This window comes from Lathyrus oleraceus, chromosome 1 (assembly GCF_024323335.1).
Source record: "Lathyrus oleraceus cultivar Zhongwan6 chromosome 1, CAAS_Psat_ZW6_1.0, whole genome shotgun sequence".
Taxonomy (NCBI): Eukaryota; Viridiplantae; Streptophyta; class Magnoliopsida; order Fabales; family Fabaceae; genus Lathyrus; species Lathyrus oleraceus.
The window spans coordinates 446,533,600-446,605,688 of record NC_066579.1 but is presented as its reverse complement, the minus strand read 5'-3'; the positions used below and the strand labels follow the sequence as shown (position 1 = coordinate 446,605,688).

Below are 72,089 nucleotides of genomic sequence, written 5' to 3'. Positions count from 1 at the left end.
ACTCAATTCTTATTAAACACTTTTCAATAAATGTGAAAAAGGACCACGGTGGATACCACGAGCTCCAAAGGCTAAGATTCGAGATGGATATATCGCTCATCCTAGCTCTCATCATCATTCAAAACTTTCAATGCGACTTCTTCGAAACTTTTCTCAATCAAAATCTCAAAACATCTATAAAATATCAAATTATCTTGCAAATAAGATGGAAAAGGAATATGGTGGATACCACAAGCTCCAGAGACTAGGATTCAAGATGAATATCTCGCCCATCAAAGTTCTCCCCATTACTTAAAATACATCCAACCAATCAAACTCTTTCCTCGCCTCCGTGAGATTGATCCTCATACCCTTTTCATAAATGAAATCTATTTTGTCTCGAGACGGTGCAAAAATAATATTTCGTCCACTTAAATGTGAGAGCAAGCTAGAGGTGTTGCTCGTGAATGTTGATTTGTAAATCCATTCGATTGTGATGCAAACGTTCCATTCTCCACTTGTTTTGGGTAGCAAGCAATGTTTTTCTGTCGATTGACACAACATAGATTTTGCTAATATCGACAAGCAAAACAAATATTTTCTACCCAGAACTATGTAGCCTTGAGTTCTCTAGAGATACTTAAGAGCGAGATTCAAAGTTTCGTCAGGCACCATAATTAAAAAAATAAACGTTTTTGTCTTATTCCTCTTTCCTTTTAATAATTCGAGAAACCTAACATTTCAAAGTTAACATTAATACAACAACTAACCAAATGGTTCCCGTTAAGTACAACAAATATGAGGGGTTCTAATACATTGCCCTTGCGTAATCGACTCCCGGACCCTGATTTGGTTGCAACGACCAATATCATTGTCGTTCTTTTAGGGTTTTATCGACATTTTTCCTTTTCCTCTTTGGGAATAAATAAAGTTCGGTAGAGACTCTGTTAAGTCCATCCTGCAAGCATGTGATTGCGTTTCGCAAGACCGTGCTCTCATTTTTCGAGATACAACATCAACCCTCCAGACATTACGGTTATCACGCTCACCCGTCATCGCCCTCTCTCAATCGATTGTCATCACGCTGAATTATGGGAAAGTGAGCTCGTCTCTAAGGTTATGACAGTCTGCTTGTCGCCTCAGTGACACCTGTCAGCATGTCCCCAAGGGACATCTTCCCTAGCGCAGTGACGGTTGGCCTGTCATAAAGGTGACGCTCGTCACCGTTGTACAGAATGCGAAAATAGTGTTTTCTCCATGGCTGCATTTCCAAACCTTCGATTTTAATTCTAGAGAATCCCATACGTACAACAAATCATCATACATCAATCATATAACATTTAGCACATCAATAAAATATAAATTAATCATCTATATCATCAATTTTCCACAAAATCATCATTATCTTCATCACTTCAAAGCATATAAACATGAACATCAAAATTCAGAATTATGCCTACAGATTCATACGAAAATCAGTAATTAATAGAGTACGGAAATCACATCATATCATAACAATCTAGAGAAGTTTTGCACAAACTACCTCAAGACTCAAATTTCTCAACAATAAAGGAAAAGGGAAAGGAAAAAAGGAAAAAGAATAAGGAATCTTCTATATCCTTCATGCTTAAACACTCATATCATGAACAATCTCCCCCTTACCTTGAATTTGCGGAAAAGCTCGAAGCTTTGACTATGAAGGATTTTCTCCTACTTTTACTTTACTAGGATTTTGCTCTCAACTCTGTTGACAATTATATTCACCTAAAAACTCCCTCATTCTATTTCCCTTCTCTATTTAAATAAAAACCTATTTTATTTTTATTTTAATTAATTCTATCAACTTCCTCCAACTCTTACTAATTCTATTCACCACTCTAATTTAATTAAAAAACCATTTTTCTCCCCAAAACCACATATTCTCACTTTCTACACTATTTTAAACAAATAAAAGTATAGGTAATTTCTATTAAAACTCAACCACCTCAATAATACAAATTAAATTAAAATTAAAATACTCTAAAACTCAAATAAAATATTAAAATAAAAATCGGAGTGTTACAAATAGAGCTTTGGTCAATTAGTCTCTAAGTCAAACATATATTTTTTCCATAACTATCTCGAACAAAGATAGAGTTTTGAATTGACTATCCTCCAAACCAAATCGGAATTTTATACCGGACTGATTACATACCAACCCGAGATTTTGTACAGGTTGATTTCGAACCGATTGAACTTTTGTGCAGGGTTGAACTCAAGAACCGATGTGAAGATTTTTCAATGGTTATTCTTCACAAACCCAGAAGGAGAATTTTTCCTCAAGAAGTGGAGCTCATGAACCAATTGAAGACTAACACTAATTCTTCAAAAAGGAACTTTTAACAGGTTTAGCTTCAAACTTAAACAATTACTTCCAAAGGAAGAATAATTCACTCAAAAGAAAAAAGAATTCTTGGTGAATTTACAATAATTTCCTTTTCAAAAACAACTTCTTCACTAAACTCCATATAGTTTCTCAAAGCGCAGTTGCTAAAAATATGTGAGAGAAAGAAAATAATTTAGAGAGATATTGAGAAAGAGGGAGGTGAGATATCTCACATTTTTCGAATGAAAATAAGTGAAGAGGAAAGCCTCTATTTATAGGTCAAAGGATAGTTCAAATTAGAAAACAATTCATAGGCAAAATTAATGTCTAAATCAATTAGCTAATCAATTAAGAACATGCAATAATTAATTATTGTTGACTAAATTGAAAGGTTTTAATGGAGAGTTGTTATTATTCATTAAAACACTGTCATAATCGATTATAGAGTTGTTTCTATCTTATCTCATCGATTAGACAATTTAGAAACTCGTGATAATCAATTTGATAGTTCCCATATCATCTAGTTATGCTCCAAAAGCATTTTTGGAGCTTTTATTTAAAAAGTAGAGGCTTCGAAAATAGTTTGTGTGTGTGTGTGATTTAGCCATAATACTTCTAAAAAGGCCCTTGTATTTTTACAAAATACTAATCACTTGAACATACACGATTAAACGAGCTTTCACATTTTCTCTCTTTCACACTCTGAAGCTTCAAGCCCTTACCAATGATATAGGCACTTCACTTGTGGATGAGACTTGAGGTATCTTCAAGTTATATACCATCATTAGAGGATATCATTGGTATCATCAAACCTTAAATCATCATCTTTATTCGAATGAATAACTTGATCAACTATCTTCTGCATCTTTGATCGTTTGAACCAATTTTAGCACTTGCTTGTTGTTGTCATCAAAATAACTTAAAGGATGTTACATCTTCGAGTATTGTCATCATCAAAACAATAATATTATCAAGGATAAACATATCTTACTTGAATTTTTATCACTTGTTAATTAAATTTGCAAACACATAATTCTATGAGTTCCATTATGTTATCTATGGGTGAAAGTAAGTTAAGATCTCTATTAAAAATGTGCAAAAATATAATTAATTAAATTATATTCCTAAATTGAATTGCCCTAAACTAAAAAAAAAATGTGACCGCGTAAACAATTCACTTAGTTAAAAATCAATTAAAATTATTTAGTTAACTGTTTTCAAAAAAATTATTCACATATACTTTTCATAACAAAAAAAATATATAAAAAAGATTTATTATTTTTTTTGAAAATTAATTTTAAAAACATATGTTTTCCAAAAAATACAACCTTTTTTAAAACACAAAAGTTTTAAATAATATATATATATATATATATATATATATATATATATATATATATATATATATATATATATATATATATATATATATATATATATATATATATATATATATATATATATATATATATATATATATATATATATATATTAATTTCTAAATACAAAAAATAAAGTTCTTACAGTTTTTACTTAAAAATATATAAATTTTAGAAAGCGAGTCGTAGGATTATAAGTTAGCAATTGAAAATTTTAGAGAATGTAAAAGTTATTTTCTACTAAATTAATTTTATTTAATAAATAAAAATAGAGATTAATTGTTATGCACGTCTAAAAAGTTTTACACTCTCAATGCATCACAATTATCTATTTGTATTATTTTTTAAATGTTTAAAATAAAAATTAAATATTTTAAATAAATCAGTGGCTGTGATTAACTGATAGTGTAAAAAACCTTTACACTATCAGTGTATATCAATTAAATTCAGAAAAATAATAATTAAATAAGAGATTAATTACTATACACTGTCAGTGTAAAAAGTTTTACACCGTCGATTCATCACCATCATCCGTTTGTATTACTTTATAGATTTTTAAAATAAAAGTCAAACTTCTTTTAATATTCGACGTCTATGATTAACTGATGGTGTAAAATCTTTTTACACTGTCAGTGTATTTCAATTAAACTCATTAAATAAATATAACGGTTAGTAGAAGAAATTTAGTTATCTTTCAAAAGTTAATAGGAGAAAATTAGTATTTACTATATAATTAAAAATTAAATGAATATAAAAAGTTAGTGAAAAAAGTTATATATTTTTTAATAATTAATAAAATAAAATAATATATAAGATAATGTTTTAATAATTTAAAAAATGCTATTTAGTAAGGTGGGTGATAATAAATATATATATATATATATATATATATATATATATAATAACATATTTATCCTTTATTTTGGGATGGGATCAAAATTTTGATTAAGACTTAACTATTTTTATATATAACTCATTTTAACTAAACTATAAACTGTGTTTTGTTTCGGTAACCATTAACACCTCTAATCCCTATATATAACTACTTATATTATGTTATAGTAAACTCCCTTAGCAATGAAATTTCCCTTGTAATCTAAAATTTTATATTTTACATAGTTTCAGTACAAGTAATTATCTGTGTCGTATTCTGCAAGTAATTAACCGCATTCTGCAAGTATAATTCATTTGTGTCATATTCGGTAAGTATAATTCAGTTGGTACCTACCTACAAGTCTACAGAGACGTTAGAACACAAAATTCCCAATTTCTTCGTAATATAGATGCATGAGTCCAGCTACTAAATTATATAACAAAATATTTTCTAATTGGGTCGTATTTATAATAAGCAATCTTCAAATTTGTTCACATTCTAATTAATAACAATAAATAAACCATCAACATTATCCCTCTCCCTAGAATGATAAAAAGACACATCCTAGACAATGACATTGTTCACAACTAATGCCGCACGTAATCGAACATAAAAAGGAAGAAAAGATGGCCAACCAGAAATTGTTTTTTAGTTGATCATGATGACATTGTGAGTGTGAAATTTTTCACCCATATGTGTGTTAGGTTTACAAGTGTTCTCTAAAAATTTTCAACATGCCTTGAAATGTAACAATCCCTGTCAAAGTTCCATCTTCCTGCACAACCCACACATAGCTCACACGGTGTGCTAGTGCTTGAATCATAACAGCAACCAAAGAGCTCCAAGGGTAACAAAAAATAGCCTCTGACCTTCTCACAACCCTCGAAGAATATCCTCCGAGTTTCCAATTCTTCCCTGACGAGCAAACATCTTCCTCCGATGATGTCGAGGAAAACGATGACCATGAAGGAAGTCTTGTTTCCTCCCCAAGTAACTCCACGGCCGCGCCATGATTCTGCTCATACAGCCTCTCTTTTACCAGCTGAACTAAATCGTTCGGGGGACCACCGCAGTCGATGTAAAACAGTACATCACCAGCGGATAGAGTTGCCAGTGCAGGGGCAACAGCTTCATCGCAAGAGTTCAACAAAAAAGGTGAGATCTCTCCAATGAGCTTACCCTGCGGATCAACAACAGCAACCGACGATTGGTGTACAATGGCAGACTTGAGAAGCTCCAAAGCAGAGGATGCTGGGTCATCATAGTAAAGAACAAACAGATTTTGTGTGTCTATAATACCGAGCGTAATGATGCTATCGGTTGCGGGTGAAGGGGAAAATACCCTAATTGAGTTAAGAAGGTGGCGCATTACATCCTCTTGAGTAAGCCAACAGTAAGCACGATCGTCATTGTGCAAAATATTGAAGTCCAAAGTTTCATTCTCTTTTTTCTTCCATCTCTTTTCATCCAATATTGGAATCACCACATTCTGCACCCCTTCGTACATTGCATCTATTGCCTCCAATAATCTGCATGCAACATAGCAAAATAACATTATTAATTCAATAAATAATACTACATTCCATTGGTAAAAGGGGTGATATGCGAGCTGGCATGATTGGACAAATTGCATAGAAATAATAATTAAAAACCTTGAATTTGATCCTCCAAAACATGAAAATTGGTGAATACCTATTGAATCATACAAAATACCTATTGAATCATACATTGTAGGAAGTACTAGTAATAGCGAAACCTGGCATTGGGTTGAATATGGCGAACGAGTGAAGAACTATCTCCGTCAAAGAGAACTGAAACAGGAGACTGAAGAGCTGCGTAAGGGGAAGATAGATTATCCGGTTTACAGAGAAAACAAATAACATCAACCATACAAACCCTTCCAATACATTCACAACGAAAATCAGCTTCCCTTTGATTAGCAATTAGGGTTTTGGGTTTTTTATCGGTGAGAGAATGGTGACAATTCCAAACGCTTAAATAAGAATGACCGAACTTTTTGATGGCGTTAATAGCGTCGGCTATGGTGTCGGTGATAGAAATGGACCGGAGTGAAGGTTTGCCAAGACATAGATCGGATACTTCATGCCCGGATACAGATAATCTCACGGCCATACACAGAAACGACAACCACCCACCGTAGCCAAGCCAAAACCCAATGACAACGGAATGGGAGAGAATACAAAGTTATAGAAGACGGTTTTGATTTTGTGAGAGAAACCGATTTTCGTGGCGGAAAGTGAGGTGAATGCCTTCGGATTTTGGCAATTTGTAAGAAAGACAAGTTAAGTAAGAGTTTTTCTTTTAATTATAAAAATAATATTTTTTTAAAAATTTATTTAATAATTAATAATAAATATATTTGAAGCATATTTACAAAAATATTTTTTACATATTATATAATTCATTTATTTTAATTATATATAAATTAATTATATAAAATTAACATAAATTAATTTTTTTTATCTTATCTTATCAACATCAATAAATTTAAAATGAAAACAAAAATAAGTATAGAGAATTTTATTTTAATTTAAAATAATAATATTTATAAAAAAATTATTATGTTATATGTAAATTAAAATAAATATCCTACAAAAAATATGATTAAATATTCATATAAAATTTGTTGATTTTTCTAAATATTTATAAAGTTGATTAAGATTTTGTACTATAATGTAGTTTGATTCGTTTTGTAAAATACAAATTGCTAATTGAACGGAACAACGCTGTTTTGTTCGAAGATGACTCAAACACATCCGAATCAAATATGATTTTTGTGCCTTTTGGTATTGTTTTGTTCAGTTAGCGGTTTTTTATTGGATCGGTTCAGTTTTGAACACCTCTAATCAAACTTAATATTATGACACTTCCAATAACTCTTTATTGTATATTCGTATAATAAAATAATTGTTAACTTGAAAATTATTATTATATAGATCATGTTTGTAAAAATGAACATCAATTGAAAATTATTTGACATAATGATGAAATGCATAAAAATTAACATCTCACAAAACTTCATCAAAACTATTAATTTTGATTAATCTCTTTAACATATTAAATAATTATTTATTAATTTTAAATTTTATATATGATTTATATGATAATAATCTTCAATTCAACAATAAATTTTGTAATACAATTATATAATAAAGAGTTACGGATGTGTCACAATTGACGAATGAGATATTGTTCTAAATGTCAAAAAAAATAGTGAATACATTATAAAATTGAGTTAATGGTAAAAGTGATAGGTGGAGAGAAGAATATATAGATGACATGTTTGATATATGCAAAAATATAATACACTATATTTTGTATCTTAAAAATATAAAAAAACAAAAAAATAGAAAAACACTATAATCCTAAAAGTCGATAGAAGAAAGTTTTAAAAAAAGAAAAATAAACAATTGAGAGTAGTGTGGATAATTGTCTCATATTAGTTGGAAATGTGGAGACTTAAGTATTTATAAGTGAGAAAACTCATCCACCTATCACTTTAGGCTATGTTTGAATTGATGGAATCTGATGGAACATAGTGAAATGAGATGGAATAGAATGATATTCTATTATTTAGAGCGAAGCGGAATTGAGTGGTATATATTTCATTCCATTTCATCACTTACTAACTTATTTCTTTCCCTAAAATTTGGACGAAATGAACAACTTGTCTTATCCGTTCTAAAATTTTCAAACAATTGAATGAGACATTCGTTCCTCTCTGTCCCATTCCGCTCCACAATATTCCACTCCATTGATGTTATGATATCCAAACATAACCTTAAGGTTTTAGATGAATATGTGGTGTGTCTCTCATAAAGGTGGTGCTCTACAAGAAGAAATCTCACAATATTTAATGCTTCTTAGTGAAAAACTCTTCAAACACATGGTATCAAAGTCTTTGGTTCAAGGAAGAGACTGACTTACTTGTATCGAAAGTTAACGGCGCCACAACCCACAAGGGTGACGAGTAAGAAACGTTGTGCTGAAGAGTGTCAACGATGCCACAAGGGTGGTAAGTAAGAAACGTTCTGCTGAAGAGTGTCAACGACGCCACAAGGGTGGTGAGTAAGAAATGTTATGTGCAGTATAAGAGTTTGTGAAAGTAAGAAGAGATTCCACTTAAGGGAGAGCATTGCTGACTCACACTTGAGGGAAAGTGTTGAGAATGTAGCAAGTGTGAGTAGTATTGATAATAGTCTCACATTTGTTAGAAATATGGAGACTTGAACATTTATAAATGAGAGAACTTACTCACATATCGCCTTAAGATTTGTGGCGAACATGTGGTGTGTGTCTCATAAATGTTGCTCTAAAAGAAGAAGTCTCAAAATGTTCAATGCTTCGTAATAAAAAATTTCCCCTACACAAAAGTGGTAAGTGGAAAGAAGAAAGATATGAAAATCATTTTAAACCACTATATGAGTTTTCTTTATTTAATTGAGTAATTGAAAATGAGGGTTTGCATTTTTAAAGTTAATAATTGTTATTTAATTAATTATAATTACTTATAAAATTATTAATAAATAAATAATATTAGAAAAAATTATAAATTATAATATTGAATAATAAAAAAATTAAAAATAACAAAGAATATAAATTTTCTACATACATTTTGGGATGCTTGGAAGTTTGTACCTACAATTTTTTTAACAAACATAAAAAAGTTAGAAATAAGATGGTATAACATTAGTAATGAGAAAAATTTAAGAATAATAAAGCAATAAAGAATATAAATCATCTACATCCATGTTGTAAACTTCTAAATCTTGTATCTATAAAAAAAATCAAAATTAACCAACATCAACAAAATTAAATTAGAAGAAACAAAAATGATATATAATTACATAATTAAAAGAAAGTAAGATTAATAAAAATAATAAAGAGTAGTAATTATTATTATATATAAAATAATAGAAAAGAAGATATGCAACTAAACCACAATTCAAAAAAAACTTAAAATAAAAGCTCTTATACAAAGAGAAATAAAAATTAAAAAAAAAGAGAAATCATTTGTAAAAGAATAGATGTTGTTATGAATATGGATGAAAGTTTTATGAGAAAATGGTTTAATGAAATTATTATAAAGAGTGACTTTGAGTAGTTATACCTATAAAAAATTAAAATTAACCATCAACAAAATTAGAAGAAACAAAAATGATATATAATTACAATAAATAGAAAGTAAGATAAATAAAAACAATAAAGAGGAGTAATTATTATTATATATAAAATAATAGAGAAGAAGATATGCAACTAAATCAAAATTAAAAAGAAAAATCTCAAAAATAAAAACTCTTATACAAAAGATTAATATTCAAAATCAGAAAGAGAAGTCATTTAAAAAAAAAAAAGGTGTTATTATGAGTGTGGATGAGAGATTTATTAGATAATGGTTTAATGAGATTATTATAAAGAGCCACTTTGAATAGTCAATGGATGAAGGAAAATTCTTAAATAGAAGTCAATTATATAACTACTAAAATAACATGATATCAAACTATCTTAATTGTCTTTTTGTTAACAATAATTACACCTAAAAAGGGATATTTAAGTCATTTTATAATATCCAATTTAATCACACAAGTTACTCAACCATCTTATTACATGTGTCACTTATTCTCTCTCATTCCCTTCAAATTGTTTCATCCCACTACGCCAAATAAGGGAAAAGAGGGCGCTTATTTTGGCCTATAGCAGCGCTTTTAAGCGCCCTCTAAAGTGGCGCTGGCATAGGTAAAGACAGCGCTTTGTTTTCCTGGAGAAAGCGCTGTCTAAAGTGGCCACATTATAGTGCGCTTTCAGAAAAAAGCGCCCTCTGGAGTGGTCCATAAAGGGACACCTTAGAGGGCGCTTTCTGGAAAAAGCGCCCTCTAAAGTTGTCAATGTAAAGTGTTTAGAGGGCGCTTTCAGGAAAAAGTGCCCTCTAAAGTTGTCAATGTAAAGTGTTTAGAGGGCGCTTTCAGGAAAAAGCGCCCTCTAAAGTTGTCAATGTAAAGTGTTTAGAGGGCGCTTTCTGTAACACCCCGAATAAAATAAGAGAATTATTTAAATTGAGTTAATAATATATTTATTAATTTAATTAAATAAATTGAATTATTGGATTATTATTATTATTATTATTTGGAATAATAATTAGTGGAAAATATATAAGTTGGAATAAGAGAAAAGGGTTTTCATTTTTGGTAAAGAGTTTTCACGTGAAACAGAAAGCGGCTGAAAAGTGGAAAGTGGAGAAAGGGCAAAGAGGAAGAGCTAGAGAGCAAAGGTTGGAGAACGGAAAAGCTTGAAGCTTAGAGATTGCCGGATTATCTCAGGTAAGGGGGATTTATCGTCGTTTAATGGGTATTATAGATTAACATGTCATGGGTAGTGATAAACCGTTGAAGTGACCCTAATTGAGATGTTGAATGCTGAAATAGTGTGATGAATAAGTTGTATTAAAGCTGTAATTGAGTCCGTAATTGTGTGAGTCGTGTTCCCCCGAACGTATAGCTTTTTACGGAAATTGAATCGGAGGTCCGGAAGTCCTCCAACGGCGGAAAATGCGGAGAACTCTGCATTCTGCCTTGTGTTAGCGCAGGAACTGCTGTTTTGTCTGCGTTAACCGGTTAACCCAGGGCGTTAACCGGTTAACACTGTTATATTTTGTGGAAATGTGCTGTTTTGCCTGCGTTAACCGGTTAACCCAGGGCGTTAACCGGTTAACACTGTTGCGTTTTGCCAGAAAGTGTGTTTTGTCCTGCGTTAACCGGTTAACCCAGGGCGTTAACCGGTTAACACTGTTGGAAATTTGAAAAAATTGATAATTTTAATGTTGTGAACCTAATTGGTGATTGGCCTATTATAGTTAATTGTGATGAGTAATTTTGTTGGATTTATGTTATGAAGTGTTGATACAAGTATGTTGCTGAGTTGTTCCGTGTACGGAAAGTTGTTGAAAATACTGAGTTGTAGGCTTGGTGAGCCAAAGTTGATTATAAGCTGATGTTGTTGAAAACATTGTTGTATTGCTATTATTATTATGTTGTCGACAGTTTAAAGTCGTGTATGCCATGTACATTCATATGCATTAAGTCGGAGCTTTGCTCACACCACGTTGGCCTGGATTGGCAAATTTTAAGTTGAAAGTTGAAGGCTTATGCCTTGATGCCCAATAAAATGGCAATGATTCTAAGTTGGGAGTTTTACTCCGAATGGTACCACATGCATGACGAGTCGAGTCTCATTAGAGTTGCATTTTGTTGGCTTGTTGTATGGATATTTAATTTAATTGAGGAGTGGAATTGTGTTGATATTAAGTATGATGTTTGAGTTGATGTGTCGTTACTGGATGTATGTTACGATTAGGGTGATGAAATGTGTGAATTTACTTAGCATTACATGATGATTTATAATGCTTATTATATCGATTGAGGAACTCACCCTTACAACTATTTTTCAGGTAACGAACAAATGAGTTGAGTGGAAGCTAATGCTTGGAGTCTAGTGTAGTCTCCTAAGTGGGTCATGCTCTGATAGATGCAACATCGGGAGGGAACATTTTTAATATTGTTGTTGATGATTGTTGAACCAGTTTACATGTAGTATGTTGCATGTTTTGAATGATCGATTTGATCTCTATCCGCTGCGTATTGTGCAAATGTTTTATGTTTTGAGTTAATGAAAGAGCATGACAGTTATTATGGTGTGAAATGTTGTGTGACACCCTTGATTGCATATTTACTCTGATTGATATGTGTTATTTTAATTATATACTCGGGGTATTTTAGAAGGGTGTTACATTAGTGGTATCAGAGCAGGTCGGTCTGTCCGGCCAGTTGTCGTGTCGTTACTGTCTAACAATTGTGTATTGTTACTAATCTAACTTTTAAGTTGTGTTGTATTGATAAGTTGAAATGGCTGGAAGGAATGACGCTGCAATGGCTGCCGCAATGCAAGCGATGGCACAAGCTGTGCAGAACTTGCCAAATGCTGGTGGTGATGCTGGATCACGTAGCTTGGCGACTTTTCAGAGAGAGAATCCGCCGGTGTTTAAAGGGAAGCATGATCCAGATGCAGCCTTGGGATGGTTGAAAGAGATTGAGAGAATCTTCCGTGTTATGGATTGCACTCCAGCTCAGAAGGTTCGGTATGGTACTCACATGCTAGCAGTCGAAGCTGATGACTGGTGGCTAGAGACTCACGAGAGGTTGACCGTGGCAGGTGAAGTCATTACTTGGGATGTATTCCGCAGGGAATTCATGAGAAAGTATTATCCGGAAGATGTCCGTGGTAAGAAGGAAATTGAGTTCCTTGAGCTGAAGCAAGGAAACATGTCTGTCACTGATTATGCTGCGAAATTTGTGGAGCTGTCCAAATTTTATCCTCATTACACTGGTGCTGGTGCTGAATTTTCAAAGTGCATCAAGTTTGAAAATGGACCGCGCTCTGAAATTAAGAAGGCTGTTGGGTATCAGAAGATACGCATTTTTACTGAATTGGTTGATAGCTGCAGGATATTTGAAGAAGACAATAATGCTCATTACAAGATTGTCAGTGACCGCAGGGGCAAGCAACATCAAAATCGTGGCAAGCCGTATGATGCCCCAGTGGGAAAAGGGAAACAAGGAGCTGCTCCGGCTCAGAGGACTAGTAGGGGAGGTGCTCCTGCTGGTATAGTTTGCTTCAAATGTGGTCAGGCTGGTCATAAGAGTGTAACACCTCAAAATTTGCCCTCCTCTTTTGGGACTAGCATTAACATATTACATATCATTTTTAGGTCATTAGGCATTGCATATTGCATATCATGTGGTTACATTGTGCAAGCTATCCTCCCAAGTCTTGATCAGAAGATGAGGAAGTCAAAGTGCAAGCAGGGGTTTTATTGACTGATCATTGGCCATCTGAGGATTGGGTTATGAATTAGAGTTTCATGGTTCTCAAAGGATATTGGTCTTCATCTTGATTGAAGTGATACATCATCATCATCATGGCTTGTCATCATCAAGTATTGAAGCTGATTCCTTGAGATTAGGGTTTTGACCACTGGTCAACCCTAATCAGTTGCATTGGGCCAATCAGGGCATGATCAGGAGATGGGGTCTATGATGGTTATGGGGTTCATAATATGGTTATTTTGAGCTTATTGAGGCTAGGGTTTCACCCTTGAGCCATTTCAGTTGAAGATTGGAGCTCAGATTGATCTATGCATTGCCAAATTCATCTGTCAGTTGAAAAGTCAACTGTGGTCAACTGTACATGATCTGATGGATTGGGAGGTGGAAATGAGTTGGATACACTTCATTCATGTTGGAACAAGTGTTATTTGACTTTTCAAAGCTTAAGAATGAAGAAAATCAAGTCAGGACAAAAACTGCCAAAAATAGAAAGTGACTTGTAATGGAAGTTTCCAAAAATGGAAAGTTTTGGACCTCAAGACCACGTGTCCAAGGAAGCTTCAAATGAAAATTTGTTCAACATGAAAGTTGTAGATCTTGTTCTCACCTTTCCAAAAAGTCCAAGAACTTGAAAATCCCATGTATGGTTGGAAAATTATGGCTCAGTGAATTTCAGAAATGACCCATAATCAGGAGGCCATAACTTCCACATGGTTTGTCCAAATTGGAAGTTCTTCATATGCACAAACTCCATTTGACATGTACTTTCATGGTGCATAATTGGATTTCTTCAAAAGTGGCCAATGCAAAAAGTCAAATTTCAACTGGACAGTTAAAATGGACCAGGGGCAAAATTGTCCAACTTGTGAAATAATTGGAATTTTTGAGTGGGGATTTTTGCTACACTTCATAAATGGTATTTGAAAGTTGTTGGAATCATCATACCATGCCAAAACCTTGAGGTTTAAAAATTGGCTTGTAAAATGAAGTTGCAAAAATGGACAAAGTGCAACCACATAGTGAATTTCCAAAATACTCATCCAATGAGAGTGAACCAAGTTGCAACAGCTCACACATGTCATTTTGAGAGTGTGTGAGCTGTCCATGAGGTGGCAATGAGCTGGCATGGGAAGTTCCAATTTTGCCCTTACTTGAAATTAACCATTTGCACTAATCATTCCATTTGGTTAATTAGATGGTTTAAGTGGTGATTAAGCAATCATATATAATCCTAATCACAATCTAATCATAACAGAATTACACATTTCCCAAAATCAGATCCAAATTCATCACATTCTCTCAAATTCTCAAGAACCACATAACACTTCAATTGACCAAAACTCTTTGAATTCTTGATCAATTCTCGAATTTCTTGTTGTGTTGATCTTGCATCATCATCTTCTACATCTGTTTTTGCATCTCATCATCAATTGCACCACCAATCGTGATTGTTCAAGTTTGCAACATCAATGGCATTCGGAGAATTCGAGCACTAGGAGCAACATTAATTGGATTCGAGCACTCTACTCACCTTCCACAAGCTATTACTCCATCTGTTTGAGGCTAACACGCGCAAAGCTCGTCAAGAACAGCACTGCCATTGCCAGGTATTCATTTTTTCGAATGTCACGGTTTGTTCAATTGTTATGTGCATTGTATAGTGCGTTGAATGTAGAGCGTCGTGATGCTTTTAGTTTTGATTATGGATAACTGTAGAGGATGAAATCTTGATTTGAAAGTATGAATGTAAACCCTAACCTCATCGATTCGAAGAATATAGGAACAATTAGGTCAAATTATTGTCATATTTGAGATCTACGTGTTAAGACGATTCCAACGGATGTTCATTTGCTCATTTTGGTGATGGTTTGAAATTCACGTGTTCTTGGTGTGCCTGGGTTAAAGAAGATGAAGTTCTGGAAATAAAACCTGTTTGATCCACATTTCTGTTTAAATTTTCAAATAAGATGTTTCCCGCTCCCGCGCAAGTTATTTACCATTGTGCCATTAATGAAGTCAAATAATTCATAAAAATTGTTAAAAATCATAAAAAGCTTAGAAAATTCATAAAAAATGTTTTAAAAATCAGAAAAATATGTGGATTTTTTTGTTGACTTCCTAATTGACTCTAGAATTTTATTGACCTATTGATTGAAGTTGTGCATGGTAGAAATTTAGTTTGACCTAGGGTTGATTAACATGTGTGCAATTTTGATACCTTTCACCATTTTGATTGTGAAATGCTCATGGTTACAAAGAAATGCTTGAAATTTTTTGTGATGATTGTAGACATGTTGATGTTTATTTACATGTAAATTTCATGAATTTTGGATTCCTGGTGTTTGAGTTATGAATTTTGGAACGTAGGTGTGACAATTTGTGTCACACCTCATTATGTCAACTTGCTGGATTTATTTGAATGACTTAGGCTTGTTAGAATGATATGAAATTTTGCATGGATGTTCATTAACATGTTAAGATGCTATGTGAATTTTTGTGGAATTTTATGTGGCATTTTCAAATTGATTGGTATTTTTCATCTCTGTTGGTCAATTGTGCAAGCTTGTGTGACATAGGTTGGTAGATCTTATGTGAAATGCTCATATGGTATTGAATGAACATGAAATTTGGCTTGCTGGTTATAGACACATGATAGAACATGATGCTTTTGGTCCCAGTCATTTCTTTGTTGTTTTCATTGAATTATGAATTTTTGAAGTGAATGCATGTGTTGATGTTGTGATTTGGCTCATATAATTGTGTCTGTTTTTGTTGATTTTCATTGACATGGTTTCCTTTATCCAATTAAGCTAAAATTTGACATGCTAGACCTAGGATATGTCATGTTTAGGTGTAATTTATTTGAGATTTTTTGGATTTGTTTTGATATGGATTTGAATGCAATAGTTCTGTTTGGATGTTTGGTGTTCTATTTGAACTAGTTTGAATTGTTTTGTGCATAAAAGGAACATGATGAATGATATGGACATGGGACTAATTGTGTTGGCTTTTGTTTGACATTAATTTGACTTTGGTTAGAGATCCCTTGCTGTTTAGACATTTTTGTCACCTTTGGACCCTAGGCTTGGCCTAGCGGTCTAGTTTCTAACATTTGATTGAGTTTTCAGGATGAAAAGGTGCAATGCTTATGGAGAATGATCCAAGTCAATTCAATTGATGTTGTTTGATGTTTGTACACTAACATAACTTTGTTTTGTAGGTTGTGAAGATCGGGCTTGAGCTCATAGCTTGCCTTTGTTGTGCATTAGTTTGTATAGTCTGACTGATTAATATTTGCTATTTATTTTTGTCTGTCTGAGTACTAACTGTGTTTGACTGTTTCCAGGTACTTTTAGTTGCTCAGTTCCTTGTGAACTTTTGCTTTGCTTTGCTTAAGCAACTTGCATTGAGGTATAACTTCCTAACTTCATGTAGTCTGGAGACCCGGTCTGTTATTTGACCGGGCAAACTGTCTGGAAGTCCTCCTTAAGAGGCAATGTTTGTGATTGTTTAATATTGTGCCTAAGCAGGTAAAGTCCTCAATCAAGGCAATTGGTGGAAGGTAGGGATATGAAATCTATCCCCCACTATTCAGTTGAGTCTTCTCCTTGCTCCCATTACATGGTTGTAGCATTGAGATCACAAGCCCAAGATCTTGTGCAGTGCACATTGTGTCAGAGTCTCTGAGTATAGAAGGGTTCCCCCATTCTGGACCCATGCTCATTTGTCAGAAGCTCTCCCTGGTCAGGGATAAGAGCTGTGAGGTTTCATCCTCACTTCACCTTTTCATCTGCTTCACCTTAGCCTCGTAATGGCAAGGTTAAGAGCAAACACAGCCCATACAGATGACTTGCTGAGGCAGTCAAACCTATTGTGTGAGCCCACTTGTTTGGTTATAGTGCGTGCTATGTGGATATCTGTTTGAGATGCTTGTTCTCATTTGATGTATGCTTGAATTATTTTGTATGCTTGTATGCTTGCTTCTTTCCTGGATAGGAGTAGTTTGCTTATGCAAGTAGGATAGAAAACTGAACTTAGGGTAACGATGCATGACAACACTAGGCTCGAGTCCAGCTCCCTGGTAGTGCGTCTTCCCCCGGTTTCTGGCTGAAATCTTTTTCCCTTTCAGGGGAACTACATCGCCCTGATCCTCGTTCCAGACGAGGTATGTAGGCAGGTGGTCGTGCGAGACCACTCCGGGCAACCTGTTTCTTTTTTGTGTGTGTTTGTTTGTTATCTGATTGTGTGTGTTGGTTCGGATGCCGACGTAAGCCCAGTGATTGGCTGTCGGGCTCCACGTTTGCCCTTTTGAGTATGTTTTGGTTCGGATGCCGACGTAATTCCATCCGGTGGTTGTCGGGCTCCATGTTTGCCACCCTTGTTTGTGTGTGTTGTTTTGTGTTGTTTGACGTGCGTAAGCCGAACTACAGTGGCTCTGATTCTTGTTCCAGACAAGATATGTAGGCATAGGATGCGACGTCCTATCGAGCTCCCTTCTCCTAACCCCACCTGCGTTCCCTGTGTGTGTGTGATGTTTAGCAACCTATTCTTTATTTTAGAACGTGGATCCCGTCGAGTACGACGAACGTGAGGGGTGCTAATACCTTCCCCTCGCGTAACCGACTCCCTTACCCTTTCTCTTTGGTCGCAAGACCATTTCCTTTCCAGGTTTCTCTGAGCGTTTCCTTTCCCTATCTTGGGATAAATAACGCGCAGTGGCGGCTCTGTGTGTGTTGTGTTTTTATTTGAGTCCCGCCGGTTGTTTTTCGCGGATGCGACAAAGAGTAATGTATGCACTGCTGAAGTAAAGAGGTGTTTTCGCTGTGGTAAGACTGGTCATGCAATAGCTGATTGCAAGCACAAGGAGATGATTTGTTTTAATTGTGGCGAAGAAGGGCATATTGGAAGTCAGTGTCAGAAGCCAAAGAAGTCTCAGACGGGGAAGGTGTTCGCATTGACCGGAACTCAAACCTCCAGTGAGGACAGACTTATCCGAGGTACGTGTTATATTAATGGCTTTCCTCTTGTAGCTATTATTGACACAGGTGCGACTCATTCCTTTATATCTTTGGATTGTGCTGTGAAACTTAAGTTAGAGATATCTGAGATGTTTGGTAGTATGGTAATTGATACTCCTGCGAAGGGTTCAGTGACTACTACTTCGGTTTGTTTAAATTGTCCTTTGAGTATTTTTGGTAGAGACTTTGGGATGGACCTAGTGTGTCTTCCACTAGTGCAGATTGATGTTATTCTGGGTATGAACCGGTTGGTGTTTAACCGAGTTTCTATCAACTGTTTTGATAAGACGGTGGTCTTTCCTGAGATTGAGGAGGGAAAGAGTTTGTTTCTATCAGCAAGGCAAGTGAATGAGGAAGTAGCTGATGGGGCAGAGTTGTTTATGCTGTTAGCGACTTTGGAGGCTAAAGATAAACTGGTGATTGGCGATCTAGCCGTGGTGTGTGATTTTCCTGATGTGTTTCCGGAAGAGGTGAACGAATTACCGCCAGAGCGCGAAGTGGAGTTCTCGATTGATTTGGTACCTGGTACTAGGCCGATATCGATGGCTCCGTACCGTATGTCTGCTGTTGAGTTAACTGAATTGAAGAGTCAGTTGGAAGATCTGTTGGATAAGAAATTTATTCGTCCGAGTGTGTCACCGTGGGGTGCACCAGTGCTATTGGTTAAGAAGAAAGAAGGTACTATGAGGTTGTGTGTGGACTACAGGCAACTGAATAAAGTGACGATCAAGAATCGGTATCCTTTGCCGAGGATTGATGATTTGATGGATCAGTTGGTTGGTGCAAGTGTGTTCAGCAAAATAGATTTGAGATCTGGGTATCATCAGATCCGTGTGAAAACCGAGGATATTCAGAAGACTGCTTTCAGAACAAGGTATGGACATTATGAGTATTCTGTAATGCCTTTTGGTGTGACTAATGCGCCTGGAGTATTTATGGAGTATATGAATAGGATTTTCCATCCGTACCTAGACAAGTTTGTTGTGGTGTCTATTGATGATATTTTGGTGTATTCGAAATCTGAAGAAGAGCATGCTGAACATTTGAGAGTGGTTTTGGGAGTTCTACGAGAAAAGAAGTTATTTGCTAAATTGTCCAAGTGTGAATTTTGGTTAGGAGAGGTGAGTTTTCTTGGTCATGTGATTTCAAGAGGTGGCGTTGCTGTTGATCCTTCTAAGATAGAAGCGGTATCTAAGTGGGAAGCTCCGAAGTCTGTTGCTGAGATTCGAAGTTTCCTTGGTTTGGCTGGTTATTATAGGAAGTTCATTGAGGGATTTTCTAAGTTGGCGTTACCATTGACGATGTTGACTAGGAAGGGGCAAGCGTTTGTTTGGGACTCAAAATGTGAAGGAGGTTTCCAAGAGTTAAAGAGAAGGTTAACTACTGCTCCTATTCTGATATTACCGAGTTCGTCGGAATCATTTGAAGTTTACTGTGATGCTTCATTGTTGGGTTTGGGTGGCGTGTTGATGCAGAATAAGCAGGTTATAGCTTATGCTTCAAGACAGCTGAGGGTTCATGAGAGGAACCACCCGACGCACGATTTAGAGTTGGCGGCTGTAGTGTTTGTTCTGAAGTTATGGAGGCATTACTTGTACGGGTCAAGATTTGAGGTTTTCAGTGACCATAAAAGTTTAAAGTATTTGTTTGATCAGAAAGAGCTGAATATGAGACAGAGAAGATGGTTAGAGTTTCTGAAGGATTATGACTTTGGTTTGAATTACCATCCGGGTAAAGCAAACGTAGTGGCTGATGCATTGAGTCGGAAATCATTACATATGTCTATGCTAATGGTTAAGGAATTGGATTTAATTGAGCAGTTTAGAGACTTGAGTTTGGTGTGTGAGAGTACTCACAATAGTGTTAAATTGGGAATGTTGAAGTTAACAAGTGGTATTCTGGATGAGATCAGAGAGGGTCAGAAATCCGATGTGCTTTTGGTTGATAAGTTGACTCTAGTGAATCAAGGTCAAGGTGGCGAATTCAGAGTTGATGAGAATGATGTTTTGAAATTTGGTAATCGGGTGTGTATTCCGGATGTTATCGAACTTAAGAAGAGTATTCTTGAAGAAGGACATCGTAGTGGCCTGAGTATTCATCCTGGAGCTACGAAGATGTATCATGATTTGAAAAAGTTATTTTGGTGGCCGGGAATGAAAAGAGAAATTGCGAGTTTTGTTTATTCCTGTTTGACTTGTCAGAAGTCAAAGAGTGAGCATCAGAAGCCGTCTGGGCTAATGCAACCATTGGCTATTCCAGAGTGGAAGTGGGATAGTATCAGTATGGATTTTGTTTCTGGTTTACCGAGGACAATTAAGAATTTTGAAGCTATTTGGGTGATTGTTGACAGATTGACAAAGTCGGCTCATTTCATTCCGATCAGAATGGACTATCCGTTAGAGAAATTAGCTGAGTTGTATATTGAGAAAATTGTAAGTTTGCATGGTATTCCGTCGAGTATTGTTTCGGACAGAGATCCTAGATTTACATCGAAATTCTGGGAAGGTTTGCAGAAGGCTTTGGGAACTAAACTGAGATTGAGCTCTGCATATCACCCGCAGACTGATGGTCAGACTGAGAGGACGATTCAGTCATTAGAGGATCTTTTGAGAGCTTGCGTTTTGGAAAAGGGGGGTGCTTGGGATTGTTATTTACCTTTGATTGAGTTTACCTACAACAATAGTTTTCATCCGAGCATTGGTATGGCGCCGTTTGAAGCTTTGTATGGTAGGAGATGTCGGACACCGTTATGTTGGTATGAGTCCGGTGAGAGTGCTGTGGTTGGACCGGAGATTGTTCAACAGACTACAGAAAAGATTAAGATGATTCAGGAGAAGATGAGAATTGCTCAGAGTCGTCAGAAGAGTTATCATGATAAGAGGAGGAAGTCACTTGAGTTCCGAGAGGGAGATCACGTGTTTCTTCGTGTTACTCCGATAACTGGGGTTGATCGAGCTTTGAAGTCAAAGAAGTTGACACCTCGATTTATTGGTCCTTATCAGATTTTGGAGAGGATAGGAGAGGTAGCCTATCGTATCGCTTTACCGCCGTCACTTGCGAATTTGCATGAGGTTTTTCATGTGTCTCAGTTGAGGAGGTACATTCATGATCCGTCGCATGTGATCCAAGTAGATGATGTACAGGTGAGAGATAACCTGACTGTTGAAATATCGCCTATGAGGATTGAGGATCGAGAGTTGAAGCAGTTGCGGGGTAAAGAGATTGCCTTAGTGAAAGTAGCTTGGGAAGGACCAACAGGTGGCAATGTGACTTGGGAACTGGAGAGTCAGATGAAAGAGTCTTATCCAGAGTTATTTGCTTGAGGTATGTTTTCGAGGACGAAAACTCTTTTAGTGGGGGAGAGTTGTAACACCCCGAATAAAATAAGAGAATTATTTAAATTGAGTTAATAATATATTTATTAATTTAATTAAATAAATTGAATTATTGGATTATTATTATTATTTGGAATAATAATTAGTGGAAAATATATAAGTTGGAATAAGAGAAAAGGGTTTTCATTTTTGGTAAAGAGTTTTCACGTGAAACAGAAAGCGGCTGAAAAGTGGAAAGTGGAGAAAGGGCAAAGAGGAAGAGCTAGAGAGCAAAGGTTGGAGAACGGAAAAGCTTGAAGCTTAGAGATTGCCGGATTATCTCAGGTAAGGGGGATTTATCGTCGTTTAATGGGTATTATAGATTAACATGTCATGGGTAGTGATAAACCGTTGAAGTGACCCTAATTGAGATGTTGAATGCTGAAATAATGTGATGAATAAGTTGTATTAAAGCTGTAATTGAGTCCGTAATTGTGTGAGTCGTGTTCCCCCGAACGTATAGCTTTTTACGGAAATTGAATCGGAGGTCCGGAAGTCCTCCAACGGCGGAAAATGCGGAGAACTCTGCATTCTGCCTTGTGTTAGCGCAGGAACTGCTGTTTTGTCTACATTAACCGGTTAACCCAGGGCGTTAACCGGTTAACACTGTTATATTTTGTGGAAATGTGCTGTTTTGCCTGCGTTAACCGGTTAACCCAGGGCGTTAACCGGTTAACACTGTTGCGTTTTGCCAGAAAGTGTGTTTTGTCCTGCGTTAACCGGTTAACCCAGGGCGTTAACCGGTTAACACTGTTGGAAATTTGAAAAAATTGATAATTTTAATGTTGTGAACCTAATTGGTGATTGGCCTATTATAGTTAATTGTGATGAGTAATTTTGTTGGATTTATGTTATGAAGTGTTGATACAAGTATGTTGCTGAGTTGTTCCGTGTACGGAAAGTTGTTGAAAATACTGAGTTGTAGGCTTGGTGAGCCAAAGTTGATTATAAGCTGATGTTGTTGAAAACATTGTTGTATTGCTATTATTATTATGTTGTCGACAGTTTAAAGTCGTGTATGCCATGTACATTCATATGCATTAAGTCGGAGCTTTGCTCACACCACGTTGGCCTGGATTGGCAAATTTTAAGTTGAAAGTTGAAGGCTTATGCCTTGATGCCCAATAAAATGGCAATGATTCTAAGTTGGGAGTTTTACTCCGAATGGTACCACATGCATGACGAGTCGAGTCTCATTAGAGTTGCATTTTGTTGGCTTGTTGTATGGATATTTAATTTAATTGAGGAGTGGAATTGTGTTGATATTAAGTATGATGTTTGAGTTGATGTGTCGTTACTGGATGTATGTTACGATTAGGGTGATGAAATGTGTGAATTTACTTAGCATTACATGATGATTTATAATGCTTATTATATCGATTGAGGAACTCACCCTTACAACTATTTTTCAGGTAACGAACAAATGAGTTGAGTGGAAGCTAATGCTTGGAGTCTAGTGTAGTCTCCTAAGTGGGTCATGCTCTGATAGATGCAACATCGGGAGGGAACATTTTTAATATTGTTGTTGATGATTGTTGAACCAGTTTACATGTAGTATGTTGCATGTTTTGAATGATCGATTTGATCTCTATCCGCTGCGTATTGTGCAAATGTTTTATGTTTTGAGTTAATGAAAGAGCATGACAGTTATTATGGTGTGAAATGTTGTGTGACACTCTTGATTGCATATTTACTCTGATTGATATGTGTTATTTTAATTATATACTCGGGGTATTTTAGAAGGGTGTTACACTTTCTGGACAAAGCGCCCTCTAAAAGTGTTAGTTATTTAAAAAAAAATTGTTTGAAAAACAGTGAATATTTAATTGGTAACCTGTTCGCATGCTGCAAAAGTGTAAAATTCATATTGATTTCATCCTTTAATCCAATGTTATACACCATTAATCCATTGATATATACAACATGAATCCATTTATATACAACATTAATCCTCCATATATACAACATTAATATATGATTCTTTGATCAACAATATACAACAACATATTCATGATTTAGTAAAAGTATAACAACAATATACAACATATATACAACAACAGCATACAACAACATTCCATACATATATGTACAACAATATACAACCTAACTATATGATTCTTTGATCAACAATGAATTGACACAATTCATCCTTTATTTCATCCAAATGAGCTCTTGAGTAAGATTTGTATTCCTCAAAGTACTACAATTAAGAGAATAAAACATATTCATGATTTAGTAACAAATTAGATGAAATATCCGATAATATTAAAATAAACCCTAAGTTATTATTCCATACCATTTTTGGGATGTCTATACGATTCAACGCAATGATATCTCTCATAAATCTCAATACAAAAAATCCGCAATCGACCTAATTATTTTGCTGAGGACACTACACAGAAAAACAAACAATATATATATAGTTAATTTCTTACAAACACTATTATAAGCAAAAAAACAAACACTATTATAAGCAAAAATAAGATACTTAATATATACCTGAACTCTGACCCAGGTAATATCCTTCCTATTACGATAATTCTTTTTCGATCTAAATTTTATTATTGCCCTAACAAAATAAAAACGTATATTGAGATCAATCTGACAGACATAATTAAATATACAAATACACACGAATATTTAGGGGAATTTCACTTACGCGTCAACCGTCTTCTTCATACTCGGATATTTACTCCAATCACCCGATAACGAATCGAGATAATACACTATTAGTCTCGAAAGATCCATAGCAACCAACACCCAGTGACCACTGTAAAATAAAACAAAAATTTAGATGAATGAAAATTTTCTACGTAAAAGATATACATAGATTAGAATTAAATTATTAGAAATTAAGAAAATCTAACCCATTGCCAGAATTAAACGGTAAAAATACAAACTGGGTGTAGTATTATCGCCGGCCGCCATGAATCTATCGACTAGATCATTCTTTACGGATGTTGGATTTTTCGTTATTAACGTTGCGTTGATACGGGAAGCAGCAATAAAATTGAAACGGTTACACAATTCAGTTCCCCGCATCAATGTTACATACATATACCTTAAATAGAAACATAATAAACATTAGACTACTCATTGAAATGTGTAAATAAATTGTTCAACTAAGTAAATTATAGATTGATCGGAGTACCATATGTATGTATGAATGACAGCGATGCCCAATTCGTCGTGTTCAAAAAGTTGTTGCATGTCCTCCTTTGCAATTATTTCGAAATGAGCAGCTCCGAAAACACCTTCATCAAAATCTATACTACGAATGGCCCCGTGCATAATATCGGACTCATCCACCATTTTCTCAAGACGCATCATAATTTGAGATTTTGTCCCGGACGTCGTTGGAATATCCTTAGCAGCGCTTTTCAACTTTCGACCGTGAACCTAAAAATTCATATAAAATAAATCATGACTTTTTGTGATGCAACAGAATCGTTGCGTATATAATTCAATGGGTATATATATTTGTACCTCTTTTTGAGATGCAACCGACTCGATGCGTCTTGAAATCCCTTTACCAACTTTATGTGTGGGTCTTGTAGGAGTCTAACATTACCATGTAATAAGGATTGATTAAATATCATAATTGTAGCTGAATTGAAATGTGAATACTAAATATTCATAATCATTTAGAACATATATACCTCGGCATCAGGGAAAATTAGATCTGACGGCCAACCAACAAAGGATCCGACTGCATCTCGCATCAACGTTGTCTCTGAAACAACGTCAGGTAATGGTAGAAGGGCGTTCGTATCTAATACAAGGTCAACCGAAACTTTCATATATCCCACCGGGAGGGGATTATGGTGAAGTAATTCACCCGAAGTATTGTGCACTTTTCCCTTGCCAACTATGCGATAAGTTGGTGACGATAGATACAGCTGACAAGGTGAAATGCCCTAAACCAATAATAAATGTTATTGTTAACGTGTATATGTGTCAAGTAAAAAAGTGCTATTTTAATTTCATAATAACATATATAATTACCTCGGGAAATTTCGGTTGACAATTGATACTAGCTCGGTCACTAGTATCTTTTGCCTCGGGAGCGCACCTTTCCTCTCTATACCTTGCATTCTCGTTTTGCAGTTGGAGTACTTGTGCCCTTAACTCCGCCAAGGTCTCCATCACCTCTTTGTTGGTAGGATTTTTTGTTTTTGGTTTTTTATAAAATGACGACGGAGTCACACCAAAACCCTTACCCCTCACACGACCGGAATACTCAGGAACATTTAGTACTCGACTAAGTACGCTCCTGCAATCCTGGACCTCGGTTGAAGGTAAGGTTTGGGATAAAGTCTCCTGAAATATTATTAGAGGAGATTAAAAATTAATTATATGTCTAACAAAATTTTCGATATAATTAAAGAAATAATGTTACATATACTTACACATTCGTCATAAACATTTTGGACCGCTTCAACGACAGCCCCATCCTTCCCAACCCGAGCAGCCTTCCATAATACGTGCTCCGGAAGAGATGTTGCGTCACTTTTCTCCTCGGTTAGCTACACATTGAATTAGATTATAAGATCATCAATTATAACATATTGTGACAATGTATAAGCTCATAGCATTTGAATATACTCACAATTCTTTGTTGTAACCGTGCATATCCCGTACGCCCTTTTTTGTACGGATACGCGGGTTTTGATGCCCTTTTCCGATTTTTGTCGCTTACTTCCTGGATAAAAAAGTTTAAGGCATATTAGAACCAAGTAACTTAACAATTGTATAATACCATAATTAATAGACATTACATGGAATTTTTCGTTTCTTCGTTTGGCGACAAAGTTATCCCATTCATCGGCTGAAATAATCTCGGCATACTTCATTGGCCGTTCTGCTTCAACAAATTTTCCTTCCTCATCCTTGAGAAATTTGTTGGACAAAAAGGATCGAAATCCTCGGAGTCTTTTTCCGGCCAATTGAATACAATATTTTTGTCGGCTTTCATCGATGTGAAAGGATCTCTAAAAAACATACACATGGAGTGTGTTATTATAAAGTAATATTATAACAATATATGGTCAACAAATAGTCAACAAAAAAAACATATAACAATATATGGTAAGTACCTGTATCTCCGACCATATTTTTTCTTTGCCAACCTTCAAGTCCGGACTTCTCCAATTATCACATGTAATCAGAATATGTTGTCGAACAAGGAAACCAATGTAACTTGCCAACATTGAACCGTTAGGCTCAATTAGTTGGTCTTCAGCACTCCAATGTACTTCAAATTTTACACCCTTATCTCTTGCACGAATGATTGACTTCATAACAGTCAATCCTCGTTTGATTTCTTTTTCAACATTGTTACGTGATCCATTCGCGTCATGGGTATCGTCTTGGTTAGCCATTTTATCTGTAATATAGAAATGATTCAATAAGACCCAAGTAAGACAATGATTCAATACGTGAACACATTCATATACCTTCCATTTCTCTCATGTTACAACAATCTAAACTCTTTTTTTTTTATCATTATTGAATACAAACTCACACACACCTACTGCATGCAAAAGACCAATGCAAACTTATGGTGTTTGGAACATGAACAAACTTGCATCCATAATCATCAAACTTCCAAGCATAAGCTCAAACACACTTCAAATGATATCAGTTTTCAATCAGAAATAAAAAAACTCAGTTTGCCCTAAACAACATTAATCAACATAATGCACAAAATGTAAAACTAAGTTTAGAAAATGCCCTAATCAAACACATGAAGAAAGTGAACGGTAACGATGGAGAAGAGAAATACCTTCAAGGTGACGGTAACGATGGAGAAGAAAGTGAACAGTGACAGTGGACGTGAACGTGAACGCAGCAGCAGAAAAAGGCGACGGCGACGATGACGGTGAGGGAGGGAGAACGAACGGAGGACGAGAGTAATCAGAGTAGAGAGTAATCGCAGTAGAGAGAAAACCCAGTTACGTAAACGAAATAGCTTATAGAGAGGGAAAATAAAGAGACATGCAGTATATGTTATAATTTTAATGTTTACTAAAGGGGACCTTAGAGGGCGCTTTTGTAAAAAAAACGCCCTCTAAAGGGGGCCTAAGAGGGCGCTTCTGAAAGCGCTCTCTAAGGCTTTCCAAAAGCGCCTTCTAAATTGGAAATATACATGGACTTAGAGAGCGCTTTTTTAAAAGCGCCCTCTAAGGGTAACCTTAGAGGACGCTTTCACTAAAGCGCCCTCTATTGTTGTCCCTCCATTTCCTCATTATTTTTTTTTTGCTTCACTTTAGAGGGCGCTTTGTTACAAAAGCGCCCTCTAAAGGGGGCCTAAGAGGGCGCTTCTAAAAGCGCTCTCTAAGGCTTTCCAAAAGCGCCTTATAAACTGGAAATGTACATGTACATAGAGAGCGCTTTTTAAAAAGCGCCCTCTAAGGTTACCCTTAGAGGGCGCGTTCAATAAAGCGTCCTCTATTGGTGTCCCTCCATTTCCTCATTATTTTTTCGCTTCACTTTAGAATGCGCTTTGTTACAAAAGCGCCCTCTAAAGTGCGCTGTCTATTCCAATAGTATGCTCCTTATTTTTTCTCTTCACTTTAGAGTGCGCTTTTGTAATAAAGCGCCCTCTAAGGGGCGCTGTCTATTCCAGTTTTTGGCGTAGTGTCCTCTTTATTAAGATACTCAAATTTAAATTTTCAAATTGGATTCAATTTCATATTATTATTTTTTTTCTCATTTCATTCATACTTTCTCTTCATTCCTCCTCTCATTTTTTACCATGTCATTTTATTTTATTCACACTTTTTTTTTTAAATTTCAAATCTCTTTCACATTTCTTTTTCCCAAACTTTCATTTTTAATTTTTAAACACTTCATTTTTTTTAAGTATCAACTATCTTCCTATTAAAACTAACTACTACCGAACTACTTAAATTGCTATCTCCTTTATATTAACTTACATTAATAAAAACTTTTAAAAAATAAATAATGAATGTCTCAATTTTTTCCCAAGTGGCACATGACCTCATTCCAATCATTATAATTATAGCATGTGATTATCATATTAAATATTATTAAAGATTAATTGTTATACACTGTCAGTATAAAATTTTTTACTATGTCAATACATCACAATCATCCGTTTGTATTACTTTTTAAATATTAAAAATAAAATTCAAACCTTTCAAATATATCAATGCTTGTGATTAACCTATCGTGTAAAAAAAATTTACATTGTCAGTGTATATCAGTTAAATTCATATTATTGATGTATAAATGTATACAATATTGATATTTAGTATTATTTTTACGATATATTTAATCAATTCTATTTATTTATTATTAAAAATATTAATTAATCTATTTTTAAATTTTAGTAAAATTAAGAATTTATTTTATGAAATTAGATAATATTCAATAGTCAGACACACAACTAACTTTTCATCTCATAGATCACTATTTTAATTAATAATTTTTATTATTTAAGATAAACAATTCTTATTTTCAAATGTCAAAATTTCTCTTTTTCTCACAGACCATTATCAATAAAATACATATTTTATTTTAATTAACAATTATTTTTATTTGAGATAAAATTGTTATTTTCAAATGCAAATTTTTCTATTTTTCTCACGGACCACTATTATCAAAATAGCTATTTTATTTTAATTAACAATTGTCTTTATTCGAGACACAAAATTCTGATTTTCAAATATTAAAATTGAGTTTATATTATTATTAGAGATTAATTACTATGCGCGGTCAGTGTAAAAAGTTGTACACTATCGATTCATCATCATCACCCATTTGCATTACTTTATAGATTTTTAAAATAAAAGTCAAACTTGTTTAAATATTCAATGGCTATGATTAACTGACGGTGTAAAATCTTTTTACATTGTCAGTGTATTTCAATTAAATCCTTATTATTATTATTATTTATTTATTTTATAATTAAATAGCTCAATTCAAATTTATATGTATATCTAAATAAAATCTATACAGTATTAAATAAATTTATCCGTGCGGACGACTATTTTGCTAGTTACAATAATGAAAAAAGTTTTTTTTTATTAAATAATTATGAGTTAGTGGGGTAAGTTAGTTATACAAAGGAAGAATTATTAAATTGAGAATATGAAGTAAGAGTGAGTGGAGTTAGTTGGTTATACAAAGGATTAGTAAAACTACGTGTCTTATGTTTTAAGTAATTCTTCAATTAATTAATTATGAATAAATAATTAACTTTTTTTTATTTAAAATCTATTAATCTTAAATGTCATATTTTTAGCCATTTTTTAATTAATAATAATTATTAATGAATAATTGAGATGTTACTTATTTTTAATAGGTTGGAAACAAACTTTCCGTTGTTTTTAATTAAATGTATTTTTAATAAATCAATTATAAATAGAGAAAAATAATATGCACGGACATTATAAAGTTATACTATCAACCAATTATGGATGTGTGTCTCGCAAAATCACAAGTTTATTTCTAAAATATTGATATGAACCAATTATGGATGCGTATCTCGCCAAATCACAAGTTTATTTTTAAAATATTGATATGACATTATAGAAATGTTATAATTTTATTGAATGATAATGTAAAATTAGTTTATCCTAACTGTGTATTACTTTTAATCTTTTATAAATAAATAATTGATCATTTTTATTTATTTAATTAATTAAATTATGGAATGTGAATTAGTGAGAAGCTTAATAAATAAATAATTAATCATATTTATTTATTTAATTAAGTTATGGAATTTGAGTTAGTGGAAAGTTTAATGAATATTTCTTTAAAATGGGTAGTTAGTAGAATAATTGTGAAAGAAAAAATATTTTATTAATTAAATCAATTAAAATTATATAATAGTAATATTAGGTAAATAAATAAATAAATATTAAAATTATACAATTATCTTTTATTTTGACGCGAAAAGTTAACTTTTATGTATAAGAGTATGATTCACTTATTTCAACTTTATGTTATTTATATAATATGAATTTAAATTAATTTTAAATTTTAGTATATTTATTATATATTTTTATATTTAGGAAATAAATATTTTATTGAAAACTATATATTCATCTAATCAATATAAAGTCTTTTATATTGGCTACTAATTATTATCAATATAATTTATTTGAATTAAATTTTATAATTTACATATACTTTCGGTAAAATATTTATTTTGTATTGTTAGCTAATTACAATCATCAAGTATTAAAAAGTTAGTATGAAAAAAGAATTATTTGGTTTGATTGTCTGATTGATAAAATACAAAAATACAAACAAACAAAAAATCTTTGAGCAAACGTTTTTGTTTTTCTGTCAATATCTACAACTAGTGTCACTGTTTTTGTTTTTCTGACATAAAATAAAATGTATCCTTCTTATTAGTATTCTTTATTTTGTTTTTTTTATATCTTTTACTTTTTTAACAGGATTTATTTACCATTCATGTTACTGTGTTTATTTATTTTAAGAAAGGTTTATTTATGTTATACCCTAACACAATAACTTAAAATTGTGTTCTAGTTGTCTATTATTATTTTTATAATAATTTTTTTTAGTTAAATTATGGAAAATACATCCTCATTAAGGTTTGAAAAAACAAAATACTTCATTGATACTTTATAATAAAATTTACATTTAACGACAAACTGCATATGTTTTTGTTGTCAATTTTGTACTTTGTTTCAAATTTTCAATAAATAATTGTAAATCTAGCAAAAAGCATGCCCACACAACATACATACTTGTCTCCTTGGAGTCCATAATTTAAATGGTCCCATTAATGTCTACAAACAAAATAAATCTGGAATGTATTGGTTCTGTAATATTTATTCTGATAAAATATAATTGAGTATAAATTATTTATATTTGGATATGCATGATAACACACATCATAAGATAATTTAAGATAATTTTTTAACCTAGTGTTTGAAGACAAAACAAGATATGGAAATAACTTCCGACACTTATTTGATCATGTCCTTTTAGGTGTACATTTTTATATTAAATTTGAGCTGGAATACAAATCAATATGATAGGATAAAAAATTAACTATTCATTTATTTTATAAAATATAATAAACAAATTATTTTACAAATCAAATCTATGGTTTTTTTTCAATAGATATGAAATCTAATGCCTATGTGAACAACATATAACTTTCTTTATTGGAGTAGATAAAATAATTATTCATTAGAGCTCTCTATGAAAGCACATATACATATCTTGGAGGTTCCTTTTTCCAAATTTATTGGGATATAGCGGAGTCTGATGTAATCAATTCAATACCACAATTTTTTGATCAAACTTTGATTTTACCTAACCTGAATTCACTTGTAACATTGATACCTAAGTACGAGGGTGTTAAATCTATTATGTAATTTAGACTTAGTCCTTGCCAATTTTCAATTTAAAATTATCACCAACATCATTTTAGACAGGTTGGCTAATCATACCCCTAAAAAATTTAAAAGAACCAAAGAAGTTTTATTTTATATATATATATATATATATATATATATATATATATATATATATATATATATATATATATATATATATATATATATATATATATATATATATATATATATATATATATATATATATATATGAATGCATTAGAATTATATCTGAAGTTATTATTTTGTTGGAAAAGAAATTATTTGGATGGAGTATGGTTTTGAAGATACACATAAGGAGAGCCTCTGACACCATGATTGACATTATCTTACCGAGCTCCATAATCAATTTGGATTTGATAAAAAAATCGTGAATAGTGACAACGCCTCTACTCAATCCACACGAACAGATTCCTTCAGTCTCAGTACTAACTGTTATGAATGAAGGCTTTGAGTGTGTGTGTGTTTGTGTGTGTGTGTGTGTGTGTGAGAGAGAGAGAGAGAGAGAAACGAAATTTCATCTAATGAAATGCTTCTGCACAAGGATTCTATTTATAGAACCACTTGTGTGGACTGCAAGTTAAAAAGCTCACTTAAGTGTATGTGTCCCATATCTTATGGTATACCAAAAAATCACTTAAGTGCGTGGTACCTTATCACATTTCGTATTCTACTTAAGTGCATTGTACCTTACGATGTTCCACAGTTCACTTAAGTGCAATGTATCTTACGGTGTTCCTTATTTACTTTATCTCTTATCAATCCGTCCTTTTGTGCATGACCTTGTAGGTTTCCGCGACATTGACAATTATATCAAATCACGTATTTAACATAATAAACAGTAAGGGGTATCTAGCAACACATCACTGCTACGCAAGACACGAAAATGTCATGTGATTTGACAAATCCTTTTTTGTGGTAATACTTGTGTCTACAATTACCCTTTTGCCCTTATGTCTATATTGAACACAAGACATATACCATGTCATCCTTATCCAATTCAACGTTGGATCCTTAGACATTTATCATATTATGCAGGATGGGCAAATTTCATCTAGGTCACTCATGTCCCTCAGCATGCTTCGTGGAGTACCCATCAGTTGTCTTTATGGTCATCCAATTACAGACAACATTTGATACTTTAAGAATAGTGTCCTTGTGTTTAATGGGATCTCATGATTAAGTCACATTTGATACATTAAACGAACTAGCTATTCTAGGGACTTTATTAAACAAATATAATAAAGAAAAACACCATTTTATTACTAATAAATAATTTGATACAAGTACCAAAAGTATTGGCCTCTAGGGCTTACACCAACAATCTTCCACTAGCACTAGAACCAATCATGCATACCCCTAATACCCATAGATCTAGTATGGCCATCATGCTTCTGTTGCACAAGAGGCATTGTCAGTGGGTTAGCAATATTGTCAAGTGCATGTACTCTGCATATTTTCACATCTCCTATATCTATTATCTCTCGAATGAGGTGATAACGTTTAAGTATATGTTTGGATCGTTGGGGAGATCTAGGCTCCTTAGCTTGTGCGATAGCACCATTGTTATCACAATAGATATAAATGGGATCCACAATGCTAGGAACTATACCAAGTTCACTGATGAACTTTTTGATCCAAACAGCTTCCTTTGTTGCACTTGAGGCAACAATATACTCGACCTCGATTGTAGAATCAACAACTGTATCTTGCTTTGAACTTTTCCAGCTCACAGCGCCACCGTTTAAGCAAAATACATAACCAGATTGTGATCTAAAGTCATCCTTATTTGTCTGGAAGCTAGCATCAGTGTATCCAATTACAGCAAGCTCTTCCTGGGCTCCATATATCGAGAATGAGTCATTAGTCCTTCTCAGATACTTATGGATATTCTTAACAGCTACCCAATGAGCATCATCGGGATTAGATTGGTTCCTACTCGTTGCACTTAAAGCATACGAGATATCTGGTCTCGTTGCACTTAAAGCATACGAGATATCTGGTCGAGTGCATAACATGGCATACATGATAGATCCTATAGAAGATGCATATGGAATCTTATTCATGTGATCCCTTTCTTCCTTAGTTTAAGGGGATTGTGTTTTTTATAGACACAAGCCATGTTGCATAGGTATGAATCCTTTCTTGGAATCATGCATATTAAAGCGTCTCAGCACTTTATCTATGTATGTACTCTGACTTAGGACAAGCATTTTTTGTGATCTATCTCTGTAGATCCTGATTCCTAATATATGGGCTGCTTCACATAGGTCCTTCATAGAAAATCATTTCCCCAACCAAGTCTTTACTTGTTGCAGGGTAGGGACATCATTTCCAATGAGCAATATGTCATCTACATATAATACCAGGAAGACGATCATGCTCCCATTAACCTTCTTGTAGACACAAGGCTCATCTTCATTCTTGATGAATCCATAGTATTTTACTGTTTCATCAAAACAAAGATTCCAGCTTTTGGAAGCTTGCTTCTATCCATAGATTGATCTTTGTAACTTGCATATCTTTTGGGTTTCTTATGGTATGTCAAATCCTCCAGGTTATGTCATGTACACATCCTTAAGAAGATTCCCATTAAGGAAATAAATTTTGAAATCCATTTTCCATATTTCATAATCATGATATGCAGTAATAGCAAGTAAAATTTGAACAGATTTAAGCATTGCAACTGGTGAAAAAGTTTCATCATAGTCAACCCCGTGAATTTGTTTATATCCTTTTGTAATCAGTCTTGCCTTATATATATGTACCTTACCATCCATATCAGTCTTCTTTTTGAAGACACACTTGCATCCTATAGGGTTAACTCCTGTAGGAGGCTCTACCAAGGTCCAAATTTGGTTTGTATACATGAACCCATTTTATATTTTATGTCTTCTAGCCACTTCTCAGGCTCAGGACCAGTTATGGCCTCTTGGTAGGTCACTGGTTTATCTTGATTCATGAGTAATACATCACCTTGATCAGTTATGAGATATCCATATCTCTCAGGTAGGTGACATATCCTGCTTGACCTACGTTGGTCTTGTTCTACTTGAGCAGGTTGCTCTTTCACAACTACTTGTGTTTCCTGCTCTAATTCTTCCATAGGTATATCAATGCTTTGTGATTATTGAATTTCTTCAAGCTCTACTTTCCTCCCATTGATTCCTTTGGAAATAAAATCCGTTTCTAGGAAGACTCCAGTTCGAGCGACAAACACTTTGCCCTCAGAAGGATTGTAGAAGTAATACCCTTTTATTTCTTTAGGATACCCCACAAATAAGCATTTGTCAGATTTGGGCTAAAGCTTAGTTAAAATTTATCGTTTCATATAAACTTCGAAACCCCAAATCTTCATATAAGACATGTGTGGTTTCCTACCACTCCATATCTCATATAGTGTCTTCTCAACCTTTTTGGATGGAACACGGTTAAGTGTGTAAGCTGCCGTTAATAATGCATGTCCCCAAAAGGAGTTTGGAATATCGGTGTGACTCGTCATGGATTGGACCATGTGTAACAAGGTTCAATTTCTTCTCTCAAATACACTGTTCCATTGGGGTGTTCCAGGAGGAATAAGTTGGGATAGAATCCCACACTCTTTCAAATGGTCATCAAACTCTAGACTTAAATATTCACCACCTTGATCTGATCGAAGAGTTTTAATATTCTTACCTAGTTGGTTTTGTACTTCATTCTTGAATTCCTTGAAATTTTCAAAGGACTCTAATTTGTGTTTCATTAAATACACATAACCATATATACTAAAATCATCAGTAAATGTGATGAAGTACTGAAAACCTCCTTTGACTGGTATGTTCAGTGGTCCACATACATCAGTATGTATGAGGGTCAAAAGATCATTAGCTCTTTCACCTTTTCCTGTGAATGGAGACTTTGTCATCTTTCCAATTAAATAAGATCTGCATGTCTAATATGATTCATAATCAAAAGAGTCCAAGAGTCCATATTTATGGAGTTTGGAAATGCGTTTATCATTTATGTGGCCTAATCGACAATGCCAAAGGTAAGTTGGATTTAACTCATTAGGTTTCATCCTTTTAGTATTAATGTTATAAATATGCATTTCAAGATTGAGGACATATAGTCAATTGTTCATTTGTGTAGTAGCATAGAATATATCATTCAAATAAATGGAGCAACAATTGTTTTTTATTATGAACGAAAAACCAAACTTGTCCAAACAAGAAACGGAAATAATATTCCTGTTAATTGCAGGTACATAATAACATTTCTCTAACTGAATTATTAAACCACTAGGTAAAGTCAATACATAAGTTACTACGGCTAAAGCAACAACCTTTGCTCCATTTCCAACTCGTAGGTCAACTTCACCTTTTGTCAAATATCTACTCCTTTTTAACCCCTGCATATTGGTACAAATGTGAGAACCTCATCCAATATCTAATACCCATGATGCAGAAGTAGATAGATTAATTTCAATAACAAAAATACCTGAAGTTGAAGTCTCTACTCCATTCTTCTTATCTTCCAGGTACTTTGGGTAGTTTCTCTTTCAGTGTTCGGTCTTACCACAATGGAAGCAGATGCTTTCCTTTGTTATGCTTCTACTAGGCTTTAAAGCAGGAGCAATGGGTTTGGGTTTGGCAACCTCCCTGGCTTTCCCTTTACCACCCTGCTTGGTGAGCCTTTTGTTCTGTCTCTTTCCATTTCCGATCATTAGAATGGACTTCCCTTTTGACTTCAGATTCTACTCAGCAGTTCTTAACATGCCTAGCAGTTCAGGAAGAGTTTTTTCCATATCATTCATGTTGAAATTAAGGACAAATTAACTGAATCTATCTGGCAACAATTGCAAGATCAAATTAGTCGCAAGTTTCTTTTCGAGGGTAAAACCCAACCTCTTAAGGTTCTCCACATACCTAATCATCTTGAGCACAAAGAGACCTACAGGGGCTCCCTCAGCTAACTTGCCTTGAAAAACAAATTTTGAAACTTCAAACCTTTCATGCCTTGCCTACTCTTGATAGAGCATCTTCAGGTGTTCGATCATATCAAACACTGCCATGTTCTCATGTTGCTTTTGTAACTCTGAGTTCATGGTAGCTAGCATTAGGCAAACAGTTTCATTGGCATCATCGACATGCTTCTTATAAGCATCTATTTTTGCCTTAGGTGCAGAACTAAGAGGTTCCTCTTCAGGAACATGTTTCTCTAAGACATACAACTTTCTATCATGCTTGAGGATAATCCTCATATTTCGATGCCAATCTAGAAAATGTGTTCCAGATAATTTTTCCTTATCAAGGATTGATCACAAAATGTTGTTAGAGGTGTTTATTGTCATGGTAATCTACATGAAAAATATGAAAATATAAGTATCACTAAAATAACATATTTAATTAGGCCTTTAATTAAATATGCTCCCACTATTTTACTCAAAACAAATGACCCTCACCATTTGATTCGGAAAATCCCGTTGGAAGATTTTCTAATGGGTCGAGATCCACATTTCACTTTGTTTTAAGTTTGCATAGGCGGATTACACAAAACTAGGTTATTTATGTAGGAACTCTTTCCAATTGTATCTAATATAACTCTCGAATATTTTAGTTTGGTGAATAACTCCTTATTCCAATCCATCATATGGATCATTTCCAACTCTTGCTTCTAAATGTATATAATCTTATTATACTTTGTTTAGTTAAGCTTGACCCATTGTTTTAGCAATTGGATATTACAATTATCCTATCGCACCTTACTAATATAGAACATGCACCCCGCGTAGGCGAAACCTACATTATTCGATACTAACGGAACTGTTTCTGCGAATTATGATGTTGATAAGAGTGATCTTTTGCTTGCTTTTGGGGTTCGGTTTGACGACCGGGTTACTGGGAAGCTTGAGGCTTTTGCTAGCCGGGCGAAGATTGTTCATATTGATATTGATTCTGCTGAGATTGGAAAAAACAAGCAACCTCATGTGTCGGTTTGTGGGGATTTGAAGTTGGCCTTGAAGGGGATTAATCGTATTTTAGAGAGCAATGGGATTGCGAGTAAGATTGATTTTGGAGGTTGGAGAGAAGAGCTGAATGAGCAGAAACTTAGGTTTCGATGAGTTATAAGACGTTCGATGAAGCTATTCCTCCACAGTATGCTATACAGGTTCTTGATGAGCTTACCAATGGGGAAGCTATCATAAGTACTGGTGTTGGGCAGCACCAAATGTGGGCTGCTCAATTTTACAGTTACAAAAGACCTAGGCAGTGGTTGACATCTGGCAGTCTTGGTGTTATGGGATTTGGATTGCCTGCTGCCATGGGAGCTGCCGTCGCTAATCCTGACGCGATCGTGGTTGACATTGATGGTGATGGAAGTTTTATGATGAATGTTCAGGAGCTGGCCACTATAAAGGTGGAGAATCTTCCTGTTAAGATATTGTTGCTGAACAATCAACACTTGGGTATGGTTGTTCAGTGGGAGGATCGGTTCTATAAAGCCAACAGAGCTCACACATATCTGGGAGACCCGACAAATGAGAAGGAAATATTCCCAATATGTTGAAATTCGCAGAAGCTTGTGGTATAGCGTCAGCTCGTGTGACAAAGAGGGCAGACCTTAGAGCAGCAATTCAGAAAATGCTGGATACCCCCGGCCCTTACCTTCTTAATGTCATTGTACCCCATCAAGAGCATGTGTTACCAATGATTCCCGCTAATGGATCCTTCGAGGATGTCATAACCGAAGGTGATGGCAGAATAAGTTACTGATTTCCCAAGGTAGGTTTATCCTGATACTGATTTTGTATAATAATAGTAAGTTATGATATTATGATTTTTGTTCATTAGTGTTGGTAATAAGACAAACTTGTTTGTTTCTGGACAATTCCAGTTCCCTTATAAATATTCACTACAGCTGTTTAAGTAGTATTGCTGAAATTATTGTTGTTCATTATAATTCTCCTGTGTTGTTTGTTTACTGAAATCGTTTTTTTCTGCGTGATTATTGTTGTGCAAATTGAAGCTAGTTAGTTTATCGTGGATCATTTGTTTTTTTTTCTCTCAACCAGAGTAAGAAACTTAGTTACAGTTTTGTTTTTTATAATAGACGTAATTTGATGTAGTTGCTGGGTTAGAAATAATGGCAAACAATATATAATGCGTTTTTCATCCTACTTAAATGGAATGAGAGAAAAAATGGGTGAGACGATCCATATCCGTGTAAATAATGTAAAAAGAGTGTGTTTTTTTGGGATTACTTTTTTCCATAAGGGTGTTCCCCTACTCTTGTGAAAAGTCACTATTGCATCTATTGTCTGGAGACGTTTCTTCAAATGTATCTTTTATACACACATTTTAGTATTTTGTAAATGAGACATTCTTATTTTACTCAAAATATTTGCTCGAAAATACATATCAGGATTGGATTTCGGATATATACATTCCGAAGAGATGTTATTTTGCTTTGATGTTAATTTTGTTTACAGTAATCGGATTGTCGACATTTCATGGATTAGATGGAAAAAAGGACTGGAATAAGATAATTTCTTGTATTAAACTATAATCTAATTATCATATTATGTTAATTTGTCAGTAAAGTACGTGTAGTACAAACAATTTTTAAATCCATAAATTTAGTAAATGTATCCCATGTAGGCAGAGCAAAATAACATCTTTTATACATGTGCATTTTTGAAATCAGGATGTGTATTTTAGGATAAACTTTTTGAGCAAAATAAGTGTCTTATTTGTAACTTTTTTTTGTTGGTGTGATTTTAGATTTTTTTGGAAATGCATATTTGAATCTATATTTTTGGATTTTCAAAGTGTGAGTCGCATTCTGAAAGAGTAATGCTTGTTTTCTTTTTGTCGTCTTGCTTTTATTTTTTTTCAATGAGATTGAAAAATAGGTAAAACCAAGAGAGAATAGAAAGGTTAAATTTTATGGTCAGTTTAAGCTTCATGTTCGAAACTTTCACCTGTTCACATATTTGAGGATGATATGGTGTGAATACTTTATGCTTCACATTATATTTAGCCAACACACTTTTCAAGTATTTGTTGCAAAAATGCGCCCCCATCACTGATCAGTACTCTAGGGACTCTGAATCTAGCAAAAATATTCTATTTCAAAATATTAGAGACAATTTGAGCATCATTCGCGACACAAACTACTACTTTAACCCATTTAGTAACATAATCAACACAAATCAGAATGTAAACATTGGAGTTTGAAAGAGGAAAATGACCCATAAAATTAATTCCTCAATAATCGAAAAGTTCAATCTCTATAATACCTTTAAATAACATTTCATCCCGTTTTGAAATGTTAAATGTTTTCTGACACTTTAGAATTACTTGTTGGGAGGACAACAATTAACAATCAAATATCATCTACACACAACTGTAAAAACTAGTCTTTTGAGATGGGGAGGACCATAATGAACGACCAACTATCATCTACACACAATTCTAGAGATTAATCATTCAAACTAGAGAATACCACAATGGACACCCATGTATCATTTACATGCAATTGTAAAGACTAATTAATCATGTGAGTCATGAAGACCATTATAGGAAATCAATTATCCACTGCACTTCATGCATATGTAGAGACTAATCCCTTAAAATAAAATAAAAAATCAATCCTAATCATCTTCTACATGTAACTCTATAGACTAATCCTTTAATTTAGTAAAAATCACAATAAACAACAAAAATGTCTCAAAAAAAGTTTAATACTAAAGCAAGAATTATAATCGAATAAAAGAATCTATAGTTCAATTGAAAAACACCATTAACATTTAATCCAAATCTAAATGACTTGATACATTAATTTGTTAAGAAATATTTGTTTATATTTCATTTTTAAGAATATATAAATATATTATTTTGCTTATAAAAGATATTATGGGCGTAGTAATACATTTTTCATTAATTTCACATGTTTTGGATTCAGAAATGGTTGGTTACAATTATTGATGATGATTAACGCTTGATTCACACCAGACTCATTTTCTCATTAACCAAACAGACGAATTTATTAGGGTTCCAAATTTCTCAGCATCACCTTCCTTGCTTTGCCTGCAATGTCTGACATCGAAAATCACGCGTATCACGGTGCTTCTTCCCCCGAAAAGGTGCTTCGTTTTTCCCCTTTCCCTAATTTTTTTGCCAAATAGTTTAATTTCAAACTTACATAAAGATCCCTTTTAGTTTTAGGTCATTGTTTTGCTTCAGCTAGCTTGATTCAGTTTTCAGCTTTTCTTAAAAGTGTTTGCAATGTGATCTTTTTTTTGTTCTCTTCCAATTATTTAAGTCCTTTTAAGTTTATGGATGAGTCTCTAGGTTAATAGTTTATTTTTTAGTTTCATTTCATTCATTGATTAATCTAAAACATATTTCAGTGTTTATGACATGAAATTTGTTTGGATTGACTTATACAAAAACAAATTGACTGTATTTTATATGAAGACGGACACTAGAAACACGACACCGATACTGACACATCGACCCCAATAATAATTTGAAAAAAATAAATAAATTACACGTAATTGTCGGTGTCGGTTTCAGGCACCGACACCGACACAGATATACCTTTTTTCAGAAATGTCGGTACAGAAATAGAAATAGCTATTTGTTATACAATTAGTGCTTATTCAAACCGGGACATAAGGGTGTTGTTGGTTTAGTTGTTTAGATGACTTGTTCACATTAGTTTTCCTGCAATTTTGTTTTATGATATTAAAATCGACACTGTATATTGCTTTTATACTCTGATTATTTGTTATGGTTAACCTCTTGATATGTGAGAGTCAGATGAGTTGGCTGAATGTTTTTAAATACCTCAGCCAAGTTCCCGGGGATCTGGTCATGAGAGCACAAGGGTGAGAAGGAGAGATGGAGACAGGAAAACTTTTCATGACAACCGTGACCGTCACAGAGATGATAAATATGAGGGTTTTAGAGGAAGAGGAAGATATGATGGTTATAATCGTCAACGCAGCCGTGATTATGATAGGTTGGAACATTCATCATTCTTTTCTCCCTCATTTCAGATTAGATTTTCTAAAGCAATGCATAGATTAGACCCTTACTATGTACTGTGTATCATTTCATACATTGGATGGATATTAGATATATTCCTTTTGTAGGCATAATGACTATGATCGTGATAGAGATACAAGGCACAGATATGGGGCACATTCAAAGAGATCCAGGAGGGAATCTAGATCTAGATCACGGTCCAGGTCCCCTTCTCAATCAGAAGGGTACGTGACTTCTATTTTCAGTTTGTCCATTGTTCTTGTGGGATATTGACTATCTCCCTGTTCTTTGGAGGGGAGGGTTTTATTTTCTTTTTTAAATTAAGGAAGCTATAAAATGTTTTTAAAAATCAATTAAGTGGGATTGAATTATTATATGGTCATTTATCATGTTATTCTTTCATATTTTTTCCCAACATCTCAAATATAATACAAAAAATTAAATTAGCCCCCCAAAACCCATCTCCCAAATGTACCCTTAGGCTTGTTGACTAGTAAACTCACATGTACTTTTATCTGTTAGAAGGCGAGACAGGTATTTATATTGAAAACAACTTATTAACGACAAAGTTTTATTTTCACTCTTTTCTAAATTTCTCTCGGAAAAAAGAAGTACCGAAATAGAGCAAGCTTATTTTGCATGTTACATTTTTTTAAAATTAAATTCTGTAGCGGTGCAAGTACAATATTATTTTATTTTAATTTAACCCTTGGGCTCCCATTTTCTTTTACAGAAAAAGGACCTCTGGTTTTGACATGGCACCACCTGCTACGGGTGTTACACCCGCTGTTTCAGGTTTTTACTTGACCACTTAATTTAGTGCAGTACGTGTATGGAATCCTCATTTAATTTCATATGCAAGCTTCAGTTTTCGCCCCTCATATTCAGTCTGTATTATGTGTTACCATAGTTTAAGTGTTTCTGCTGATATTTTCTTTACATATTTAAGGTGATAAATTTATTTTTGAAACTAAGAATCATTCTTGTGTTGTTTTGCTGTTGTGTGTGGTTTTGTGTCTGGCTTATTTTTATGGTTGGGTAAGAAGGCAATGTTTGGCTGCATGTTCTACCAACCTATCTACCAGCGTACACCCTGTAGCATATTCAATGGCTGGCTTGTACATTCTGTTGCTGGACCTTTCATTCTCAACTGGCAAAAGTTGCCTATTGGTAGACACTTATTTCCCCAGGATCTGCAGTGGTTGAACTCATTTCTAAATTTTTAAATATTCAATTCAATCGTACTTTATATTAGGTATGATATATTTTCTTTCATTTTGGCTTTTATCTGTCGTGAAACGAATGCTTGTAATAGGTCCCTTATTTGTTTGGTCTAGTGAAAAACATTAAATTCATGCATTGTTTTTCTCTACAATTTATTATTTGTATTATCGTTTTATTAAAAGTTAATAATGCAGGGCAAATGCCAGGGATTGCTCATACAATTCAAGGAGCTACACACAATTTCTCACCATATGGGATGTCACAGGTGCTAGTTTTTCATGATTGTTGTGGCACCAGATTTTCCAGCTATTTTAATTCTACGAACACACTAGATGATTTCATTTGTCACAGATTGGAGCTCTTTCCTTAATGCAAGTTCAACCTATGACACAGCAGGTTTGTGTGAGTCCTGATGCGTTTGTCAATTTATGCACATGTAGGCTTATATGTCTGGATGACAGTTTCTATTTTTGTGTTCTAAAAGGCTACAAGGCACGCTCGGCGAGTGTATGTTGGCGGGCTCCCTCCTTTTGCTAACGAGCAGGTTCTCTTTGTGGACATGTCACCCATATAAGATCTAAAATATTTTCTAATGATTAGCAACTCTTTTAAGTGGTTCATTCCAGTTCTATATAAAACATTTATATAATTTAAGTAATGTTGCAAATTGCTATTAAATATAGACAATACACCCTCTGGTTACTATTATAAACAACAAAAACTTTTTTAGATTAATTGAATAATTGATGCATCTGATATATAATAATGACCGGAAACATCATTTATTCAATGAATCTAAAAAGTTTTTTTTTTGTGCTTATAATAGTGACTGGAGGGGGTATATTATTGTAAAAAGATTTTAGAGCCGTAGTATATGGTTATGGTAACTTGGGGAGTGCAAAAGAATTGCAGCTTGCAATTAATTTGGAGTCATTAATATTATTAGGGTTATATTGATCATCTATAATGAATGCTATCTGGAATTAGACCTTTTCAGGGGTAAATGTTATTATATTCATGCTCCAAGTAATTCATATGAATGTATCTTCTCCCTTCCGTACCATCTGTACTATTAATGTTCTTCCATGCTTCTTTTTTTGTGGTATGGGAGTGTGTTGTATTGTATGACATTGACAGTAGTTAATGTTGTGCTGATTGCCTAGTATGTTTTGCTGCCTGCTCCATTAGTAAAATTTGGTTATATTGCAACTAATGTAATGTAAAAATTGTTTGTTTCCCTTTGCATTTCGGAATTGTTGAGGTTTTTTCTTTTTCTTTTTCTTTTTAATTTTGTAACAGGCAATTGCATCTTTCTTTAGCCATGTCATGATTGCTATTGGGGGAAATTCTGCTGGATCAGGTGTAGTGTAGTATTTTCAATAATTTATTTTCTGATTTTACCAGTATAAAACTTGACATACTCTACTCAAATTCAACAACTTATCAAAGAATGTTGTTTCATTAACTTGACCTTTGAATTACCAGTAGTTGTGCTGACATTTGAGTATCTAGGTTTTTTAATCAAACTGTTTTATGTCGTGCAAGCTTTACTTCATGTTTAGTTGTCTGCTTTTCCATATTTGTGTTAATTTTATTTATTTATTGCACAATGGTAGTGTCTTGAGTCAAACTATAGTTTATTTATTTAAAGTACATATGTTATTTGCTTATTTATTTCCAAGATGGCTTAGTTGATTAGTTTATTCAAGATTTCCTGATTTATAGGTGATTCGGTTGTCAATGTCTACATTAATCACGAGAAGAAATTTGCGTTTGTGGAGATGAGAACCGTTGAAGAAGCTAGCAATGCAATGGCTTTAGATGGAATAGTATTTGAGGCAAGCATATTTATATTATTGCAAAGGCATCATAAGTTTTGATATTAAATTGAGATGAACAATAGAAGGAATTGAATATGTCAATTGTTATTACAGTCCATCTTCTGAATTTTCATTAAAATTCATAACTGAAGGCTTGGGATTCTGGAAGTATTTGTCATTCTCAAGGTTATGACAAATTAAGATTAATGGGACATATATGTTATTAAAAAAACTGATAGACCAGTGCAATAAATCCACAAACTTCCTTCACTGTTTTATTTTAAGAATAAGAATAGGTCAATGTACAACACTTGTTTTTCTCTTGGTCCTGTCACCGTAAACCAAAATCAACCTCAAGTATGGCTTAAATGCTGCTTTCATGTTCATTGAAAAGTAGTGACAGCATTAGTCAAGCCAAATTACATGGCTAAAATTTGTATGTGTTCTCTTCTGCAGTCAATCGCAGTCGTAGCGGCCGCATGTCGCGGAAGTTATGTGCTACGCATTCCGGCACCACATGTTTTAGGATTGCGACTGTAGTGCTGTCCATGGTGGCATAATTACCAGAATGGCACATTCCAGAATCACGAGAAGAAGCCGCTACAAATGCTTTTGATGCATAATATCAAAACTGCCCTAATTTTTAACTGTTTCGGGTTAATTTAATGTTTCTTTTTATTACTTTTTTCATTGGATAATTTTTATAAGTATTTATTGCGTACTTTTTTTTTTCCATACTCTTCTGCGCTCTGTTTTCTTACGAGAGGAACTTCCACTTGCAACTTGTTCTTCTCCCTTTTCCCTCTTTTCTGTGGCTGTTCCCTTCTTCTCTCCTGTCCCTTTCTTTTCCCATTCCCTGGTTTCTGCACCAATTTCTTCTCTTGCCCTGTTTTTCAATTTCTGCACCAACAGTATCCTTTTATGGCATCATCATACTCTCAACAACCACAATCAACACTTTTTATTTTTTATTGTGTATCATAGAAAATGTAGGTAATGTTTGCCCGACTTCAACGTAGCGGCCATACCGCTACCCGCTACACTGCTATAGCATTTTGGGGGTCGGCCGCCATGCTGTGCTATGTGCTACTGACTACATAGGTATTCTCAAAATGCTGTCTTTGGGACTTCTTTAGGCTTTACTCTGGTTTGAAGGTATTTTGACCCGAAGTGTATCAGGGTCCATGCAACTCCTTTAACAACTCCTCTATCATATGAATCATGTACATGTTGGGAACTATGGCTTTATCGAGGGTATGATAATCTACAAAAAAAATCTCCAGCCTCCATTCTTCTTTACATGTAACATTTTGCCCACCAAATGTGAATTTTCATTTTTTTGACTGAGCATGTATGACCTAACATTGATTGGACACGTGCTAGGAAGTTGTTGAATGACATGTTTGTTGCCCCTCTCCTCTGTGGAATTTGGAAAACACCCTCTAGTTCTTGCAACAGTGCTGCCATCTGATTTTTGTCTCAGATAGAGTTTATCTCCATGGAACATTTGATTTCTCGCTAAACACTATGTTGCTCAAGCTGTTTCAGTGCTTCCATTCCCAAGTTGTCCCATAATTTTTGCTTCATTTACTTTAAACAAGGATTTCAAACTCTGTTTTCACGGTGAGGGATCTTCTCACAGCTTTATTTTCTTTCCCTTTTCTTTCAGATGACAGACCCAAGATCCTCCAGTTTACCTTAACTTCCCCCTAGGTTTTCCCACCATGATACTCTTAAGGATTGTATCAACTCCCCCAAGATTAAATAAATGAAAATCTGCTACAATTGTAATATCTTGCACCACCAACTCTATCTGGTCACTATAAAGGAAATATAGTGCCTATCTTTTATCTTAACCGCTAAGATGTTAGTTTCAAACATTTCAAGTTACGCGGCATAGCTTCAAATATAAAATTATAGCTTGCTCAACTATCTATCATCTCTCTAACTGAATTAAGAAACCATTTAACATAATATTCTTCACTTGTGCTCTTCATTTTCGTTACTTTTGGTCTTGCAACACCATTTAACGAGAAAAATGGTAAATCAGGATAGTTACATTCTTGGTTCCCCCTTATTTTCAATTAATTCAGCCACTTTAAGTTCTTCATCTTCATCCGCTTCTTCATCTTCACCTTGTGTGAGATCAGTTTCCTAATCATGTACCTTACTATGCTGGATCTGTTTCCATTAGTTAGTTTAGTTCTGTTTCTCAGTCTGTTAGAGCAGTGACAGGTATCACTTGCTAATTGACTTATGTTTCAGTTAGTTAGATAGCTCAAGAATACCCACACAGGCACACACACACAGATCCGAAGCTCTATCATTGTAATCAACCAGAAACGGTTTGTTCAATACAAAGAATGAATTCTTCATCTTCTCTCTAAATTAACCACACCTAGAATAAAAATTTTCAACCTTCATTTTTGAGAACCTATGCAAAGGGCCATAGGGTTGAAGACAACCCACCCCCTTTTCATACAACACATCCTTGGCATTTGATCAGTAAAGTAATATGCCTAATACTTTTATTTCTGCTGAGATCCTTAGTGATTGCATGTAATAAAACTACTACGTGGTTATCCTTTTGACCTTGTTTCGGATTATTGTGAGCGGGTAGAACAGAAGATGAATACCTGTCCAGACTCCAAAGTCCAAACCATTGACTTTCTTCCCTATTCCAAATATTTTGGTGTGATCGACAACTGCTCCTAAATCACCATTGTATTATACATAAGGGGTAATTGCCTCTGCAAACCTGGTCAATTTTAACCCCATGTTTCTTCCATACAATTCGACTTCAATGCAATGACCTAGATAGACTGCTTTCTGCATATTACTTGGTTCATGCATCACCTTGTTTCACATAACATTAGTCAAAACATTCATTAAATAGCCCAGAGCTTGCATGTCCAATATGTTTTAGAACACTAACCACTGATGTTTCTCTTGTGATATCTAATCTCAGGGTGTTGCTGTGAGGGTTCGTAGGCCAACTGACTATAACCCTTCGTTAGCTGCAGCTCTAGGTCCTTGCCAGCCCAGTGCAAACCTCAACTTATCTGCTGTTGGACTTACTGCAGGGTAAGTTGACCATGTACTTTGATGGCCATGTGCATGTTTTACATGAATTTTACAAAATGTTGGAGTATACCTTATGTTCTGACCTATCTGGAATGTTCCCGCTTCCCAGTACAATTGGTGGAGCCGAGGGACTTGATCGCATCTTTGTGGGTGGGCTGCCATACTACTTTACTGAAGCACAAATGAGAGAATTGCTTCAAGCTTTTGGGTATGATTGTCATGAATATGTTTATTTACGTGTTTACTCTTTTCTGTATTCTGTAATTTTATATGATTTTCCAACCATGCCTATTGATTTACTTAACAAGCATAAACCCAACACATTTATGTTGTGATATCATTTGACCCAATGCAGTCCTCTCCGAAATTTTGACATAGTTAGAGATAAAGAAACGGGAAACTCTAAAGGATATGGTTTCTGCATTTATCAGGTGAACAAAGTTGTATTGTAGAGCATATAGATCTTAATGATAATTCACTTTTCAAATGCTTCTTTTTTGAGTAATTACCTAGAAAGGTTTTTTGGTAATTTCTTAACAGGATATAAAGTGTCTTTGTATTTTTTTATTCAAAATGATTTTCTGGGTAATCCTTTTAGGATCCAGCAGTAACAGACATTGCTTGCGCCTCTCTTAATGGCCTTAAAATGGGAGATAAAACATTGACTGTAAGGCGTGCTACTGTCAGGTTAGCCTTTTTACTGAGGAGTCTATCTATTACTTCCGTGGCACACACAATTTCAAAATTTTCTTCCTTCAATATGCTCATTTGCTATAGAATATGACTCAGTTCCCCTTGTTACTGATTAATCCTAATTCCCTTAGATGCATCATACATGGAAGAGACCATTCTATGATACTCTCAATCTTCTTTATGTTTGTTTTAACATCTGTTAATCTTGTGTGCTTTTGGTATTTCATGGTATTCCCTCAATTATTTCCCACTGTTTGTGTTTATCATTGATAATATAATGAGCATGGAGCAATATTCATGAATAAACTTTTATTATCTAGGTGACTAAATTGTTTTTTTTTTACTTCCTATTGATTAATTCAATTCATTGTAATCTACTTGTTGGGCAGTGGACATTCTAAACCAGAAGAGGATAACATCTTTGCACGGGCACAACAGCATATAGCTATGCAGGTGAGGCACAAACTTTTACCTTCTGTTTTTCTACTTGTTTGCCACTTATTATTACTCTTGATTATTTACATCTCTCAATTAACAGAAAATAGCTTTGGAAGTGGTTGGACTAAATATTCCAGGAGTTGAAAGAGGCCCATCAAACGAAGAAAGCCCCACTAAAGTTGTATGTTTAACTCAGGTAATTCTAGTTTCTGTTACATGCAAAATTTTGTCAAACGAAAATACTCAGAGTTTTGACAGCTTGATTTGCTTTTAATTTAAAAAAATAAATTTATTTGCCCCCATTTTATTTTCATGTTGTCATAATTTACGATGGTAACATTTAGTTTGATTGACCCTTATTGGGTTTTCACCTCACCCGTTCGACCTGATTTTCTTTAAAGGCCGTCACTACCGAACAGTTAAATGATAATGGAGAATATGAAGAAATATTGGAAGACATGCGGGATGAGTGCTGCAAATTTGGTATGCATGTTGTGTAATATCACGTGTCCTGTTACTTTCATTTTCTGCTTAAAGCTGTGCATATGAAGTCATTATATTACATTTTCTCTGGTTTAGTGGGTTCTATTTGCTAACCTCATCCCAGTTTTGAATACTATACTTGGGTCAGAAAAAGTTAGATTGTTCAACTAAACTCTGTATCAAAGTGCAGACAAGTATTCATACTAGTTCTGTATTTCAGTTATGTAGTTAATTCTCTCTTGGGAATTGTAGAATGAGATTGATAGCAATTCAGTATGATGGTTGTAAGACAAAATTGTTGGAGAAGCTTGTCTTTCAGAGTATCTTGATGAACCATTCCAAAGGGAAAGAGTATTTAAAAAGTTGTAGGTGTTGTAGGAAGTGTTCTCATCTACCTACTTTATTTTTATCATCTACTTTACTGCAAGATCAATAAGGGAATAATCAACAAATGAATGTTCTGCGGAGTTCCCACCAATGTCTTTGTTCATGAATTTCTGATTTATATACTTTTTTCTTCTACCTTATTGAAATGTATAGGGACCTTGATGAATGTTGTTATTCCTCGTCCAAATCCAAATGGAGAGCTGTCTGCAGGTATTGGAAAGGTATGCAGTTCATTTATGATGCATCTGAGTTCTCAATTTGTTGGCTCAACTTTAGTAGTGCATGTGTTACAAATTTCATGCCCCTCAAGCCATAGTGATTTGGGCTTATATTTATGGTCTTACAATGTCTTCTCTAACAAAACAAATAGAGTTTGAGGTTATTCTTAATCTAAAACTAATAAGTAGTTTGAATGTGTTGTTGTTTTATGATGTAGGTGTTCTTGGAATACTCAGAGTGTAGTTCTTCTTTAGCTGCAAAAAATGCTCTAAATGGTAGGAAATTTGGGGGCAATATTGTTACTGCTGTTTATTATCCAGAGGAAAAATATCATAGTATGGAATATGATTTATAATCATTTGTAGAACTGAAGTTTTTACATGTAATTTTGGTTCAGGTTTATCACTATAATGATGCCATTTTCATTGATATGTACATGTTAAATGACTCTCGTTTTAACCAATAAAATGATTACAGGTTTTTCAATTGTCTTTTAAGTATGTACACTAGTACTTCCAATACGTTAAGTTAATTTAGAATCCGTTCTTTTTAAAGTTTTTTAAGTGTTATTTTTTAGATTTTATTTTTTTATTTTTTTTAAGTATCATTTCAAAATTCAAAATAGTGTTTTGTCAAAATTATCTCTAGTTATTTTATAGTTATCTATAACAATGTATAAAGTTAATGAATGGTATAGTCTATTTTTCTATCACTTTCACTTTTTAATAACTTGCATAGAAGAAATCATTATTATTATCTTTTATATAACTTTTTATTATTAATTTCATACATAATTTTTTACATATATTTTAGGTGTTTTTATTAAAAAACGGATAGACGGGTACGCATCATAGTCTCTGTCTCAACACTAAGTTAAGGGTAAAAAATAAAAAAATTATAATTTAAAAAGTAAGAATAATAAATAGTTTTATATTAAAAAAATTAAAAAAATGACACTGAACATACAGAATAATAAAATTGCAAGTAGTGTATTAAATTACACATGTCGACGTGATTGGATAACGACAAAATAAGGTGATGCATCCATTGAATTGATTGAGATTCTTGTGGCCTGTGAGATTCAGAGACGAATGACGTTTTAACTTACTAACAGATAAAATTAATAAAATAGTGGGAGACAATCTGTGGATGATGAAACGTGGTTTTGGAAGTTGCTGAGTCAGACAATTGTCACATGAAAATGGATAAGATTTATTCGCAACTCCAACTAACACGTTCTCTTCCATCACAACATTCTCATGCTATGTGTCCACTTCTTTTTACTAATCTTATTTTTTTATTTTAAAATGATGTTGGGTATTTGAAAATTCTATACATGAAAAACAGAATAATACTTTTACTCAATTTATCTGATTAAATATTGATACATTTCTTATTAGAGAAAATGAATGATATACTTCCGGTGTAAATCAGTCGATATATCCCGTCAAATCAATTATTAAATTTTAAATTATTTATATAATTTGACAGTTTAAAATATTTTAATTGAATGTATATGTAATATTTTTTCACAGACAATATACTATCATTAAACTTTTTTTATTAAAATAAATATAAAGTCAAATAAATAGGATTAGTAGACGATATAATTAAAAAAAAAACATCTTTTAAACTGTCTAATTAATTTTTTATTACATATTAATTAATATGTATAATAAAGTGCCTATTGTTTTTTAAAAAGTTGTTGAATATATTAAAAAATATTTATAAATATCAACATTTTTTTATGTCTTTAATTAATTTTTATGAATGTTAATCTTATCCAATACTCTCTCCATTGCTTTTTAATTAAGTGTCTCTTTTTTTAAAAAAATTTATTCCTTATTAAGTGTTACTTATAAAATTCAAGGTAGTGTTAATTGCATTTTGTCAAAATTACCCCTAGGTAATTATTAGATATAGAGAAAAAAAGTAAAACGAATATAATAAATAGTTAAAGATATTATAGGTAAAATGAGAGACGTACATCCCGCCAAATTATATATTTAATTTTAAAATACTTGGATGATGGTGTAAAATTTTTTTACACTGACAATGCACTACCTTTAATCTCATTTCTCATTAGAGAAAATGGATGATACATCGACGGTGTAAATTATTTTTACACTGTCAACCAACCAATAAAAATTATGTATTCTGCAAAATCAATTATTAAATTTTAAATTATTTATATGCTTTGACAGTTTAAAATATTTTATTAGATACATGTGTAATATTTTTTTACCATTGAACTCTTCTTATTAAAATATATATAAAGTCAAATAAATAGTATTAGTAGGCGACACAATTAAAAAAAAACATCTTTTTGATTTTAAAATAAATGATTTAATTGATAAAAAATTATTATAAATAAGAAAAACAACATTAATTTTACTGATTTTTTATTACATATTAATTAATATGTATAATAAAGTGGCTATTGTTTTTAAAAAAGTTGTTGAACATATTAAAAAATATTTATAAATATATCTTTAATTAATTTTTATGAATGTTAATCTTATCCAATATTTTTTTTTCATTTATTTGTTGTTGAAAGGATGAAATATAAAAGTTACTCAAAAAATAAACTATCAATTCTGAATCTGACCTGCATATAGGAGTACATTAAAAACATAATGATTAAGATATTTTACTTTTTCATCTTTATCTTTTTTTATTTATTGGATTGGATAGAACCTCCACGTCACCTCTCACATTTTCAAGTCAAAAAGAAAGAAAACTCACACATTCCCTTTCTATATATATCTTACATCAAAGCCTCATTATTCTCATCCATTATCCATTTTCAATCTATCTCTCACCAAATTCTCATTCTCCATCTACACCTTATTTCTTGGTATGCTTCTCTATTTCCATTTCCTTATTTTTCATACTTAGAATTTTTTTTTTGTTCAAAACTAAGATGTTTTTTTTTAATGTTTTATTATGCAGCTAATTGTCACTTTAAACAAAGATTTGAAGCAAACTTTTTGACACAAAGGAAAACAAACATGTTGGGAATTTTCAAGGAAAAGTTGGTGAATGCACCAAAAGAGCTTAACAGTCCAGCTTCTCAGAATTCAAACACTAAGAAAGCTAAACCAAGTCATGAAATTCTTAGAGATTTCATGTCATGCAATTCCTCTAATGCTTTTTTCATGACATTTGGAAATGATGCTTTATTGGCTTATTCCCCTTCAAACACACCCTCCATTTATCAAAGGTATGAGGGTATTTTAGGAATGAAATTTCCAAAAAGAGTAAAAGTGCTTATATCTTAGATCATAGATATATGTTTATTGAATTCTATTGCTAACACATTTTTTTTTTCATGTGTCACATAGGTTGTTTAGTGGTTTGGACAACATTTATTGTGCTTTCCTGGGAAATCTGAACAACCTCAGTCAATTGAACAAGCAATATGGGCTGTCAAAGGGAAGCAACGAGGCCATGTTCATCATCGAGGCGTATCGGACACTTCGCGACCGAGGTCCATATCCTGCTGATCAAGTTCTCAAAGAATTTGAAGGAAGCTTTGGATTTGTGATCTATGACCATAAAAATGGAACAGTTTTTGCTGCATCTGTGAGTCACTTTTTTCTCAATTAGCCTATGTTGTTGGAAAATAATCACTTTTTTGGGACTTATTGATTAACAATTGTTAATGTTTTGTTTTTGTGTTTGATTAGGGTTCTGATGGCCAAATTGGACTGTATTGGGGTATTGCAGCTGATGGGTCAGTGGTAATTTCTGAAAATTTGGAGCTTGTTAAATCAAGTTGTGCTAAATCATTTGCACCATTTCCAAATGGTATGTAAATATTTTGATTAGCAAAAAATTGATGTTTTTTAATGTGAAAAATTGTTTAAGGACTAATAATAGAATTTAATGCATAAGTTAATGGTGTTGAAAATTTCAGGGTGTTTGTTTCATAGTGAGCATGGTTTGTTGAACTTTGAACATCCAACAAAGAAGATGAAAGCAATGCCTAGGATTGACAGTGAGGGTGTTATGTGTGGGGCCAACTTCAATGTTGATTCTCAATCAAGGAATCAGATGATGCCACGTGTTGGTAGTGAAGCTAATTGGTCTACTTGGGGACAGACATGATTACTAGTGTCATCATAAATGAATAATCTAAGTTAATTGAGCAACTTAATAGTGTGATGAGGGATAGCTTCTTTGCATTTATTAGTCCTTTTGGGGCAGCTAGTTTTTCTTGTATTGTTTTGTACATTTTTGTGATTTAATGTTGAGCAATTAGTGTTTATCATTTCCAATATAAATAAGATGAAGTTTTTAGTTTTGACTAATGTGTGTCTATTATATTTAAATTCTCTTGTGTCTCTAAGCACTTTAACCCTAATAACTATTCTCCTTTGAATCCAAGCTTGTCCAAACTATAAACAAAACAATTACCTCTTCTATATCCTACTCTAACCACTCAATCTATTGCCCAATAAAATTGTACTACATTGTCTTATACTACCTTTCATCCTATTTATAAGAGAAAATTTAATTTTTAGATTCATTGAATAATCAATGAGATTGTGTTATGGACCAGTACATTGGTTATCCCGATACATTGATTATTAAATGAATTTAAAAAATATATATTTTTTTCGATTCAGGGATTATTTGTTAGACAAAGCAGATATAGTTAGATCAAATTCAGTTACTTGCATTGCAAGTAACAACTCATCTTTGTTATGTAGTCCATATAAATGCATTGCTCAATCAATGATAAGTCAAGATATTCCATTCTATCCTAACAACTGATATCAATCCCACCAAGGGACTTGTGGTGCTTCTCTAATAACCATAGTTTTTATAGATTTTGGGAGGGAAAGTTAGTTACGACGGTTATCTTCATCGTCTCTATTGTTTCTCTCTTCGAGACTCATCCATGACGAAATCCACCAAGTTCGTCCAACATACAATTCCCAAGTTTGATGGCTTCTATGAACATTGGACAACGTTGATGGAAAAAAGTCTTCTCTAATCAAAAGAATATTGGAATCTAATCGAGAATGACGTGGACAACTGTTCCTTCTAGTGCTACATTGGACCAATACAAGCTTGCATATGAGAGCAGACTCATAGATCTCAAGGTCAAGAATGACCTGTTTCAAACAATTGATCACACTATTTTTGAAAGAATTCTTGTTCGTGATACGATTAAAAAGACATTTTGGAATCAATGCGAAGGAAGTATCAAGACTTAAACAAGGTTAAATGAGCTCAATTCCAAGCTCTGTGCAGAGAATTTGTGATTATTGCAATGAAAGATAATGAATTTGTCAATGATTACTTTGCAAGAACCTTGACCATTGTCAATAAGATGACTTCTCATGGTGAAAGATTAGAGCAATCCGCAATTGTTGAGAAGGTATTGCATTCAATGACTCCCAAATTCAGCCACATGGTATGTTTTATCGAAGAATAAAATGATGTTACCACATTCACGCCATTGATGAACTGCAAAGTAGCCTTCTAGTGCATGAACGGAGAATGAAGGCCTGTCAAGAAAATGAGGAAGAACAAGCATCGAAATTCTCAAACTCTGGACGTGGATATGGGCGTAGCAGAGGACGCGGAGGACCACGAGGGTATGGAAGAGGAAGACAAAACATAGAATACATTGAATGCTTCAAATGCAGAAAATTAGGACACTATCAAAAAGCAACTAACCACAAACTACACTCCATAGAAAAATGGCGTGTCAAAATGATTAGAAGTATGCCAAATGGAAGAAGTGTACCTAAGAAGTTATGGCCTGAAGAAACAAAATGTGTTTCCTACATGCTTCATAAGAGCCATGCTCTATCTATCTGTGAAAGATGTTACTCCATAAGAACCTTGGAGTGATGTAAATCCATATGTGCATAATTGTAGAGTATTTGGTTTCCTAGCCTTTGTGCACATCCCTGATGTACAAAGAAAGAAGTTAAATGCTAAAAGTATCAAGTGTGTGCACCTGGGAATGAGTGATGAATCCAAGGCAAACAAGCTCAATGATCTAGTTGAGAAGAAAAGTGTAGTAACTAGAGATATTTGTGTTTGAAGAACTTTAAGGTTGGAATTGGGGCAAGCAAAATTAGAAGAAGACTGCAGGGTTAGCTAAGCAATATTTTTGAAACACAGTGGTGATAAGATTTTGATTGTAAGTTTGTATGTTGATGATTTGATCTTCACTAGAAATGATGAAGAGATGTTTGAAAGATTTAAAGAGTCAAATGAAGAGGAAAGTTGCATGACATACCTGGGAAAAATGAGATATTGTGTAGGAGCTGATAGAAGTGTACCATTGAAACTCTGAAAAGCAATTTGCAGATGTGATGATCAAACCTCTTAAGTTAGATTCATATTGTAGATTGAGATCAAGGATTTGGAGTGTGTGACTTAGTTGAGATTAAATAGTTTTCTATTTTGATTGTTGATTTCATTTGTCGGTTGTGTGTTTAATTTGAACATTTCTAATAATTTTATATCAGGGGAATGTATGTAGGCAAAACTGATATAGTTAGGCAAAGTACAATTACTTGCTTTGCAAGTAACAATTCATCTTTGTTATGTAGCTTATATAAAGGCATTGTTCAATCAATGATAAGCCAATGATATTTCATTATATCCTGACAATCCCACTTATAAATTTAGAAATAACTTTCAGATTTTAATCCTTTACGTGTTTTCTGTGATTCAACATAGCTATTATTCGATAAATTAGTGATGTAGATAATTTGAATATTGCGTTTGAACATATTTATAAATAATCTTCTAACCACCTATAAATTTACATATTTGTGACAAAGGAATCGGAGAAAACAATGATGTAGATATGATATTTGATATCCCATTAGATTTGTTGGGATCTAAATTTTGATAATTTATATCTATCGTTGAGAACACATATCGAAAATTTCTAGAAAACATGTATGATTTTTTTATTAAAAAAAGACTATTTTATCTTCTTCGAATGCCATCCTTAAAATAATCAAGGATTAAGTTAGATTTATTTCCTGATGAAGAGAAAACATATTTTCTTCATACTCATCAAACTTAGATAGTGATCAAGTAGATGATCTCCAAACGCCAATTTTTTTTAACACAATACTACTTTTAGATTTTCAAATCACAATTTAAATTTTAAAGTTGGAGTGTTAATAATATTATTAAGAAATCTATACCATTTCTCATAATTATGCAATGACAATTGACTAAAGGATTATCTTTGACATTTTTCAATGCAAGAATTGCTTTTAAATTTCAGCTTATAAATGTGCCTTTATAATGTTGGAGTATATCTTCTACCATCGGTGTTCTCGCATCATCAATTATATATTACAATTTTTAAAATTACTTTGAGAGAAAGATGAAAGATATTGATGATACAAATGTAACTTCAAATGTAATATACTCTCCGTTTTTCAATAGGTGTGATATTTCATATTTTTATTTATCTCAAATTATTTGTCTCTTTAGAATTGTCTCTTTAGAATACCAATATATATTTATTATTTCTTTCCATTAACTTATTTTTATTTATTATATTTTAATTATGTAACTACTCCACTATCTATTATTAATAAGGATATTCCAATAAATGACATTTGTTTTATTATTGAAATCAATACAATTAAAAAAAAGTGTGAAATTTTAAATAAAAAAAACCTATTATGAGACGAAAGGCGAAAGGAGTAAATTTTGTTTTCTTAATTTATAATAAATAATGTTGACTATAAATTTGTATAATATTTAGTGATTCTATGGTTAAGATTACTAAATTAAATTTATATAATACATAAGTGATCTTGATAATCATTTAAAATGTTAGAAACCTATGTTGAGATACTTGAAATGTTTTAAGGTCTGTAAATAAATAACTCAAAAATTGTTTTATCTTCATAAACCCTGCAGTACATAAAGAGACATACACAACTCTTCCTTCCACTCATCATTTGTTCTATGATGTAAACCACCCTCACTTGCAACATCAAAGTGTTATGAAGAGTTTAATGTCAATGAAATGTCTTGATGACAACTAGAGCTAGTTTTTTCCAGTTTTATTCGATCAACAACAATGACTGCATAAAACACAACACACCTGTCACTGTCAGGTAAACCTACACCTCTTCTTCCCTGTACAATTCCAGTCAGCATTTCATTTTCATTCAGTTTCTTTACTTAACCACAATCATGTGTTTCTTCCCTCAACCAAGAAGAAACTCACATCTACATCTCTACCTGTACAATTCCAATCAGCATTTCATCTATATTTAGTTTCTTCAGTTAACCACGATCATGTGTATATTTCCTCCACCAAGAAGAAACTCACAGGTGACAATTTTGCAATGAAGCCCGCTATGCAACTCGAGTCCATCTTCCACCACACATTGGACAGCCGTACGCCCAGCGGCTCACCCACCAACTCTCCCGGTTATTTTGACTAGGAAGGTTGGTGGAACCTGAGGAAGCAAAAGCAGAAGTCTGCCGTAAACATCTTATGCACTGCACCAAACACAAGTTAAAAGAAGCAGATCATTTATATATCCGATCAGTAACAATACAAAATGGTGGTGTGGGGGGGTTAATTTTTTTAGTGCTTCTATTGCATATGCGTGTTTATATAGTGAAGGTAGACATGTCGAAGAACGAAAATAGAATAATATCCACGTGGAGGCAGAAAGAAAAATAGGAGTTTGGGAAGAAGAATCAGGAGAAGTGTCGTTTTACTAATTTTCAAGCATCATCGAAAGAATAACTTTATTTACAAATTTGATCCTGATTGAACACAGTAACAAGTTTGACAAAACTAAAGTTTTCAGTTAACATCAAAGCTTACATTGGTTGGCACTTAGCAACTTGTCTTCTATCTATTGGTAGGGATATATATACAGAGAGAAAAATGGCACCGGCTATATTAGAGATTAAAGGAAAACTTGGGCGGTACTTAATAACAACTAAAAAGCACTTGTTGGTTACTATGCATACACACGTACAAGAAGAAAAAAAATGAAAAACTGTACAAGACTTCTTTTCATACCTTGTACCAGACCCCTTCAAGGCCAGTCTTCCATACTGCAGTAACAACATCTCTTCGAGATCCCATAATACCAAGATAAGCTCCCAGACTCTCTGAAGTGTTCAACCCAAAAGCTGCATCTCGTTCGGACATCCTGCGCTTCCTTGGCCACAAGCCACTGGCTTCATGATAGATATCACTATTTTCCACTGAACTGGAATCAAGTGGATTTAAAAGTATTGGTGCATCACTTGCATCATCCTCATCATCTAGATCAGTCCAAGGTCCAACATATGAATTCTGTCGGTGCCACTCTTCTGCTGGAGGATGGAGATCTAGCTCGCGTAGTAGAAGACCAGCGGCATCTGCACCTCTAGGGCGAGGCATATTCTGCATAGTCGTTTTGTATTTAATTATGGGGCAGGCGCCACTCTTAGGAAATTTAGCCACTCAGTCCAAGGAAAGAAACAGATCTTAATTCATCCAAATGAAATACAACAAACAAAAGCATGTACTATATCAAGAGCTCAATTTTCATTCATATTAACTGTTCCTACATGATCTATAACAGTGTGCTTTATGATTAAATGAGAAACAACATGCTAGTTTAAGACAACCGAGCCCCTTTCTATCCCTATTTCATTCATTTCTATCATTCTTGCATCATATTTTCAAATCATGAATTGAGTGGCATCTTAAACTAGTGGAAATAATGCATCATGCTTGTGAAATAAAACTCATAACTAGTTCCATTTGTCTACTAGACACACTAACTTTGAAATGAGAAAACAGAAAGTTACCTGCATATGTGGGCCAAGGGATGCTTCCACAACCTCTGGCAGTACAGTGTAGTTCCCATCAATATAATGCAAACGAACCTGAATGTTGCTGCTCCCCACCTGAGAAACTGGCAAGGGGTGTTGCAGACCAGAAGTTCGGCGACAGAGGTCCATAACTACTAGAAAAAGAACCTTGACCTGCATTACTAGTGCTTTAAAACCTCAAGTGAAATAACAGTTCAACTGCTGTAAGCAAAGGAATGAATTGCCATGGTTTCCAAACATTTATGTCAGTCACAAATAACAAAAATAAGATATTTTAGGCAAGTTGTAACTAAGTTATACCTCTTCAAAAGTATACCCCTGACCTGCATTTCCAGTACCAAATCTTGAACGCCCTAGAGACTGTTCTTCACCTCCTCTTGACCTAGGCACAAGCTGAGCTCGTCCTGTCTGATTGTCATCTGACCTAACCACACTTGACACTGGTTTTGCAACCTCCTCCACCTTGCCAGGAACAGAAGCATTATGTTGAGGCTTTTGTGTATTGTTATCGGCAGTTCTTGTTAGAAATTGGGTATGATAATCCTGGATAACTTCGAAGAATCGTGTTCGTACACTTTCCGAACAAAGTATTTCGACCCTATTCTTGCCTGGGTTCACGAAATCTTTGTGGGGATAATTCTTGAAGAACAATTTATTTCTGGCAAAGAGAGATGTTCAGGAATGTAGAGAGAAAGTTTGATTTCGTTATCACTCTTCAAACTGAGGCCAAATGACTCCTTATATAGGAGATGAATAACAGAAACTGAAAAGACACAACTGTTCAGAAACGGTTACGTCGGTTGGGAAAGGATTCGAAATTCAAAAGAAAATTTCGAACGTTGGAACCCCGTTTCAATTATTCGCATTCAATTATACGTTGACTCGACGAGCGTGCACTCCGCACTACCCCTAACTCGTTTCCAAGCTTTAACGCATAATTGCATCGGCCTATAATAAATCACATTACTACTAAAATACATTGATGATACTAAAATCACCAACAAATCCCCCCCATTTTAGTGTAATCCTTGATTTACTCAGTATATACAATTATATATACAAGGGTATAACACACAGGTATAACGATCAAACAAATGCATAAATGAAAATGTCTTGCGATTGAATTTTCATCTTAGTACAAATACACATTCCAAATACTCGAAAATCGGGATGTCATAGCGATTGAACCCGTCAATCCATTTGAGTGTCTGAAGATATAGTACACATATGTTTCTTACAATACTCTACTATTCATACTTGACACTTTACAAGCCATGTGTCCTTATCCATTAATAAGCATATAGGAAGCCAAGTCCAAGCTTCTTGAAGCGGCAAAACTTCATGCTCACATAGGTGATTCTTTTAATCTTGCACCTGCATTTGCAATTTTCCAAAAGAACCATTAAGAAGATATAATTCAACCTAACCATCACTTGCAGGTCTGAGCACATACCTTGGGAAGATAAACACAATTGCTCCAATCTCTAACTATGATCTTTCCACATTGAATTCTGCTTCTAATATTGTATTAGAAGGGAATTGGGTATACCATAGCTAACAGATTTAAATGGACTTTAATCCCATCCCAATTACCGACTTCTTCACTAAGTCTCTAGCTAACCCCTTCGTCAAGTGGTCAGCTAAGTTTTGTTGCGACCGAACAAACTCAATAGATATCACCCCATTCATGATTAATTCCCTAATCATACCATGTCTAACACCCAAATGTCTAGACTTTCCATTGTATATTTGACTATAAGCTTTAGCCAATGTGGCAGTACTATCACAACGGATAGAAATTGGTGATATCGGTTTAGGCCATATCGGAATCTCATATACCAAATTCCTTAGCCATTCCGCTTCTTTACCAGCAGCAGCTAATGCTACAAACTCAGATTCCATTGTGGAACCAGTTATACATGTTTGCTTCTTGGAAGCCCATGAGATGGCACCTCCCCCAAGCAAGAACACCCATCCACTTGTAGAGGATGAATCTTCAGCATTATTTATCCAACTAGCATCCGAATAACCCTCTAACACCGAAGGAAATCCCATATATGACAATCCATAATTTATTGTACCCTTCAAGTACTTGAATACCCTAGTTATCGCATGCCAATGATGTCTACTAGGATTACTAGTAAATCTGCTCAACTTTCCAACCGCATAAGCAATATCCGGTCTAGTGCTAATCATAGCATACATCAAAGAGCCTATAGCTTTTGAATATTCGAGTTGATCCACAGGTTTACCTATATTTGGCATAAGCTTTTCTCCCGGATCCATGGGAGTACTTACTGGAGAACAACTTTCATAATTGAACTTCTTGAGTATTTTCTCAATGTAATGAGATTGCGTAATTACAATCCCCTTATTCTCCCGTTTAATCTTAATACCAAGAATAACGTCCGCTTCTCCCATATCCTTCATGGAGAACCTTGATGACAAGAAATTCTTCGTTTTATCAACTTGATTTTGGTCGGTGCCAAAGATCAACATGTCATCAACATATAAACAAATGAAAACTCCTTTACCGGAAGTATCAAATTTGCTATATACACATTTGTCAGCTTGGTTTAGAATGAAACCATTAGACAAGACAACCTCATCAAACTTTTGATGCCACTGCTTCGGAGCTTGTTTCAGCCCATACAATGACTTAATTAGCTTACACACTTTATGCTCATTACCAGGCATTACAAATCCTTCAGGTTGCTTCATATACACTTCTTCCTCCAAATCACCATTCAGAAATGCTGTTTTGACATCCATTTGATGAATCACTAGATTATGAATAGCCGCCAAGGCAATCAACAATCTAATAGTAGTGATACGGGCAACAGGAGCATAGGTATCGAAATAATCAATCCCTTCCTTTTGTCTGAAGCCTTGGATAACTAATCTAGCTTTAAACTTGTCAATTGTACCATCGACTTTCATCTTCCTTTTGAAGATCCATTTGCAACCCAATGGTTTGCAACCTGGTGGTAAATCAGATAATACCCAAGTATTATTTTCCATGATAGAACCAATCTCTTCGTCAATTGCTTCTTTCCAAAAAGCAGAATCTCGAGATTTCACAGCTTCATCATACGTTCTTGGATCCTCCTCTATATTATAGCAATAATAGTATTGAGTGTCAATCTGATCCTTTGATACCTCAACTAAATATAGTTGAAAATCAGATCCATAAGATCTAGATTTTCTAGCTCTTTTGCTCCTACGAGGTTCAAGTGTCTCACTTGGCACATCATTTGAATGATCATCCTTTAGAGATTCATCTGAATTAGGTATAGAGTGCTTTGGTCTAGGTATAGAAGAGAAACAATTCTCATCAAATATGGCATCTCTCGATTCTATAATCGTGTTAATAGAAATCGAGTCATTAGGTTCTATAACATAAAACCTATAGGCCTTGGAGTGCTCAGCATATCCAACAAAGATGCAAGCTACACCCTTTTCACCCAAAGTTTTCCTTTTTGGGTCCGGGAGTCTAACCACGGCCCTACAACCCCAAACACGTAGAAATGTTAAGTTGGGTCGTTTCTTATACCAAAGTTCATATGGGGTAGTCTTGTTCCTTTTATTAGGAACCCTATTTAACAAATAGCAAGCCGTTAACATAGCTTCTCCCCAAAACCCTTCACTCAAACCAGAGTAAGATAACATGGCATTCACCATTTCCTTAAGCACTCTATTTTTCCTTTCAGCCACACCATTTTGTTGAGGTGTATATGGTGCCGTAGTCTCATGAATGATTCCTACGGATTGGAAAAATACAGGATCATAATATTCACCACCTCTATCTGTACGTAATGTTTTAATCAACACATTCTGTTGCACTTCAACTTCAGTTTTATAAATTTTGAATTTATCTAAGGATTCGTCCTTAGCGTGCAGCAAATAAACATAGCAGAATCTAGATGCATCATCTATGAAAGTGACAAAATATTTTTTATGTCCTAATGATGGAGTAGCATGCAAATCACATAAATCACTATGTATCAACTCAAGAATGACAGATTTCCTTGTTATACTTTTAAAAGGTTGCCTAGTGATCTTTGTTAACATGCAAGTTTTACAATTTTCTACATTTTTATCAAAAACAGGAATTAAATCATCTTTAGACATTTCATGCATTCTTTTATAATGTACGTGTCCTAGACGAGCATGCCATAACGATGAATTGATAACATTCGAAGAGGACATAAATACAGAGCCAGAATCATTAGGAACTCCATTCAAATTCATCATAAACATACCATTATTATAATATCCAAATCCTACAAACACACCAGACTTCGATAAAACATATTTATCGGATTCACACACTTGCTTGTATCCAAGCTTATTTAATACAGGACCAGAAATTAAATTCTTACGTAGTTTAGGAACATACAAAACATTAAACAAAGTAATAGTCTTTCCAGAACTGAATTCTAGCACCACGTTTCCTTTGCCTTCAACGGGAGCGAAGTGATCATCTCCCATGTAGAGGACAGAACCATCTTCCACTGGAACAAGAGTCTTGAACCAGAAACGATCCTTGCAAACATGTGTTGTAGCGCCAGAATCAATCCACCACGCGATAGCATCATCCTGCACATAGAATGCTTCAGAATTTAGTGAAACCGAATGTTTAATCAAACTATTCAAATCACGAATTGATTTCTGACCTTGGTTTTCGGATTGGTCCTTAGACCCCTTTCCTGAACCACTTGCATTCGCGTTATCATGCTTTTTGCCGGAACGACAATCCTTCTTGAAGTGGCATGTTTTGCCACACTTCCAGCATTCTAGTTTCGGTTTCTTGTTAGCACCGAAACTGCCCTTATTGTTCTTGAAAGCACGCTTTTTTCCTTTGTTTTTGTTGTTACCGTTCTTACCACCCTCTTCGACCATATTAACCGAGGGTCCAGCAATTTCTTTGCCTTTTCCTTTGTCATCCTCCTGCGCTCTTAGAGATTCTTCTATGCGCAAGTGACTTCCAAGTTGGATCAAAGACAATTCGTCTTTTCCATGCTTCAGATTGTGTTTGAAATCCTTCCACGAAGGAGGCAACTTGTCTATGATGCTTGAGACAGATATTGTTTCATCCATCTTCAATCCGTGTTGTGTGAACTGTCCAAGGATTCGGAGGAGTTCATTGAATTGTTCCATGACAGACCTCGATTCAACCATTTTGTAATTGTTGAAATCGGTTACCAGAAACTTTTTACTGGATGAGTCCTCTGCCATGTACTTGGATTCGAGACAATCCCACAATTCCTTTGCAGATTCTATGTTTTGATAAATATCAAATAAGGGATCAGACATACCGTTAAGAATGTGCCCTCTGCATATGTAGTCGTCGTTCTCCCATTTTGATCTACGTCTCAGATTTTCAACTGTGTCTTCCTCCAGAAGTTCTGGAATCGGTGTAGACAGGACATGCACCACCTTCAACGTTGTCAACATGAAATGCATCTTCTTCTGCCAACGCCTGAAGTCTTGTCCTTGAAACTTGTCCAATTTTCCGAAGTTTGTAGTCATCTCCTTGACGGTGATTCCTCCAGCCATGATTATCAGAAATTACTTTGTTCGTTTGTTAGAAATTGGGTATGATAATCCTGGATAACTTCGAAGAATCGTGTTCGTACACTTTCCGAACAAAGTATTTCGACCCTATTCTTGCCTGGGTTCACGAAATCTTTGTGGGGATAATTCTTGAAGAACAATTTATTTCTGGCAAAGAGAGATGTTCAGGAATGTAGAGAGAAAGTTTGATTTCGTTATCACTCTTCAAACTGAGGCCAAATGACTCCTTATATAGGAGATGAATAACAGAAACCGAAAAGACACAACTGTTTAGAAACGGTTACGTCGGTTGGGAAAGGATTCGAAATTCAAAAGAAAATTTCGAACGTTGGAACCCCGTTTCAATTATTCGCATTCAATTATACGTTGACTCGACGAGCGTGCACTCCGCACTACCCCTAACTCGTTTCCAAGCTTTAACGCATAATTGCATCGGCCTATAATAAATCACATTACTACTAAAATACATTGATGATACTAAAATCACCAACAGTTCTCTGCACACCACTCATATAGCGAGGAAGTTGTGATCGTCGAAAGAAAAAGCAGAAGAGCAAAAGTTGGCATAATCTATGAAGGAAATGACAGTCCCCCATAAGTCGAACTGCAGGTGAGCCAGGAAAAGTTCCTCTATTAATGCTTGTGGGCATAAAAGATGAAGGGCCGCAGACGGGGGGATTAGGAGTCGGATTGGACACTCCATCAGAAGTGTTGCTATCCTTGGCAACCGCCCCTTGCACCAAAGCTTTCATCTGTGTGCTTCCACTAGAACTGGTTGTCCCATTTTCACCCCTGGACGACAGTTTTTGCCTTTATTTGATACATAAAATAAAAAATAATGCTGATAGTCAAAGCAATTAAAATATCCAAGGTAAATAAATTTCTATTGAAACATATATGAGATTTATATACATATAATAGGTAGGTATATACATATATGAGGTTTATATACATATAATAGGTAGATTTATATACACATAATATTGAAACAATTATGAGATTTATATACATATAATAGCAGAAAAATCTCTTAGAGCTGCATTTTGAAACTGTCTCATCTCAACAAACCATGGCGGCCACCGCTGCAAAAGCCGCATTCATCACCGTCCATTCTTCTTCACAATCTTCTCCGACCCCAAACAACGTTTTTCGATCCACTTTACCATTCTCCTCACACCCAAACAACCCCTCCAAACCCCATTTCCGTCCACTCCGAATCTCATCTTCCATCTCCAACCCTACACAACAACAAATCACGCCCCTACCCTCTACCCAACATTTCACTTCCCGATTTGCCCTTGACGAGCCCCGAAAAGGCGCCGATATCCTCGTCGAAGCTCTCGAACGTCAAGGCGTCACTGATGTCTTTGCTTACCCCGGCGGCGCGTCGATGGAGATCCACCAAGCACTCACGCGCTCCACTTCAATCCGTAACGTCCTCCCCCGTCACGAACAGGGTGGAATTTTCGCCGCCGAGGGTTATGCTCGATCCTCAGGCCTTCCCGGTGTCTGCATCGCTACTTCCGGCCCCGGTGCTACAAACCTCGTCAGTGGCCTCGCCGACGCCATGCTTGACAGTGTTCCTCTTGTTGCCATCACCGGTCAAGTTCCCCGGAGAATGATCGGAACTGATGCTTTTCAAGAAACTCCAATTGTTGAGGTAACTAGGTCAATCACGAAGCATAATTATCTTGTTCTAGATGTAGATGATATACCTAGGATAGTGAATGAAGCGTTTTTCTTAGCTAGTTCTGGAAGACCTGGACCTGTGTTGATTGATATACCTAAGGATATTCAGCAACAGGTTTCAGTTCCTGATTGGAATCAACCTAATAGGTTAACAGGGTATATGACTAGGTTGCCAAAAGCGCCGTCTGAGGCACATTTAGAGCAGATTGTGAGGTTGATTTTGGAGTCTAAGAAACCTGTTTTGTATGTTGGTGGTGGTAGTTTGAATTCTAGTGAGGAGTTGCGGCGTTTTGTTCAGTTAACTGGGGTTCCTGTTGCTAGTACTTTGATGGGTTTGGGTTCATACCCGACTTCTGATGAGAATTCGTTGCAAATGCTTGGGATGCACGGAACTGTTTCTGCGAACTATGCTGTTGATAAGAGTGATCTTTTGCTTGCTTTTGGGGTTCGGTTTGACGATCGTGTTACTGGGAAGCTTGAGGCTTTTGCTAGCCGGGCGAAGATTGTTCATATTGATATTGATTCTGCTGAGATTGGGAAAAACAAGCAGCCTCATGTGTCGGTTTGTGGGGATTTGAAGTTGGCCTTGAAGGGGATTAATCGTATTTTGGAGAGCAATGGGATTGCGAGTAAGATTGATTTTGGAGGTTGGAGAGAAGAGCTGAATGAGCAGAAACTTAGGTTTCCGATGAGTTATAAGACGTTCGATGAAGCTATTCCTCCACAGTATGCTATACAGGTTCTTGATGAGCTTACCAATGGGGAAGCTATCATAAGTACTGGTGTTGGGCAGCACCAAATGTGGGCTGCTCAATTTTACAGTTACAAAAGACCTAGGCAGTGGTTGACTTCTGGCGGTCTTGGTGCTATGGGATTTGGATTGCCTGCTGCCATGGGAGCTGCCGTCGCTAATCCTGACGCGATCGTGGTTGACATTGATGGTGATGGAAGTTTTATGATGAATGTTCAGGAGCTGGCCACTATAAAGGTGGAGAATCTTCCTGTTAAGATATTGTTGCTGAACAATCAACACTTGGGTATGGTTGTTCAGTGGGAGGATCGGTTCTATAAAGCCAACAGAGCTCACACATATCTGGGAGACCCGGCAAATGAGAAGGAAATATTCCCCAATATGTTGAAATTCGCAGAAGCTTGTGGTATTCCGTCAGCTCGTGTGACAAAGAGGGCAGACCTTAGAGCAGCAATTCAGAAAATGCTGGATACCCCCGGCCCTTACCTTCTTGATGTCATTGTACCCCATCAAGAGCATGTGTTACCAATGATTCCCGCTAATGGATCCTTCGATGATGTCATAACCGAAGGTGATGGCAGAATAAGTTACTGATTTCCCAAGGTAGGTTTATCTTGATACTGATTTTGTATAATAATAGTAAGTTATGATATTATGATTTTTGTTCATTAGTGTTGGTAATAAGACAAACTTGTTTGTTTCTGGACAATTCCAGTTCCCTTATAAATATTCACTACAGCTGTTTAAGTAGTATTGCTGAAATTATTGTTGTTCATTATAATTCTGCTGTGTTTGTTTACTGAAATCGTTTTTTTCTGCGTGATTATTGTTGTGCAAATTGAAGCTAGTTAGTTTATAGTGGATCATTTGTTTTTTTTTTCTCTCAACCAGAGTAAGAAACTTAGTTACAGTTTTGTTTTTTATAATAGACGTAATTTGATGTAGTTGCTGGGTTAGAAATAATGGCAAACAATATATAATGCGATTTTCATCCTACTTAAAGGGAAAGAGAGAAAAAAATGGGTGAGACGATCCATATCCGTGTAAATAATGTAAAATCCGTGTAAATAATGTAAAAAGAGTGTGTGTATTTCTGGGATTACTTTTTTCCATAAGGGTGCTCCCCTACTCTTGTGAAAAGTCACTATTGCATCTATTGTCCGGAGACGCATCTTCAAATGTATCTTTTATACACATATTTTAGTATTTTGTAAATGAGACACTCTTATTTTACTCAAAAAATTTGCTCGAAAATACATATCAGGATTGGATTTCGGATATATACACTCCGAAGAGATGTTATTTTGCTTTGATATTAATTTTGTTATATTGGATGACAGAGCTATGGAATTGCTTTGTTATATTGATTTTTTACCCATCATCTCATTGTAAACTTTGCCGAGCTCTTGATCATCAACTCTCCATTACCCTTAGCCTCTGGGATTTTGTCACCCCACCCCCTCACCCTCACTCATACATGCCATTTCTTAATTTTTTTAATTCTCTATAATATCCAAAATAAGAACATGGATCTTGTCCTGCTTTTTGCATTCAACCATCTCTTGTGTTAATGGTAAGATAAATAGATGGTTGAGATTAATGAGAGAACGGCAGCAAAAGGCAATTGGCAGCAAATGATCCTGATCCCCATTATTAATACTTGTCTTTGGAGTTAATAGTAAACCTCTTCCAGAAGACCAAGGCATAACCTCCCATGCAACAATGGTAGATAGATTGACAAATGGTACAGCGGCTACATGCAAAATACCACTTTCTGTAATGATAGCATCACCAGCCACAATGCCTCTGGGCCCACAACCCAATTGTCCTTTAGTGAAAAACCATTTGGGTGATGTTGCATTCTGACTAGGGAAAATTTTACCCTATACCCCTACAATTGTACCCATACCCCTACATTTAAATTTTTTTGACCAAAATACCCTCATATAAATAGGGTATATTTTCCGTTTCAAAATTTTTTTACCATTTTCGTTGAAGACTTCCGGAGAAGAAAATTTTTTGGCGTTTTTGCATTGTATACCGGAACACTTAAGAGTAAGTCTTCCGGTTTGAAAATTGTATACCGGAACACTTCTCTTAAGTGTTCCGGTTTGTTGTTTTTTTTGGACACTGAACCGGAAGTCTTCTAGAAAGTCTTCCGGTTTGTATACTTATATACCGGAACACTTTCTTCAAGTCTTCCGGTTTGGATGATGTGTACCGGAACTCTTCTTTGAAGTGTTCCGGTACGTTTTTTTTTTTTTTTTTTTTTTTTTTTTTTAATTTTTTTTTTTACATTATTTTTGCAGTGGTTCGAAGAAGAGGTGCAGATGGCCGGATTCCAGTCCGCACGTTAGACCGGGGTGCATCTTCATCTGCAGCTGCAGCTGAGCCGACTGGATATCCAGGAGGGCCGTACGATACATCGCTTTTGGTGAAGTACGAGCATCATGTTGCTCGACATATATGGTTCGGTGAGGTAAGTAAACGGACTATATTTGAAAATGAATAATAGTTGAATATTTTATAATTTGTTTTCTAATATGTGTTTTAATTGTTTTTAGGAAAGAGGACCAAAGAAAGAGTTGAAGGTTGCCGGACATGGACTGAAGTTGAATTCTAGGGTTCCATTGGCTCTTCCACCACAGATGGAGAGTTGGGTATCTAGATCCGGTTTAGCTTCACTGCAGAGAACGAGTCTGAACAAGATAGACACAAATCTTGTCTCTGCATTTGTGGAAAGATGGCATCTAGAGACATCTTCATTTCACATGCCGTTTGGTGAAATGAGCATTACTTTAGATGATGTCGCATGTCTACTTCACTTGCCCATTAGGGGTATCTTTTGGAGTCCTCAGGATGTGACTGAAGAGCTCACAGCTGACAACCGATTAGAAAATAACTTGTCATACAAAGTTGACCTATCCTTGTCTATTAATTCCAACCCCAACTCTCTGCGAACCATTGACCAACCATCCTCACCATATCCATGCAATGATGCAATGACTCTAAATCCACAATTACCATCTGATTCAACATTAACTACATCTTCAATGTATGACCTAATATGATTAGGAAATTGAACAATGAATTGTGGTTGCTTCTTTGATAATTTGATCTTCTTCGAAGTCTGTGATGGTTGAGATTGCCTTTGTGAAGATTGAGATGCCTTATCAACATACTCATGATACGAAGGGTCCCTATAAACATCATAATCTGCTGGTTTTTTCCCTTTCTTCTTCACTCCTCCTTTGGTTTTTATTTTCTCAGGTGGTGGACACAATGTTGTCATTGTTGGGTATGCTAGTTCACATACCCTTCTCATCTGTGGTCAACCTACCAATAAACGAATGACCTTCTAATCTATCAGGTAAACCATGATTATGTAACCCACATTTTACATCAATCTTCCAACCAGATCCATCTTTCGCCGGAGTCGACCTGATTTTAAATGGACATCCACATTTCTTGGACGCACTTTGGGTACCACTATCACTAATCTTGTGTTTCCCACCTTTATCACAGCCAAATATTATTTTGTTACTTCTCCCTCTC

The 72,089-nt window shown here is 34.6% G+C and overlaps 6 protein-coding genes and 1 pseudogene across 11 annotated transcripts; 5 read left to right on the top strand and 2 right to left on the bottom strand.

The window, feature by feature from the left end:
- Positions 1 to 5,043: 5,043 nt before the first annotated feature.
- Positions 5,044 to 6,888, bottom strand: LOC127082451 (CBS domain-containing protein CBSX5). The gene is made up of 2 exons (XM_051022694.1): positions 6,354 to 6,888; positions 5,044 to 6,126 (listed from the first exon to the last, which is right to left on the bottom strand). The coding sequence occupies exons 1-2, from the start codon at positions 6,728 to 6,730 to the stop codon at positions 5,304 to 5,306; spliced, it is 1,200 nt and encodes a 399-aa protein (XP_050878651.1). The 5' UTR covers positions 6,731 to 6,888; the 3' UTR covers positions 5,044 to 5,303.
- A 31,189-nt stretch (positions 6,889 to 38,077) lies between these two features.
- On the top strand, positions 38,078 to 69,296 carry LOC127115230 (acetolactate synthase 1, chloroplastic-like; annotated as a pseudogene).
- LOC127082399 (splicing factor U2af large subunit B) lies at positions 41,188 to 51,157 on the top strand. 6 transcript variants are annotated; one of them, XM_051022640.1, is made up of 19 exons: positions 41,188 to 41,416; positions 42,096 to 42,297; positions 42,431 to 42,547; positions 43,057 to 43,118; positions 43,367 to 43,493; positions 43,742 to 43,812; positions 43,899 to 43,943; positions 44,032 to 44,091; positions 44,847 to 44,907; positions 45,273 to 45,385; positions 48,336 to 48,451; positions 48,561 to 48,659; positions 48,807 to 48,882; positions 49,050 to 49,138; positions 49,534 to 49,597; positions 49,683 to 49,778; positions 49,984 to 50,065; positions 50,606 to 50,673; positions 50,889 to 51,157. In XM_051022640.1, the coding sequence occupies exons 2-19, from the start codon at positions 42,177 to 42,179 to the stop codon at positions 51,024 to 51,026; spliced, it is 1,605 nt and encodes a 534-aa protein (XP_050878597.1). In that variant the 5' UTR covers positions 41,188 to 41,416; positions 42,096 to 42,176; the 3' UTR covers positions 51,027 to 51,157. The 6 variants fall into 6 exon arrangements, with proteins under 6 accessions (XP_050878597.1, XP_050878602.1, XP_050878594.1 ...); XM_051022645.1 differs by having other exon boundaries at positions 41,189 to 41,416; positions 42,128 to 42,297; positions 43,370 to 43,493; XM_051022637.1 differs by having other exon boundaries at positions 41,189 to 41,416; positions 42,128 to 42,297.
- On the top strand, positions 53,381 to 54,984 carry LOC127082428 (stem-specific protein TSJT1). The gene is made up of 5 exons (XM_051022669.1): positions 53,381 to 53,528; positions 53,624 to 53,894; positions 54,016 to 54,256; positions 54,361 to 54,481; positions 54,591 to 54,984. The coding sequence occupies exons 2-5, from the start codon at positions 53,683 to 53,685 to the stop codon at positions 54,779 to 54,781; spliced, it is 765 nt and encodes a 254-aa protein (XP_050878626.1). The 5' UTR covers positions 53,381 to 53,528; positions 53,624 to 53,682; the 3' UTR covers positions 54,782 to 54,984.
- LOC127082443 (mediator of RNA polymerase II transcription subunit 16) lies at positions 58,557 to 61,188 on the bottom strand. Its single transcript, XM_051022683.1, has 4 exons — positions 60,818 to 61,188; positions 60,494 to 60,670; positions 59,715 to 60,083; positions 58,557 to 59,179 (listed from the first exon to the last, which is right to left on the bottom strand). Exons 2-4 carry the CDS (start codon positions 60,644 to 60,646, stop codon positions 59,033 to 59,035), a joined length of 669 nt encoding a protein of 222 aa, XP_050878640.1. The 5' UTR covers positions 60,647 to 60,670; positions 60,818 to 61,188; the 3' UTR covers positions 58,557 to 59,032.
- Positions 67,057 to 69,296, top strand: LOC127082392 (acetolactate synthase 3, chloroplastic). Its single transcript, XM_051022630.1, has one exon. It carries the CDS (start codon positions 67,164 to 67,166, stop codon positions 69,126 to 69,128), a length of 1,965 nt encoding a protein of 654 aa, XP_050878587.1. The 5' UTR covers positions 67,057 to 67,163; the 3' UTR covers positions 69,129 to 69,296.
- A 1,100-nt stretch (positions 69,297 to 70,396) lies between these two features.
- Positions 70,397 to 71,739, top strand: LOC127082436 (uncharacterized). Its single transcript, XM_051022677.1, has 3 exons — positions 70,397 to 70,589; positions 70,844 to 71,013; positions 71,099 to 71,739. Coding segments are annotated over exons 1-3 (678 nt in total). The 5' UTR covers positions 70,397 to 70,588; the 3' UTR covers positions 71,606 to 71,739.
- Positions 71,740 to 72,089: the final 350 nt, after the last annotated feature.

What these genes read in the sequence shown, in the direction of transcription:
- LOC127082451 (XM_051022694.1), bottom strand. Translation starts at nt 6,730, where the DNA reads ATGGCCGTGAGATTATCTGTATCCGGGCATGAAGTATCCGATCTATGT. An exon ending in CATATTCAACCCAATGCCAG is followed by an intron (nt 6,127 to 6,353) that starts GTTTCGCTATTA and finishes TGTTGCATGCAG; the next exon opens with ATTATTGGAGGCAATAGATG.
- LOC127082399 (XM_051022640.1), top strand. Translation starts at nt 42,177, where the DNA reads ATGGAGACAGGAAAACTTTTCATGACAACCGTGACCGTCACAGAGATG. An exon ending in CGCAGCCGTGATTATGATAG is followed by an intron (nt 42,298 to 42,430) that starts GTTGGAACATTC and finishes TTCCTTTTGTAG; the next exon opens with GCATAATGACTATGATCGTG. An exon ending in AAGTTGTATGTTTAACTCAG is followed by an intron (nt 49,779 to 49,983) that starts GTAATTCTAGTT and finishes TTTTCTTTAAAG; the next exon opens with GCCGTCACTACCGAACAGTT.
- LOC127082428 (XM_051022669.1), top strand. Translation starts at nt 53,683, where the DNA reads ATGTTGGGAATTTTCAAGGAAAAGTTGGTGAATGCACCAAAAGAGCTT. An exon ending in ACACCCTCCATTTATCAAAG is followed by an intron (nt 53,895 to 54,015) that starts GTATGAGGGTAT and finishes TGTGTCACATAG; the next exon opens with GTTGTTTAGTGGTTTGGACA. An exon ending in GAACAGTTTTTGCTGCATCT is followed by an intron (nt 54,257 to 54,360) that starts GTGAGTCACTTT and finishes GTGTTTGATTAG; the next exon opens with GGTTCTGATGGCCAAATTGG.
- LOC127082443 (XM_051022683.1), bottom strand. Translation starts at nt 60,646, where the DNA reads ATGGACCTCTGTCGCCGAACTTCTGGTCTGCAACACCCCTTGCCAGTT. An exon ending in CCCTTGGCCCACATATGCAG is followed by an intron (nt 60,084 to 60,493) that starts GTAACTTTCTGT and finishes ACGACTATGCAG; the next exon opens with AATATGCCTCGCCCTAGAGG. An exon ending in TTGAAGGGGTCTGGTACAAG is followed by an intron (nt 59,180 to 59,714) that starts GTATGAAAAGAA and finishes TGTTTGGTGCAG; the next exon opens with TGCATAAGATGTTTACGGCA.
- LOC127082392 (XM_051022630.1), top strand. Translation starts at nt 67,164, where the DNA reads ATGGCGGCCACCGCTGCAAAAGCCGCATTCATCACCGTCCATTCTTCT.
- LOC127082436 (XM_051022677.1), top strand. An exon ending in GACATATATGGTTCGGTGAG is followed by an intron (nt 71,014 to 71,098) that starts GTAAGTAAACGG and finishes AATTGTTTTTAG; the next exon opens with GAAAGAGGACCAAAGAAAGA.